The 72,089-nt window shown below is 34.4% G+C and overlaps 2 protein-coding genes across 4 annotated transcripts; both read right to left on the bottom strand.

Annotated features, from left to right (window-relative positions):
• Window positions 1-2,833: 2,833 nt before the first annotated feature.
• On the bottom strand, window positions 2,834-8,096 carry LOC128206405 (multiple epidermal growth factor-like domains protein 10). Of its 2 annotated transcripts, none has more exons than XM_052908815.1 (5): window positions 7,954-8,096; window positions 6,283-7,422; window positions 3,749-3,893; window positions 3,452-3,537; window positions 2,834-3,057 (listed from the first exon to the last, which is right to left on the bottom strand). In XM_052908815.1, the coding sequence occupies exons 1-5, from the start codon at window positions 8,027-8,029 to the stop codon at window positions 2,930-2,932; spliced, it is 1,575 nt and encodes a 524-aa protein (XP_052764775.1). In that variant the 5' UTR covers window positions 8,030-8,096; the 3' UTR covers window positions 2,834-2,929. The 2 variants fall into 2 exon arrangements, with proteins under 2 accessions (XP_052764775.1, XP_052764777.1); XM_052908817.1 differs by having other exon boundaries at window positions 3,810-3,893.
• A 12,807-nt stretch (window positions 8,097-20,903) lies between these two features.
• Window positions 20,904-37,052, bottom strand: LOC128206404 (receptor-type tyrosine-protein phosphatase alpha-like). Of its 2 annotated transcripts, none has more exons than XM_052908814.1 (21): window positions 36,924-37,052; window positions 34,687-35,621; window positions 34,389-34,518; window positions 34,040-34,116; window positions 33,633-33,764; window positions 31,198-31,364; window positions 30,912-30,999; window positions 30,652-30,716; window positions 30,462-30,498; window positions 30,092-30,195; window positions 29,613-29,738; window positions 27,055-27,203; window positions 26,413-26,548; window positions 25,878-26,006; window positions 25,493-25,595; window positions 25,195-25,271; window positions 24,710-24,841; window positions 24,344-24,481; window positions 23,930-24,078; window positions 23,619-23,754; window positions 20,904-23,293 (listed from the first exon to the last, which is right to left on the bottom strand). In XM_052908814.1, exons 2-21 carry the CDS (start codon window positions 35,483-35,485, stop codon window positions 23,225-23,227), a joined length of 2,943 nt encoding a protein of 980 aa, XP_052764774.1. In that variant the 5' UTR covers window positions 35,486-35,621; window positions 36,924-37,052; the 3' UTR covers window positions 20,904-23,224. The 2 variants fall into 2 exon arrangements, with proteins under 2 accessions (XP_052764774.1, XP_052764773.1); XM_052908813.1 differs by having other exon boundaries at window positions 34,687-35,927; window positions 36,924-37,048.
• Between the last annotated feature and the right edge of the window lie 35,037 nt (window positions 37,053-72,089).

Below are 72,089 nucleotides of genomic sequence, written 5' to 3'. Positions count from 1 at the left end.
TTAAACGGCGTTCATCATTTAGGAGCATATTAAACGGCGTACATTATTTAGGAGCATGTCAAACGGCGTACATCATTTAGGAGCATGTCGGTCGGCGTACATTATTTAGGAGCATGTCAAACGGCGTACATGATTTAGGAGCATGTCGGTCGGCGTACATCATTTAGGAGCATGTCAAACGGCGTACATCATTTAGGAGCATGTCAAACGGCGTACATCATTTAGGAGCATATTAAACGGCGTACATCATTTAGGAGCATATTAAACGGCGTTCATCATTTAGGAGCATATTAAACGGCGTACATTATTTAGGAGCATGTCAAACGGCGTACATCATTTAGGAGCATGTCGGTCGGCGTACATTATTTAGGAGCATGTCAAACGGCGTACATGATTTAGGAGCATGTCGGTCGGCGTACATCATTTAGGAGCATGTCAAACGGCGTACATCATTTAGGAGCATGTCAAACGGCGTACATCATTTAGGAGCATATTAAACGGCGTACATTATTTAGGAGCATGTCAAACGGCGTACATCATTTAGGAGCATGTCAAACGGCGTACATCATTTAGGAGCATATTAAACGGCGTACATTATTTAGGAGCATGTCAAACGGCGTACATCATTTAGGAGCATATTAAACGGCGTACATTATTTAGGAGCATGTCAAACGGCGTACATTATTTAGGAGCATGTCAAACGGCGTACATCATTTAGGAGCATATTAAACGGCGTACATTATTTAGGAGCATGTCAAACGGCGTACATCATTTAGGAGCATGTCAAACGGCGTACATCATTTAGGAGCATGTCAAACGGCGTACATCATTTAGGAGCATGTCAAACGGCGTACATCATTTAGGAGCATGTCAAACGGCGTACATCATTTAGGAGCATGTCGGTCGGCGTACATTATTTAGGAGCATGTCAAACGGCGTACATGATTTAGGAGCATGTCGGTCGGCGTACATCATTTAGGAGCATGTCAAACGGCGTACATCATTTAGGAGCATGTCGGTCGGCGTACATTATTTAGGAGCATGTCAAACGGCGTACATGATTTAGGAGCATGTCGGACGGCGTACATACTTTACGAGCATGTCAAACGGCGTACATCATATAGGAGCATGTCAAACGGCGTACATCATTTAGGAGCATGCAAAACGGCATAAATCATTTAAGAACATTTAAGACGGCGTACATCATTTAGGAGCATTTCAAACGGCGTATATCATTTAAGAGCATGTCAAACGGCGTAAATCATTAAGGAGCATGTCAAACGGCGTACATCATTTAGGAGAATGCCAAATGGCTTACATCATTAAGGAGCATGTCAAACGGCGTTCATCATTTAGGAGCTTGTCAAACGGCGTACATCCGTAAGGAGCATGTCAAACGGCGTACATCATTTAGGAGCATATCAAACGGCGTACATCCTTTAGGAGCATATTAAACGGCGTACATTATTTAGGAGCATGTCAAACGGCGTATATCATTTAAGAGCATGTCAAACGGCGTACATCATTAAGGAACATGTCAAACGGCGTACATCATTTAGGAGAATGCCAAATGACGTACATCATTAAGGAGCGTGTCAAACGGCGTTCATCATTTAGGAGCTTGTCAAACGGCGTACATCCGTAAGGAGCATATCAAACGGCGTAGATCATTTAGGAGCATATCAAACGGCGTACATCCTTTAGGAGCATGTCAAATGGCGTACATTATTAAGGAACATATCAAACGGCGTACATCATTTAGGAGCATGTCGGTCGGCGTACATCATTTAGGAGCATGTCAAACGGCGTTCATCATTTAGGAGCTTGTCAAACGGCGTACATCCGTAAGGAGCATATCAAACGGCGTAGATCATTTAGGAGCATATCAAACGGCGTACAACATTTAGGAGCATGTCAAATGGCGAACATTATTAAGGAGCATATCAAACGGCGTACATCATTTAGGAGCATGTCGGCCGGCGTACATTATTTAGGAGCATGTCAAACGGCGTACATGATTTAGGAGCATGTCGGACGGCGTACATCCTTTACGAGCATGTCAAACGGCGTACATCATATAGGAGCATGTCAAACGGCGTACATCATTTAGGAGCATGCAAAACGGCGTAAATCATTTAAGAGCATTTTGGACGGCGTACATCATTTAGGAGCATTTCAAACGGCGTATATCATTTAAGAGCATGTCAAACGGCGTACATCATTTAAGAGCATTTCAAACGGCGTACATCATTTATCCGCACGTCAAACGGCGTACATTATTTATGAGCACGCAAATGGATAACAACGTAAAGGAGCACGCACATGGCATACATCACTAAATCATGTCAATGACCTACCTCATTTAGGATTATCCGAAGGGCCGAATAATCTAGGAGTATGTTAACGGCTTACATCAATAATGAGCATGCAAACGGATTACATAATTTAAAAGCAATTCAACGGCTTACATCACATCATGTAATTGGCTGACAACATTTCTGACCAAGTAAATGGATTACATCATATATGAGCACTCACGAGAGAAACAACGTCATATCACAACAAAGACTGACTTCACGTGCATCATTATATCTGTATCAATACGTGTTTGTATCAAAAAAGCACGATACCTCTATGATGCCTTGCATGTCATCTTTCTACTGATTACAAATATCGAACTGTCGCACTGTCTTTAAGACTAATAGACAATTTTGATAACTGTCCTTTCTTTTATAATTTTAAACAATATAAGGCAAATTTATTGCAAAAACGTGTTCATACTTAATATATGTGTATGTGCATGGATGAATCTTAAACTAACTAACACATATACTGATATACCAATATTTTATTGTGCAAAACTAAACAGCTGTGACAAGTTATAGACCAATAAACAAAACCACTGTATTTTAATTGTTGGTGTAGATACTCATGTCTTCTGAACATTTCCACCAACATTCTTGTAGTAGGCATTTTCATTATTGTAGTATACCCCGGTGTCTTTACTTTCCATGCTCAACCCAGACCGCGATTCGGAGTCGGGTATTTCATACTCGGCTGTAAAATAAATTATAGATAAAACTGTTTTATAAATAAAATTTGGATGCAAATACCAGACAAGTAGGCTTACTATCTTCTTTAAAACGAATTGGTTTCAAAAAGTGCCATTTAAATTTTTGTTTTAGTACGCACGGCATTTTGATTTAAATTGCGTACTTAAGGTACTGACGTTAATGGAAAGATTATTTTGTGGCTTTATCTAGACCAAGTTTTAGACCGTTTCTGTTGAAAGCTTAATATATCTGATGAATCTAAAATGTAATATGCTCATACTCGTCTGAAACCTGTGGCAAACGACTAAAATAGTATGAAATAAGTGTGTTAAATTTGTCATTCAAGCAGAAAATGCATTCGTTTCTGATATCTGAACTAAAAAACAAGAGTTATGTACTCGTTTGTGTGACTTCTAAAGTTGTGTACGGTTCATTTTGGCCTACTTCTGGCAATATGTCTTCATACGTCTTCTTCCTCTCTTTCCTATATAATAGATGATAATAATAATAATAATAATAATAATAATAATAATAATAATAATAATAATAATAATAATAATAATAATAATAATAATAATTTATGTGCATGCTTTACACAGCTCCCGAGTAAGAGTTGTAGTAATACATTCAATGTTTTTTCTTTCTCAATCGCATTTATTGTATATTGGTAAGCGTATATATATATACAAATTTACCTTATAAGCCCTTTCTTTTTAATGACAAGCATTACCACCAGAGCTAAAACAACACACAAACCAAGGGCACCACAGACCGCTCCAACGATGACCGAACCAGAGCTAGTATCCTCTTCCGCTCGAACGGTTTGCTGCTTTTCGGCTTCTGAAACAGCGCCATTAAAGAATCATTGGCGTTTTGATAAATGTTCCGAGGCACACAGTTGTCAATGGCCGCTAAAAGGGAAAGGAGTAACTATATGATCATCAGACTAAAAAATAAAGCCACGAGTTAAACGTTCAACGTTCAAAGTTCACGAGATAAAAATAAAAAAAAATGCACAAATGAAACGGACATTTTGAATTTATATTTTATGCTTTAAACTCTTATAACTGGTGAAATCGGTATTTGATTGGTTAATTTATGCTGTTAGTGGTTAGTTGATTGCTAACAAAGGGAAAATTCCGATCAGCTGTGTACGTTATCAAATCAATCCCTACCAATTTATGGTTCCGATTATATGGTTCCAGACATTTTCTATTTGATCACATGTTGGCCACGTTTCAAATTACGTCAAAGAGTTCTTCAAGGAAAGCATTCTGATGAAGTTTGACCAAATGTAATGCATATTGTTTTTTCAAACGATAATTTTAAGATTTGACCTAGTGACCTAGATTTTGAAACCAAGTGACACACTTTTATAAGCGGTCGAGATTTTATCAATGAGAACATCCCGACCAGGTTTTGACATCAACAGACCTATCCCTAATATGATATGGTTCCCTAGTTTAGGATTGGGGAGGAAGCCAATGGCTTATACGGGGCCTCATTCCGCTTTGCTATTTAGATTTATATGACTAGTTCAATTCCGATTAAAGTAGTATTATACGCACTGTGTTAATGGCGACAAGGGCTGAAAATATGTAAAAACAATTGGATGTTTTCAACGAAAGTTATTATTTAAGAATTCAAGAAGGAAATGTGCAGTAATCTCAAGTTCGACAAAATACAGAATGAATAATTTATAATCAATAATAATGCTATAGAGGATATTTGTTTATTTCAGTGTAAGATCGTATTTTTTTTCACAAGTGTCATAGAAAAACATATTTTTACGAGTGGCGAAGCCACGAGTGAAAATGTAGTTTTTATATGATCACGAGTGAATTAAAATACGATCTTACACTGAAATAAACAAATGTTCTGTTTCTTTTATGCTTATTTTCGGAGTTTTTTTTATTTATTTCTGAATTACCCCCTTTTTTGAAAAGGGTAGGCTTTAGGCCGCTACCCGTGGGGCGCCCCTCATGCATAGTTATAGCTGTCAACTTTTCTACTTTCGGTTTGCTGAGAAATAGTTCTCTGCTATTCATTCTTATAGCTTAATATTCGCTCGTTTTTTATTGCAAAGCTTAATGAACAGTTAACAATGAAGTATTATAAGTGCACATATGTTCCAAAAAATAATGAAAACACTTTTTATTTTAAGATGGGCATGAATACAAAACCAAATTACTACGCCGCTATTTAAAGAATGAAAATTTGGAAGGTCAAATGTGTTAGCAAAACAAATGTGGATACTCATTGGATTTTAACCATTCTTCTTAGTTTAAGACTGCATGTACGCGTGTTTTTATAGTAAGTTTCATTTTTTGACATAATTTACTGAAGTCCAATGTTCTGTTTTGATCAAGGCAAGTACATGTAACAACAAAGGAATTTAAAAGTAGTTCTGAAAGTTGATATTTTCACTCCTTATTTTGCAGTTAAAATATCAAATTGATATTTTCACTGTTGTTATTTCACTGTTAAACCCCATATTTCATCGTAAAGCATGAAGAAAATAGAGAACAGAAGAGAAGCATGAAGTATTCTTCATACATAACATCACATATTTACATTACATTATTCAACATTAGTTTGGCGGTAGAAATTCTTTACAGTAGCATATACAGGAGCGAATATTTAAACATTTTTATTCAAAATCAAAGCACATAAACCATTTTGTAATTATTTAACAATTGGTAAAAATATCTTAAATAAATCATAAAGGCAAAGTAATCAACATACTTCTCTGAGCAAATGCTTCATACAAGAAAATAGAAAGATTTTCTTCAACAACCTTAAATTTTTTCGTGTTTAAGAATTCTATGTAATACATATTTCGATGAGCACGTTAAAAGCATAGCGATATACTTTGATGTAATATGTGTACATAGGCTGCATTTAAACAATAAAGGAAATCAGTCTGAGGTCTTAGACATTACAATGTGGGCAAAGTCTTTGTTTTAAAACTCACAATATTATTACGACATTATATGACATTATAAAAATCAAATTAATAAACAAGACGGAAATACAGTAAGAATGATCAATGCCATATAGTGCATAAATTCATATCAAATTGAGGTTAATGCAACATAATGTCCTGGTTGTATAGCATGTACAATTGGATATACTTTCCGCATAATAACTTAACATAGCATAACATCCTTAAACATTATGAGTAATGTAAACATAAATAAACGTGTAATTAAAATATACAAGTGGTTACCTGAAGTACAGGTATCGCCAATGAAACCATCAATACATCCGCGGCTGCACTTTCCTGTTGAGTCGCATTTTGATTCTGTTAGAGAACCTGCACAGTTCTGAGAGCAGATATTTTCGCAAAAGTCCCCATAATGTGATGTCTCGCAATTCTCACAACGGCCAGATTCTATATCACAGGTTCCACCCTTGCATGTACTGCTGCATTTAAATGTACACATAAATCCGTAATAAGTGTTCTTACATTCAGTGCATGTAACGTTGTCCGTACAACTGACGCACTTCACAGGACACTGAACCGTCAGTTGACACGACCCATCTTTTTGGTTGCAGGTATTGCCAACACAGTCCTCAGAACATTTGTTATTACATAGTGGCCCATAGTTGCCATTATAACACGATGTACACTCCCCGTCTCTATTGCAGTTACCGTTACGACAGTAATTGCATTGAATATCACATTCTGTTCCACCGTAGCCAGTATAGCATGCATTGCAATATCCGGAATATTGCTCACAACCCCCATTACAATTACCAGAACAGGTGTTGTTACATCGTACACCAAACCAACCGAAAGTACACTCGTTGCACTGATCACTTTCTCTACATGATGCACACGTTTTAGGACACGTTACATGTATACACTCACCAGTAAGAAAATCGCATCTTCCATTGCATTCACACGAAACACCACAATTTGTTCCGTATTTTCCAGATGGGCACATAGAGCAAGATGAGCCATTAGAGCATTTCTCACAACCAGAATAACACATTCCATTACACTGATTTCCATAATACCCGTCTTTGCATTCACATTCACCGTTAACCCCACACGTGTTAGTAAGGCAGTTATCCGAGCACATGTATTGGCATGTAGGTCCATAAAAACCTTGTGTACAAGTACATGTTCCATCAAACGAGTTACAGAATTCTGTGTTACAACCTTTAGAACAAAATGTTTGACAAGTGGTGCCCCAGAATCCTGGCCTACATTCGTTACAAAGTGTGTAATTACTGCATGTAACACAATTTGTTCCTACGTACTTGCACGCTGTACATTCATAAGCTGACCATAAGAAGTATCCCGATTCACATGATGTGCACACGGTTGAATTTTCACATAAAGCGCAGTTTGCGAAACAACCTGAACAGAATATGAAAATAAGATATAAAGCAGACTGTTCCCATAGACAGTGTCAGAATCATAATGTTTTTTTAAGATATAAGGCTAATATGTAGGCTTTTTGTTTGTTACATCGTGTACTTATCGTTTAAGGTTAGATAAATTGAAAATAAATGCTTGTTACAGTCAATACAGAATTAAAGTCAAAAGGAAATATGAAATCAGTTTTTTTGTTTTAATTAATTGATTGAAAATATTACACTTTTTTAAACACTGGACCAGATGACATTGATATCTACAAACCAAAAACACATCACAAACATAACACCATGATCATATAAAAGCAACGAATATTAATTGTGTTTGTGTTACTTTAGTACGCTAGTATGCTTAGTAAATAAAGATTATAAAATCTTATATACTATGAATATTAATAGCACTTATATTAAAACATATCACATAAAATTAATGTTTGCTAAAAATATTTAAGTCTATCTTACCAAAATAGTTCGATGTAGAAGGTAATAAGCAAAATATAAAACAAATACTTACTCGGCTGAGAGACGCAGGAATCGGCTTTAATCAAGATAATAAACACAACAATTAATGATTTGTTTAAACTATTCATCTTTATATCCGAATCAGGTGAACAATCTATCTGAATATGTATGATTCAAAAAGAAGTCAAAAATAAAGCTAACTTGTTTATACCCCAATACACACTAGAGTAGACGCGGAAGTTTTAAAGAAGTTGTTTACTTATGATTCTTTGGGTCGTATGAATTGAGTATCCCATTAAAGGGACTTTACGCCAGATTGGCACCAAAACAGTTCTTTTCTATAACGAATCTCAGGACAATTATTCAATAAAATGTTTAACTCTTTGATTTCATGATTGTAAAGAAATACCAAGCTGTAAAAGAAAATTGAGTCGGGGACCGGGTTCGAACCGGTGTCGCCTAAATTGAAGTCCAGTGTAATATCCACTGTGCTACGAAGGCTTACCGTAAACGATTGGAAATTTAAGCTATATACCTATCTTGGTAATATCATGTGATAATATCGACTAGCCAATCATGCATAAGAAATGAATTCTACTAGGTAGACAAACCTAGTAATATATTTCAATAGAAAAATACGAAAAAACTGCGAAAGATAAATAAATTGTAAACTATGTGGTACTAAGTAAGTAAGTTTCAATGCATTGTACACATCGATACCAAGTTTATGTCAGTTTTCAGCAATTTTCTTTTTTCCAGTATTTCATCATACGGAGTACAGCCCCTTTAAACCGATTCAACTCGTTCGCGTGATTTAGAATGTCATGTTTCAAATACAAGTTGATGATCGAAGCAGTTTGCTTAAACTGTTAGATTGGCATGTAATCGATTGTTTGTAATTAGAAATAGGCGTTAACTTCCTTAAATGTAATAAATCAAGCGAGTGTGTTTATACCCCTTACTTGACAATTTTAACCTGTCTTTATATACAAGTATAAACGGGGGCACTACGAAAATATCACACATACAGTTGTATAATTATATGTTTTTGCAACTCCGCGTATAACGCGTAACTAGATTTATCTTGGCTCCTTTCATCATACAATTCGGGGGTGAATGCGAAAAGGTTCTAAGTGACAATAAATAAAGACGAAGATAGAACCTTTACCCTTTCACCCCTCGAAATGGAATTTGAAGACAAAACTTAAATATTTAAGAAAAACATAGATGTCTGGTGATTTTGCGAACGTCTGTTACAAAAATAAGTTCGCGATTGGCTTGAACCTTTTATTTCTCATATATATAAATATATATACCTAAAAAAGAACCTATGCACATTACCGAAATAAAAATACAACAGATTTATTTACAATTGATTTTTTTGTGAAGGAGTTCATTACCCATCGACGTTTAATGATATATGTTTGATATGTTTCCGCCATGTTATTGTGTCGAGATGCTGCCATGTGGCACCATAAAATGCTATAAAGTGGTATTCACCGACATAAATGATATTTTTGCTAATACACTCGCGTGCGTATCATGACTCGACGTCATTCCCGTTGTTTGTTATGATAAGATAAGCGAAATAAAATATAGAAACTGTTAGTGACGTCACTTACAGTGTTGTGTAAAACAAAAATCGTTAGGGTGATAATTACTTAAATCCTATGATAAATGACTTACAGACTGATAATATCGTTGACATGCTGGAACATGGAAAGTGATTTTCACCGAATCAAAGTAGACAGCCACCTCACTATCAATAACCGTGTAACCATCCCTATTTATAACGGTAAAATAAAGCAAAACGTTAACACTTAAACTTATGCAAAGTTTTAAAACGCTGTTATGTATACCAATAACAATAAAAAAGATAGCATAACGACTGCAACCACTCTCATTAACACAAAAATCAATTTCCCGTCGACGACATGTTTACTATTACTAGAACCGTTTCTATTTGCTGTGGTTTATTTATTTAATTTTTGTCGTTTCTTAATATCACCAACATTTTACATTTACATATTTTCAAGAAAATCACTACAGAAAATAATGCACACGTACCAGTTCGGGCCTAATTTTTCAAACATAAGTTAGAGGGCAAGCTACTATTAAATGATTGTCGTGAATCAAGACAAATATATAAGGCACTAGAATACTTCATGGTTATCAAGCATTATATCGTAGCTTAAAAGCATGTTTGCAATACAAAGCAAGTTTTCGTAGACATGCAGTATTTTCCGAATTTAATGATTGAATGAATTTAAACATGCTTGATCTTGCAAAGTTAAAATTAATAATTTATTTTCTCCTAATATCATATATTGCGGACATATCAAAACAAGTGATATTCGTCTTGTGGTGACATATGCATAGTAGATTTTAGTGCTCTGTATATCACTAGTGAATTTAATGAGTCTATATCATTTATCCAATGCCCAATAAATGACATGGGGCAGGAGATGCTGTAGCTTAATCTTTCATTAGTCTGGTTTAATGGCTCAACAATTTCAGATAAATGGATGGAAGCAGAAAGGTTCTAAGTCCTTTTGTTTGGGATGCCACTTAATTATCGCGTTGTCACTTAGGGCTACGATTTAACCATAATACATGAACGAAAAAAAATGCTTTTGTTAGAAGTCCTTTGTGAATTCCAATGAATGGTCGGATTTGATCTGGCTGCCAGTTTTTTACGATGCGTATAAGCACACATATTTCTTGAATACGATGATGACTGTCCTTACTGACATTCGTGGTAATCGAAAACCTATATTAAAGTGTACATTGCGTGCCGCAAATAACCACACTCATAAGAGAAGAAAAATATCTGTTTGGCATAGGATAAGTGCTTGCTAAGTATTGATCGAATGCATTCCGACTAAAAAGTTAGTATTTAAATAGGACAGTATTTAATCTACTTATTGAGCCCTTTACATGTTTTTAAACAATTTCATCAACCACTTATTTGAAAGACATTTGTTCGGTTATTGAATTACCATCCTCATTGTGTACTAGTAGTTTGTTTTCCAGGCGTACATTATTGATACACATTTTTTTCCCTGTGTCAGTAGTTTACTTAATTTCGTTTTCACTTTTTGAGGGGTTTATCTTTTTCAAAAAAACTTTATGTACAAAACAACTAAGTTTAAATAGCGTTTATAACACTGATGGCTATAACCGAATGCATTTGTATTATTGAATTACTATTATCCGTGTCAAACCTGAGGTACTCTTTTATCACTGCACCTTGCCTGTTAACTTATATTTTACCACTGAGCCATGCTAGCTTACTTGGATAGTTACAAATGACCCATGCCTTACTTTTTTATTTATTTTATTTATTTTAACCACTGGGCCGCGTCCGTTTACTTGTATTGTTATCACTGTGCCATGTCCATTTACTTGTATTTTAACCACTAAGCCACGCCCGTTTAGTTGTGTTTTAACCACAGCGCCACGCCCGTTCACTTGTATTGTTATCACTGCGCCATGTCCGTTTACTTGTTTTTTATCCACTAAGTAACACCCGTTTGGATTCACGAGCATTACGTGGTGTTAACCGCATCCACATTTTAGTGCTAAAGCATGTTTTGAATTATAAATATATGATCTTCAATAGAACAGGTTAAGTATGTTTCACATTATAATTAGGGTCCATTTTTATTTAGCCAAAGTTTGTAGTAAATAGCGAAATAGCAAATAACAACACACGTGCAAAACGTATTTAAAAATGCATGTGTTTATTTACATCTCATCCAGACCTATGTTATTCCTAAGTGCCACTCAGAGTAACTATGAATTCAACATAAGTAATATGCACGCCATCTTTTGATCCTGTTTCGCAAATATTTTACACCTTTAATACTAAACTGATTACACTTCAATAAATTATCGAATTAAAATACTATCAATTATCAAAAGGAAAATAAAATACAAAGGCACACAGGTGGCTAAATAATAATAATAATAATAATAATAATAATAATAATAATAATAATAATAATAATAGTTATAATAATAATAATAATAATAATAATAATAATAATAATAATAATAATAATAATAATGATAATGATAATAATAATAATACAGAATAAACAATGTGACTGATGATGACAAAACAGGTAACTGGGTCTTCATATTTCATAATGTTTCTACACATTATGTTTAATTTAACTGCTTGAAACAAAGAGAAATTTGTAGTCTCAACACACCCTTAACAAAACCATAAGCAAACACACACTGCTTATGAGACTCGTTTATTTTGGGCAACAACAGATACATGGGGGTGACAACAAAACAATAGCAAAATCATCAAATCCTTGAAAAAACATACATACACATATCCGAGTGTCAAATATTCCGATCAACAATTATAAATAAAAATCACCCCAAACTGAGCATGTCACGATTTTATCAGAATAAAAAACATGGCGAAACAAACTTACGCCATGCATTGTTTAGTGATAAGATCGAATATTTATCTCTGGGTTACTAGCCGCCCAGGCAAAACCCCGTTTTTGTTTTTTTAAATGGACGAGGAAACCTGTGTTCGTAACAATGCGCGAAACAATTAATGTTTCTTAGACTAACCCTCCAAATATCAGATAACGAACATATCTCAACATGCTCCATTTTACAAATACAAATATGATCTTATCATCTATATAAGTCTCCTTCTCGCCATTATTTTACAATAATATGAATTTGAATGTTTTAAAAACTTGATGTTCCCAAGACGAATGTCTCCGTAGAAATGACACGCAAATACCCTTTCCCGCCTTTCAATTATCACTATCACGTGACAAAAACTGCCCTAACCAGTTTTGAAATGGCCACGTTGAGACAAAGGTTCTCCCCTATACGATGTAAAGTGGAGAACTTTATGTATCAACACACCCTTAACAAAAATATAAGCAAACACACACTGCTTATGAGACTCGTTTATAGAAATAACACAACAAGAAGGAAAATAAAACATTCAAATTCACTTGTCCTGTACATTCTAGTTACCGACAAACTTTTTATAAGACTAAGCTTTTAGTAATCATAAGTTTCTTTTCCAAAGAATCACATATCTATCCATCTTTTGCTTGATCAGTCTTCCAACGACCATGCCTTTTAATACACCTATCTGAAAGCCCTGCAACGTTTGCTGCCGACGTTTCTCCACTTGCGCGCAAAGTATGCGTCCCTAATGTTAAACCTGGAGCAACTAAGGATAATTTGTTAAGATAACATTACATACTCTAGCCCTAGTATAGCTTATCTTTTTGTTTTTATGAATCAATGAATGAACCCGTTTTGATTGAAACATAGGCCTTAATAAAAAATCATCTGAAGTATTTGACAAACCAGCCATTTCCATATAACGATTCAACATAGTGTAAGGACATGCGATTGTACTGCCCTTCGCTATTAATACTTCTCGACCCTTTCTGTAAACATCAGTGTTACTTGATCTTATTTTAACAATAATATAATCGTTTTCAAATGTAATATCTGAACAATGTAAATTACTCATGTCATTAAATCGCAAAAATCCAGCATAGCATAACAGAATCATAGTTAAATCTCTAACGTTAGTAGCACGCATATCTTTTGAAAACATTTCATATAAAGCTATAAGAATATGAGCGTCAATAACGTCCATTCTTTTCTTGGGCTTAGATGTAAGCCTTTTCGCAGCATCAGACAAATGCTTCACAACTGAATCGTTTGTTGGATCCTCTAAACCGTGTGATATGTGTGATATATAAAGATACTACGATCGAATTTGCCGGTTTAGCACTTAACTATTTTAAAACACAAAAAGAAGAAAACTTTTCAAAACACCCTGTGTACTTTTCTGTCGTAGAATCCGCACGTGATTGCAATACATATGCCGCAATGTTATTTGCTTCACACTGTGTCTCTGATGGTGAACCCCTGCTCCAATCAAACGACCTTGAAGTGTCGATCTTAGGTCAGGACCTGTTGGCAACGAATAATTAGATATTTAGTCAAAATGTACATTTTAGTGCTATTATATTGAATGGCAAAGGATCTTTGGCAAAAAACCCATTGCTGCCATGTCCGCAACATACAACGCCATTTTTCGGCAATATCCTGAAATCAGTAATATATAACCTAAATGAACTGTTTCTAACAAAACATGACCAAAATGGTGCCGATGTCCAATACGGTACAACCAATGTGCAATTAGCCGTTTTGTAGCTCAATTTTGTCTATGCACTCTGTGATCAACCTCGGTGGAGGAACTAACCAGTTATTGTCATATTTCCAAATCATTGTAAAAGCATCAATCCCTTCAGTGCCGGAATACCACCACTTCGAGTTAAAACGCTTACATCTATTATTATTTGATGAAGCAAAACGATCTACCGTATGTGGACCCCATATGCTGTCTATATAACCAAACCAACTAACTGAAATAAACCAGTCATCACTATCGCCGCATCTACTCATCATATCGGCATGCTCATTTTTCCGTACGTGGAATCAATTCTGGAACTAAAGCTATTTAGTTTTTCTCACAGAAATCATGTAAATCTGAAGCTATAGACTGAATATCACACTTTTTACTTCCGTTTAACAAATTTGATTTTACATTTTTATTGTCAGAATACACTTTAATTGTATGATTTTGTAATATATGAGCACTGCTTTGAACAACCCTTCTTACCGCTTCTGTTTCCCTCCAAGTTGAACTATTAGTTCCTTCATTTACAGACCATGAACCAACTACTTGTTCTTCTGATCTTACCACAAAACCATTGTTAGAAATTGCGTTCTTTCCGCTTATTGTTTTCGTTAGGTTTTCACTTCCACTTAAACTCGCTTCCGATAAACTACTCCTGCTAACATTTGAAAACACACTAATGCTTACTTCTTGAAGCGTACAAGAACTCAATTCAGAGAGCTTACCTTTGCTTAATTTTGTTAACCTACTACTGCTCACGTCAGGGAGCCTATTATCGCTCACTTCCGGGAGCCTACTACAGCTCACTTCCGGGAGCTTACTACAGCTCCCTTTCGGGAGCTTACAACCGCTCACTTCCGGGAGCCTTTTATCGCTCACTTCCAGGAGCCTCCTACCTCTCACTTCCGAGGGTATACCACCGTTCGCTTCTAAGAACCTACTACTAATTACTTCCGGGAAGCTCTTACACTTCAATATCGAGAGTCTACTACTGCTCACGTCCGGGAGCCTACTACCGCTCACTTCCGGTAGCTTAATATCACTTACTTCCGGGAGCCGACAGCCGCTCACATCCGGAAGCCTACTACTGATCGCATCAAGCAGCCTACTATAGCTCACTTTCGGGAGCCTACTATCTCTCACTTTTGGGAGCCTACTGCTTATTTTTATATCTTTCAACTCGGATTAATATGTTCCATGTAACCACCATAACCTACTGCACTAGCATCACAGAACATTTGAAAATCACAGATTTTCAAAGTCGACATACTCTTACCAGCATTGTTTAACTTCCGAACATTTTTCTGCCAAATTTTCATTTCTCTTACAGCCTTATCCGATACCATGACTGAAGAATTGCAACTAGCTCGAGTTAGTTTACAATTGTACATACACCTGGTTTGCATACGGACTGTGTTGCCAATCACAAACTGTAGCGATAATATTTGTCCTACTATTGACGCCAAATATCTAACTGGAAGTAGATGGAATTTATCTAAACTTACCTGGCTCAAAGCCTCTTTAAGAACCATCTCAAGTCTGCAAATCCTGTCTTCCTTTATGTAAAAACAGTTTCTATCAAAATCTAACACGTACCCTAGCCATTCGGTTACGTTGTTAGGTACCCACTTGCATTTCTCAGACGCCAAGAGAAATAAAAAAACTTATCAATGTATGTTTTACCTCTTGACTTGATTTTAGAGCGTCAGTATAATTAATACTACCTCCAATACCGTCATCTAGAAACATCACAATATTATGACCCTTTGAACGGAGATATTTAACTACAACACGAAGTGTCTTAGTAAATTTATGCCCTGCCGTTTTGAATCCGAATGGAAGGGAAGCATATACAAAGTACTTTTTCTGCCCTTCGACTTCCCATGAAAATCCCAGAAAAGATCTACGGGGTTAAAAATATCGATATGATGATATGCACTTTTAAAATCGTAGGTAAATACATATGAACCTGGCTCAAACAAATATTCTGTAACCTTTATATCTTCAAAATTTACATTGAAAAGATGGAAATGTTGATTAATATGTCTACAATCCAAAACCAGTCTGGGCTTGTTTCCCATTTCAAACGCCACTGTGAGTGGATTAACAACACTAGGTACGTTATTTACTTGCTTAATCACTCCTTTTGACAACAAACGATCAATTTCATCTGATACGAAATCAGGATTTTCCCTTGCGGATTTGTTGTTTTTCATACAATTTGCTTCCGGAAATGATTTAAAAGGCAATTTATAACCATTTTCAACTATACTAACTATGTATGGGTCCGCGGATGCCGACCGCCACATTGATATGTGCTCCTTAAGTCTACCAACTGGAGAAATAACAGACGGTGCTTCCATCTTTACAGAAGTAGCATTATTTTCCAAACTTACCTGATTATCTGCAGTTTGATCCTCATTCTGATCCAAACATAAAACTTCACTTATCTTATTATTTCCACTGGTTGTGCCCCCAGGGCACTCCAACCTCCAATGCCCGGCCTTGCCGCACAAGAAACACAACCCCGGCTTTGTTGCTTCTGCGATGGATGACGGCGTTGCACGTGGCGTCTGGCGTGCCGGTCCCCTCAGATAGGGGGAAAAGCGGGTACGGGTCTGCTTGACTCGCTCGGCCTTCAGCTTCCTGGCTGCTCGAAATTCTGCCTTATACATCTTCTTCTCATCATCCGAGTCATCGGCCAATGGGTTGCTCTCATACTCAGATACCACCCTCCATCCAAGTTCACTGGTGTCAGCAAGACAAACCAGTTTTTGCATGTGTTCTAGTGTTTCGACAGCGGAAAAAAAACAACCAAGTTTAGCATTTTCTATTATCATTTGTTGGTTTTCATTTTTTCTATTAGAATATGTCAAATTTCTCATGTGTTATTTACGTTTATATTATTAAACTATACACTTACAGAAAACTTTGCATTCTACACTATTAATCCGTGTACACTATACACATTAATCGTTCAATGGTCAATACTCTCGCAACTCGCCCGTGCGGAACATAAACTTGATATAAAATAAACAGGACGGCTTTTTCAATGTGAACAATAATTTACCTTGTTTTATCATTGCTTTAGACTCATGCAGACTCTCAACCCTGTTTGCTTCTTCTAATTTCAACATAACCTTTTTGTTAACTTTATATTGCTCCTTATTAGATTTTCTCTTAAAATTTGAAGTGTCCGACACAATCAAATTAGAAATTTTTGATAATTCTTCTGTATTGCTTTTTGTACTTAGCTTTATCAAATTTCCTATGACTGACAAAAGTTCCTCCTTGTGAGCTTGCAGTTTCTGCTCTATCAAAAGATCCACGTTTGGTTGAAGCAACATGACCAAAAAATAGGCTGAAGAAAACAAATCTGTTCCCAAGACGAATGTCTCCGTAGAAATGACACGCACACACCCTTTCCCGCCTTTCAATTATCACTATCACGTGACTACAAACTGCCCAAACAAGTTTTGAATTGGCCACGTTGAGACAAAGGTTCTCCCCTATACGATGAAACGTGGAGAACTTTATTTCATTACGAGTGTTTGAATAAGGAATAAACAAAAATCTTGTTACTCCTTATTCCACTTTTTCCTTTTCATATTCACTTTCAATTCTATATTTTTAGTACATGTTCAGTAATAAGTTCTTTGGCATTTGACTCTGCTTATAAGAAATTCAAACAGCTGTGATAAATTCGTATAATAATATTTCAATCAGGCAGACAGCAAAGAAACATTAGTCAATACACAAATGCAAATAAGTGGCGTTAGTGGTCTTGCTAAAATCTTGTATCTACATGATTTATATTGTTAAGCTCGTCTAAACCTGAATTGTGTGCTTCTTGATATTTCCACTGTTAGTAGTGACATAATTATGATTCAGAATTTGATTTGTAAGCATCTGATAGAATTCCAACATACGCGACTATATACGGTACATACCCATTGTACAAGTATCGCCAATGAACCCATCATAACATCCATTACTACACTTTCCTTTTGAGTCGCATTTTAATTCCGTTGTGGAATCAGCACATTTCTCAGAGCAGACGTTGTCACACGTTGTTCCATAATAAGTAGGTATACATCCATTTGTGCAGTGACTGTTTTCATGAGAATACAGTTGATTTCTGCAATTCGTAGTGCATGTGATACTCTAAAATGTTCCGTAAACCGTCTCATCCATGCACCCAGTACAGCTACCAGTTTGTCTTTCGCATCCATTTGTTGAACATTCGGAGCTACAGGTAGTGTTGCAAAAATCCACATAATTACATTCCACACAATAACCTGACTTTATTTCACAGAGTCCCTGTTTACACATGATGAACCACATAAACTTCCGTAGTAAAATAGTTTGCATTCCGTGCATGAAAACCGGTCCAAACAGCTTAAGCAGTCGGAAGGACAATTAAATGTACAGGACCCATCTGTTTGGTTGCTGAATATTTAGAAGGACAAGCATAGAAACCTGGGTAGCACTTATAACATTCTCCAGTTTGTGTAAAGTCATAGTCACTACAGTAACTACATACATAGTCACAGTTTAAACCGTAATATCCCTGTAAACATGTATCACAAACACCAGACGACTGCATGCACCCTTCGTTACAGTTATCTGGACACGCTAGGTTACAAACGTACCAACAGCGCTCTCATTGCAGTGATCACTGCTAGCACATGATGTACATGCATGTTGACACGTTCTATTTATACATGCACGTGTTATAATGTCACAGCCAGTCTCCTCACTGCATTGACATTCAAATTGACATTTATCTCCAAATCTTCCAGTCCGGCATACAATACAAGAGCAAGCGTTAGAACATTCTTCACATGCCAAGTAACATTTTGCGATACACGTTCATTAATAATATCCCGTTGTACAATTGCAGTGACCATTGTCCAAGCAAGTGTTGCCCAAGCAGTTCGGTGAACATTGCCTTTTGCAGTCAGATTCGTAAAATCCTTGAATGCATGTACACGACCCGTCCTCATGATTACATTTACAATCTTTACAACCCGTTCCACATTTATTAAAACACTGTCATCCCCATTTTCCATGGATGCCTTCTTCACATTGAGACGCATTGCTACATCGTAAACAGTCAAGCCCAACGGCGGTACATGGAACACAGCCTCCGTTAAAGAAATACTCTGGTGAGTTGAAGTGGCACACGATATCATTTCCTATCAAAGTACACTCCTGTCAGGACAGTGGTTACCTTCGTGTGAAAAAACGAAGGTGTCAGTATTATCATACAGATAATGTTTCAAAAATGTAAATATATGCAACATTCCTAATGGGCAGTCTTGATGAATACCAGTATTATTTATTTTAAAGTCATAATAACATAAACAAATGTGAGTATGCAAGGTTGTGTACGCGTTTCAAAGACATTTCAAACATACATTGAAAGAAAAACTATTGTATTTGTCAAGAGTATTTTTTATCCCATCAATTTCATGGTAATTATGACATTTTGACAAAAATGTATCTTTTCGCTTGAACTCTTTTGTATGTAGTGAAAATATTGTGCGTATAGATATGTGATAATTCGCGGCTGTCATGGATATGTGCGCAGTGATTCAGATTATGTAAATAGTCAAATCGTTCTTTAAATAGTTCTGAGGAGAGAGCAGCATTATTTCTTGAATGGAGCGTGAACACTCTTTTACGGTGCCATTTGAAGCTAGAAGTTATTAATTAGGAGTTTAAATATTGACACAAAACAAGGTTTCCATGATGATACAGACGACGGTCTTCAACAAGGGGGGTAATTATGTGATGACAATCAAAAAAGGAGTTCCATACGGGTACTTGTTTTATCTTTGCCCGTGGGCAAGATAAGAATTTCCAGCATGGCCAACTTTATGGATCTACTTATCTGAGGTGGGAGAAACATTATTATCGTGTGAGAATTGTCTCTGAACTTGAAATGTTAGAACAAATGGTCCGGGGAATATCTATAATTATCGTTAGCAGGTATTCAATTAAAGGTTTTTTGAAGTTGACAATAAGACCACGAATTTTAGGGGTTATATACAAAACATACAATACTCCGGTGACAACATCGATTAATTGATATGGCCGGGGAAAAAAGCAAGCACAACCATTTCCAAAAGATCATTGTCTTATCATAGAGTGTGGAATATGGAATTTCTTATTGGTAATAAATGAATTGACACACAATGTCTTGGTGGCTGGTCGTCATGATGTTTTTGAGAAGTCTGAATTATGAGGTAGTATATGAATCAATAACAATATTGTAATATTAATGTTAGAATGGTGTTTGTCGAACAATTAATATTAAATACCAGGAAAACATCGTTATTGTCCCATTAGAGATAACACATTAATACCGAATTTTGCAATGTCAGTTACTATGACATACGTTATTTAGCTTGAGTGTAAATAATCAATTCTGGTTAATATGAAACAGTACTCAAATACCTATTTACATTTTTGAAACATTATCTGTAGACAGTATTATGCTTGTGTGTATTTACCTCAATAAATTTGTGTTGTCCTTTTGCATTTCGTGTTCACTGTTTGATAAATATCAGATACTGGGGAAAAAGACATTTTTTTTAATTGAATTGAACAAAAGTCAGCTGATCAAATAGTTGTGACCTATCTGGAGTTTGGGCCCCTTAGGTGTTAACTTCTACAATAGGTTTTGGCTTATAAGTGCCTTTGGTCACTGAGTACATTCATACTTTATGAATAATAGACAAATGATATAAATATCCAGACCGAATAGCAATAAGTAATGTAATTATTACATGTAAGACGTTTATTTTTATTGATCCATAAAGATAAAACCAGCGTCCATATTTTCTCACAAATACCATTAGTCAATGAATAACTTTACTTCTTAGTTAATCACAATTGAAAGATATAGAGGTTTGAATATAATTGTATTAACTCGGTCAATGGTTACTCTCTCATAAAGTAGCATTAGTGTTAACAGTTTTACGGCAAGGTTAAAACGTTTACATACATTTAAAAATGATTTATTAATTCAACGATTCATATTTAACCAATTGTCCGCAAAGCCATATCATATACTACTATTAATTGTAAAAATGCAACAGTCAAGCAGTGAATGGAAGAATGTAAATGTTTTTTGACCTTTACCTTATTGGTAGCTCATTTTTCAAAAAATACGGCATTTTTAAAATTTCTTAAAAACAGACGTTTTTTCATCATTTTTTTAACGTGAAATATTGTGCTTAAAACATTGTTTAAGCTCTGATATTTAGGAATGTGTATTAAATTTATAGAAAATAAACAAAATGTGTTGTTTTACATTATTTATTTCATTTAAATTCCGAAGTTTTGAATTTGACCTATTTTGGCAGAAAAAATGAACAAAAATGTAAAATTAAAAGGGCCATAATTCTGTCAAAACGTGATGGATTTTTAAAATATGTGCATATTTGAGTTTGTAATGACATAACCTTTAAAATGTTATATCTCTTAACTATACCGCATGAAATAAAAAAATTACGTTGTTATTGCTACCATATGTTTTGTTCTCGTACATGAATACATATATATTGCTAATATTGACCACTATATCAAAGACATGCACACTAAAAATACTGTGGTGCTTTTATTATTTATTGCTACTGGTGTATGGCGATAATCACTGGAGACATTAATTGTTATCATTGCATTAGCCATGGTTACTTAAACTATAACGTTAATGTATGATTTTTGGTAATCATATGTCAATGTAAACAAAACTGTATATATACATGCAATTTACATAAAAACAATGTCAATAACATGTTCTTGGGTTGTTTGAATATCTTGTGAATATTTATAAGGTATAATCATACTTTTTATAGGTGTTACCGATATACTACGTTATTGAAATAGTTTTTAAACAAGAAAAGCAAGTGGCGCACTAATACGATAGAAATGTCATTCATTTAACATTACAAAGGGTGTTACTTAGCATTCCTTACCGTAAAAAAACTGTTTAAACAAGCAATAAAATGTATTTGTTATAAATCATAGTTGATTTTAACATTTTATTATTTCTGATGAAAGTGTTGGAATTGTTACCTTTGGAGCCGAGTTACAACCTATCCATTTCGTCTGTTGGTTACTTACAATATACAGGAATTATTTATGTTGGTCGGTTGAACTAACTTATTGTATAACTTCTTTAAGATTTCATACAATCCATATCACAAGAGTCCGCATGTTAATATATTAAAAATATAAAAACAGATATTCAGCTTTTTTTTTAGTACAATACTCATTCAAAGCATTTTTACCACAAAGCCATATGTCATTTATAGAAAAAGTCGAAACAAAGCAGCAGTTTGTAGACATTCAGATTTAACATTACGTATTATTATTCCCATGTGCGGAAAGTGTGCACGTCCTGGGTAGTTGTGAACGACGATAGAAAAGTATCACAAATCTTCAATATATACACAGTTTATCATATTCTAATTTACGAATAAACCCATCAACATGTTGCAGAAGTTCTTAGACATTGTATTAAGTAACACATTAAGACTACACGATTAGTTTTATAGAATTAGCATAAGGCTGATGCATGCAGGAGCGTGTTTATGAATATAACTCATTTGTGAACGAAGTAACAGATAAAGCTGTACTGGTAGAAGCATAACTACAGCTAAACAAAATTCAAATACGAAACGTTCATATGTTATACAAACGAAGCAATTTGTTTGATTTTACATAAGTTCAACATAGTAGAAGCTTATATACGTGTATATATAATTAGATATGCAGAAGGCATGTTCACAGAAGTATTGTTTGAGTATAAACCATTTCAGCTGTCCCCATTTGTCCAGGGTTAATAAAAATCATTTAAGTTCAGGTGTAAGTGGGGGCCGAACTTAATGTTGGAATTGTAAATTCTAAGTAAAGCCATAACGTTATTGTGTTGGCTGTATGAACTTGGTTTAAATTGTTATCGTGGAAACTGCTAAACTTGAACGTTCCCGTACTTTACATAATGGTATGCAATTTATATCAAACAAAAATAAGCATCAAAGTGATGACAGAATAAGCAGTCAAGATAGTTAAGTATTGTTTTCAAAGGCACATTTTACAGCTCCGCCTAATTGGAGTATGTTTTAAACAAACGGACGAACTCCAGAAGACCATCATGGCAGAAGTCGAACTGTGCCTACAAATAAAAAACATCAAAACACTTATGTTACACGCGATACACTGTTACGAGTCACCGTTCTCTGCATTTTATCTAATAAATATTAGGTTGAATATGTTATGTCGTACATGACTTGAAGGTATGAGGTTATCATCGTTACTCTCTGTAAGAGTAAACACTATTTTATCCTGTTTAACACATACAAATTTTGCGTGTATGCCAAAGAAATGTACATATACTGGATTTATTTATTTGGAATACTGGTATAATGTGCAATTGTATTAAGCACATATACATGTATATGCGATTTTAAAATATAATCCTATTAAAATGCCAAGCGAACCTGAGTGGGTACGGCGTTAGGTCTCCTGGCCTTGACCTTCCTTACGGCGTTAACCACATTGACCTCGTGCTCTACTTCCATCTTCTCAAAGAGGAATGCCATTACACAGAACAGCCCGCTCCTACTACCCCCATCCCTGAAAAATATAGCATATTAGATTGATTAAAGTGAATATAAGTTCCAATGAAACCATATGTTGTCCCAATGAAACCATATTTGGTCCAAAGACCCGCAATCGAGATATGTAAAAATAAGCTTGGGAATAAATTCCAACGACAATGCATGGGTTACAAAGCTTGAATTTGTACTACCTGCAGTGGACAAGCACAGGCCCATTGGACGATGCCATTTTGACATCTCTCAGAAATGCAACATAGTAAGCAGGGCTGCGTGGAACATTTCCAGTCTGGTTCCAGTCTGTAAACTCAAAGTGTCGCAATGTGCTTTTGCCACCTTTACTCTGTAACAAAATTTTAAGCTACACTCATATAAAAGTATATTTCCATTAATGTCATAGAAATCCCCTGGTTTAAAACTTAAACGAAATCAATAAAAGAAATTATACTGTTCAATGAAAGCAATGCAAGTTTCAAAATTAAGCTTTGTTCTTGATGTCATCCCTATACATTTTTACGTCGAATATACCTTCTTGTTTTAAAAAAAAAATCATCTTCTTTCAAATGATGTAAATTCAGTTACATGTATAAGATTGATATTAAACTAACCTGTGTGCTTCCCTTGAACTCAATAGTTAGCCATTTCTGGATACTGTACTCGTTTTTGACTTTATCCCTCCCACATGAAATAGACAGTTGACCTTTCTTGAGTTCTTGATTGTCCGCTGGATAATATTCACCTATATCCTGGTGGAAATAATGTTAAGTTCGTTTTTAATAAAATTCCATTAATATGGATTTGATTAAGACTTATATATCTTCTACAATAGGAGATAACTGAAATTTATCATGTTTTTCCGTCTTGGAATAAAAGAGCAGTAAAAGAAAACTGTGCATATCATGTTATTTCGTCGTGTCGACTCATTACAGACTTTTGACAAAATGACACGAATTTATTGATCATCTTAATCGTACTTTTTTTCCGTCGCTTTGCTCAAAGCTGACAATGCAGGAGCAATGTTCTTGGTATGCCAAGGTCAGGAAGTCCTGTACAGTATTTGACATCGGAGACTGGGCGATGATGTATTTCCGTTTCGCCTGAAACGCCTGCAAAACAAATTAAATGTACGACGATGGACGAACACGATATACAAACATATTACTGCAGTTAAAGGTAACGGTATGAATGTACGACGAGGGCGAACACGATATACGAACATATTACTGCAATTTAAGGTAACGGTATGAATGCACTGATCTAAGCAATCAGAATAGGATTTTCAATCGAAAGTTCTCATAACGTAAATATTTAGCAGATTAAACTGGCAGTATATGTTGAGATATATATATGAGATATATGAGAAACTACCGTTAAGAGAGAAAATGTTAAATAAAAGCCTTTTTAAACTTGACTAAGTTCTTTGAAAATGTTACATAGTAATTTCACAGTATACCCTTACATGAACAAAGACAGCGTTGACATAGTCTGAATCTCCATGTCTTATTCCCAGATAAAGTCGAGGGCGGTATTCATCGCCTGAAGGTAATAACCATTTTATTATATACCTTTTTGGTTACCATAATTTTACATTTTGATAGCGCAGTATTTCATTACCGAATGTCATTTCAACATCGCGCAGTTATACTGGTCATGATATATGGTCAGCAGAGCTGAAGCGTTACGTATGGCTTGTTGATATATGTTGGGTGTTTCGTAAATTGGGAAATGGGTACGCGATATTCTTTACAAACTTGTACCTGGAATATCTGCTCCACTCCTATTCTTTCCTTTCTCAGACTTGTTTCGTTCTATAGCAAGGATTTCGTCGTCAGTGTGAACATGGGGAGAGTCTGTAATTTTCTACAAAGGAGAAATACTTTACATTGCCTTTTCGTTTGCGTTCTGAGCATATATGCATTTACATATGTTTCAAAGAAACATATTACTAATACATTTTGAAAATAATTATTAATTTGAGCCTAATCGGTTGGAAAATTACTTTCTTTTGACTGTTTTTATCTGGATAAAACACTTTATATACCAAGTAAACATCGCTGTGTAATTTTCGGTATAACACTACTTATTGAGAGAACTGAAGATTGATAAGCATACACACTTTGAGCAAAAATAACATTGCGTTACCTTAAACTGCCTGATAAGATCGCCATTGCTTGTCTCGATCATGTAGTCCTGAAACTGTTTTCCTGGTATCTGCTCACAGTTAAATGTCAGGGTGTGAACCAGGGCAAGGTGTAGAAACTCGTACTGTTCCTGAAATAAGGAAATAAACACTGATAAACTCATGATTCATTTCCTTGTTTATTGGGTCTATGGAATGGCCTATCATAAATCAAGCATAAACAGTGCATAGTTCAAATATAACATGCAAACGTAGACAAACAAACTTGCAAGAGAAATTATAAAACTGATAAGCAATTGAGGCTGCAAAGGGAGACAGTATATTTTTATCTGAGACAGTATATGTCCAGCTATTGTATAAGAAGCATATCTTAAAGACGTGCATAACTGAGTAACAAAAAAAAGAACACACTTTCTAAGGCAAGATATAAAGTAAAACAAAATACAGTTTAATCGATATTGCCTGTACTGTACTTCTCTATTACTTCGTCACTCACGGTACGTTATTTGTGGTTCAAGGATTTAAATATCAACCTACCGCTGTCTGGACCATGTTTGGTCTGTTCTGTCTCATATTGATGATGCATCCTGGAATCTCAACGGCCTTGTTCGAATTTCCTTCCTTTGTTAGAATATCTAACGCAATATAGGACCCTGTTCGACCGATTCCCGCACTAAAAGTAACACCCATATATGACATATATCGATCGCAACAAATGGTTTAAGGCTTTGCGCTATTAATTAATTTATAGAAATGTATTATCAACTCCATTATACTATATTATATAAAGCCTTACCAGGGTTGTAAAACATTTCTTGAAGGACATATTAATTAAAATAATGGTCTTATTTGCTTATATGCAGCGTTCGGACATAAACAAGTACAGGGGCAATCAGTAATGAGAACCATCTTTCTAAACTTAATCAGCACCGTGACACTCTGATCTTTGACGTTCATAACATGGCAAGGGCTCTTAAATATGCAATAAAAACATCTCGCACTTGCAATACCATTCGAACCCCGTTAGTTCAAACAAGCTTGGCTCGAATTCCTCGTTGGCACGAACTGGTACAAAATAAGAACAATTCTATGTTCAATTGTTTGGAATTCTCTATATTGCTCTCAAATATTACTTTTATAACAGGTGCAAACGTTCAAAAAATGACGATAAATTCATACCTGCAATGAACCAGCGTTGGACCGTCGAGATGAGCAGTAGAATTGAGCACTCTATGTCGGAACTCAATCAGCGCTGTGACGTCCTCTGGGATTCCCCTATCAGGCCAGGCCGTGAAGTGGAGGTGGTGCAGCTGCCTCTCAGATTCGCCCTGAAATAGTTATTGTTATGTATTCCAGCTGATGGTATTTGTCCCTAATATTAATTAAACATACTAGCGTGTTGTACGTTGAATCAGGTCATATATTCCTGTTTGTGAAATAACCTGCTTTTTATGGACTCCATAATATAATATAATATTTTACGGACACCTGTCCCTCTCCTCCCTTGCGCCCTCTCTCCCTTGCGCTTAATCTCTGTCTGTCTGTCTCTGTCTGTCTCTGTCTGTCTCTCTCTCTCTCTCTCTCTCTCTCTCTCTCTCTCTATATATATATATATATATATATATATATATATATATATATATATATATATATATATATATATATTTTCCTCTCATATATATATTGCCTATATTTTTGAAATGGCTCAAAGGCGGTGTCATTAAAATTTAAAGTAGTTTAATTGTTGCTTGCGTCTGAAACAATCAAATGTTTTCCGGTTAATAATCTCGTCGCGTTCGCTTTACGCTGAGATCCATTGCATTACGTTGTGAAACTATAGCGTAACACCATGAATCTGTTTTAAATGAGATTGTCAAGATTGGTGCATATTGTAATTTGTATATACCTCAAACAATGCATCATTGTTAATGTTGTTCTTTTGTTGATGCCATACAGCCATGATGTTGTAATCAAGGGGATGGCATATTGCTACCAAGTTTCAATTGATACAGTTCTTTACAATCTTAAACATCACATACACTCTGATCCTGACACCAAATTACCTGACTCTTTTTTCATAAGAACTCCATTACGTAAGTGGATTTTAACAATCTTTACATTTAAGTGTACTCCAGGTAGAAACATATACTTCAACTCCGTTCTTAAGAGCATTGATCCTTCTACATCGTAAGCGTTTATGTCGGATAGTGTTTTGTAATGTATTATTTATTTAATACTTTGACTAGTTCACTTTTTTCTACCTTTCAACATCATTATTATTATTGAATAAGTTTGTATTATTTGTGTAATATTTTAAACAGCAACTCATAAGGAAGCATATAACGAGTAAAAGCTGGTTATCTTTCTTTGCAATGTTTATATTGATATTGATATCAATAAGCAGAATAATTGGATACATCGCTTTAAAAATGTAATATAATACGTAAATAGAAAGTAAATACACATTTTATCGCTTCACTCTCAGCTGAACGCAGGAGGTTAAAAGCTTCAATACAGTGTCTATCGCTCCGTACATATTTTGTGCTTATTCCGGTAGCGTGAAGTCGAAATAATCATTAGCATTTACGGGTGCTTTAAGTTTAGGTTTGCTTACTATTTAAACTTCCGTGTATTTTGCCTATATTTTCTTTAAGCTTTGTCAAACTAAATAATGAATGGTTGAGACGTTCAAGGGTTTAAACTAGTAGACATATCCGAATCATTGATTGATTTGATGACTACGATTATAAATGTTAAGATTTAAATTGCTCGTCTAAGCACACTGATTAATATAGATAATACATAAGGTACACAATGGCTGAAATATTTCATGCGCTAAAGAAAGTGTGTGGCCACAGCCCGAAAGTACCTTTTTTATTGGTCAACAAATAATTGCTTACACTAAATTAATATTACAATTCGAGTACTGCATTTTGATTCAGTCGCGTCAACGGAACTTTTAAGTCATAATTCCTCGCTCTGACAGGTGCCCTTGACCGCGCTGTAGCTGACTGTAATGTTTCAATTATTGTTAAGGTGTGTTTTGTTTCATTAATTACCGATGTATTTAAGAAACTTTCATAAGATACTGAAGTCATTGCTTTTAAACATTGTCCTTTAAGAGATGGGCGGTACTGAAGTGTGGTTTTATAGACAGGCACTAACATTTAGGGTTGTTGGCGAAAAAATACCACTCTCTAATAAGATCGAGTACATATGTCAGTTTCCACTATATGTTATTATTTGGTCAACTACCAAACTAAAGAGAAAGCTTGATACAAATTAAAGTTTGTTACCTTCGCTTGCAATGTGTATATTGAAAACGGTATAAAGAGTTTCATGTAATTGAGCAAAGGACTTTAAACGAACACATTTAAAGCTATAGTAAAGCTTCCACAGAGAAGGTATTGAATATTCTTCCATACAATGGCAATATTTTTGTCTTCTTTTCTACTTATGCACGAAGCGTGCAGTGAGAATAATCATCAGCATTTACGGACGCTTTACATTTAGTTTAGAGTACAATTTAATCTTCCGGGTATTTTGCCTAATTTTCACAAATTATTGTGAATGCTTGTAACTTGTTTGAATTGGAAAGTACATACACCCAACTAACTGATTTATGTTAATGCATATGCTGTTAAAATTCAAGTTCGTTAATAAGGATTAATATTTTATTTAGAAGATTGTGTATGTCATAGTTCTGTTATGTTACAATAGCATAGAAATACGCTTACATCATTTAGGAGCAGCAACCTTCTCGTAAACTCTGCATACTCATCCTCGCTCTGACAGGTCACCTTCACCCGGCTGTAGGTCAAAGTGGTCCCGACATTGGGCCAGTACTGCTCGCATTTTTCCTTCTGAATAGTACATAAAGGGATTTAGATATCAATGATAAAATCCCATTTAAATTTTGTTGTTTTGCCGTTTGCAATTGTTTGATAATTTCAAAATACAAACGCCTGAGCGATTGCACTAATTGAACTCATACTTGTACGTCGATTTCTGGTAATTTCAACGGTAATATTTCAACTATATCATACATTAAAATGGCATTAAAGAAATCGAATAAACATCAGTAAATGAAACCTTTTTTAATTCTTTCAAACTTTTCACGTTATTGGTGTATTTGAATGTTTTAATGAAGGTTTTCCGATTTTTATACGTGTTCATATATCCGCGGGGTTATTTTTGACAATCATTGTTATTATACCCCTTCCTCCATCAGGTTGGTAACCATGACAATCTTTTCCACTTTTTGTTGCCAAATCATGTTCCAAAACATGCCAAAGTCTCCCATCTGTTTCGACATTGGACCTGGGAATATAAAATCACCATAGAAACCGTACGACTTGTGTTCAGTATGTTGTATCTTGAATTCATGCATGTATATAATTGGTGTATTTCGTATTTTTATCTTTTTAAAGAAAAGTGCAATAAAGTAGTCATTCTTAGAAATAGTACAAAAGTTACTGATTGGCAATGATTAAGTAAATTTAATTACTGGACGATCAAAGCTAAAAAATGAAGGTTTCATTGACATGAAAATATATAAACCGTATAAATGCAATGTTTGTTCTTACCAAGCGAAGCAATGTACGCATTTCTCTCATTGAAACCCTGCAAATAGATTATCACAGTAAATGTCAAAAAAGGTAATAACTGTATTTAATATGTTTGTGATTTATTTAAATTTAAGCTCACCACTGCTTCAAAATACAAATGTTATAGTAAACAAGCATTTGATCTTTATTCATATTATAGAGTACATACATCGATGTAGTTAGCATTGATGTAATCAGTATCAAAACCAGTCACTTTCACCCTTGTAGCATCATCTAAAAACACAATTTGCATCCTATTAATATATACAGACAAACCTCAAATAGCAACTATTTTGATATTAACTAAAAAATAACTTCAAAATGCATGCTTAAATGAACAAATATATAATTAATGTTTATTAGTGATTACTGCCCATTGATCGGTGTACTTCTATACTTTAACTTAATTGACTTCAATGGAATTGTTACATGCATATAATCCCTTGTATCTGTTCTTCGCCCTGTTATGAGGTAATTTGGCAGCGTCACAGCTCCTTGTGAGGCCGTCAGAGAATTTCTTCAGGAGATAAAGGGCAAATATAACCTAACGAAATTCGTATCATAGTGAAAATGATTTAAATTGATTTTACAACATTTGTAGTCATTTAATTTGTTTCACTTACGTTACTAAAACGAGGTAATAAACAAACAAAAATAAAATACACTTTTATTGTTTTATAATAAGTTATATAAGATGTAATATACTGATAAGTACATCAAATTCCTCCTCATAGTAATCCAGAGTCTTTCCAGCCACAAAAGCCGCCAATTCCTCCACTTTCACTTTCCGCTTCTCTATGTCCTGTATACCGATGTAGTAAACGTTCTCCTCAACCTCCTTGACCAGTTTCCTTTTCTGGGACCTTATCTCTTCGTCAAAATCTGATATGCATAGATATGGGATCATATTACAATGCGGTATTATCCGGTTCATTTAAACTGTCAACGGTGAAAGCAAAAATTGGCAATTAATATGTCCTAGGTGCATAACTTATCGGACATTAAAACTGTCACATGTGCATAGCTGCACGGGCAAATGAACTGTCACATGTGCATAAATACACGGGTAATGAGACAGTCACATGTGTATAATTACACAGGCAATGGGACTGTCACATATGAATAATTACACGGGCAATACAACTGTCACATGTAAATAATTACACGGGCAATAAAACTGTCACAGGTACATAATTACACGGTCAATAACACTGTAACATGAAAATAATTATACGGGCAATGAAACTGTCACATGTGAATAATCACACGGGCAATCAAATGTATCATATGCATTATTACACGGGCAATAAAACTGTCACATGTGCATAATTATACGGGCAATAAAACTGTCATATGTGAATAATTACACGGGCAATGAAACTGTCACAGGTGCATAATTACACGGGCAAAGGGACTGTCACATGTGCATAATTACACGGGCAATGGGACTGTTACATGTGCATAATTACACGGGCAATGGGACTGTCAAATGTGAATAATTACACGGGCAATGGGACTGTTACATGTGCATAATTACACGGGCAATGGGACTGTCACATGTGAATAATTACACGGGCTATGAAACTGTCACATGTGAATAATTACACGGGTAATGAAACTGTCACAGGTGCAAAAACTTTCATTGCCCTTGTAGTTTTTGCACCTGTGACAGTTTCATTACCCGTGTAATTATTCACATGTGACAGTTTCATAGCCCGTGTAATAATGCACCTGTGACATTTTTATTGCCCGTGTAAATATGCACCTATGACAGTGCCATTGCCCGTGTAATTATTCACATGTGACAGTCCCATTGCCCGTGTAATTATGCACATGTAACAGTCCCATTGCCCGTGTAATTATTCACATTTGACAGTCCCATTGCCCGTGATTTAGATATCAATGATAAAATCCCATTTAAATTTTGTTGTTTTGCCGTTTGCAATTGTTTGATAATTTCAAAATACAAACGCCTGAGCGATTGCACTAATTGAACTCATACTTGTACGTCGATTTCTGGTAATTTCAACGGTAATATTTCAACTATATCATACATTAAAATGGCATTAAAGAAATCGAATAAACATCAGTAAATGAAACCTTTTTTAATTCTTTCAAACTTTTCACGTTATTGGTGTATTTGAATGTTTTAATGAAGGTTTTCCGATTTTTATACGTGTTCATATATCCGCGGGGTTATTTTTGACAATTATTGTTATTATACCCCTTCCTCCATCAGGTTGGTAACCATGACAATCTTTTCCACTTTTTGAAGGTAATGAAACTGTCACAGGTGCAAAAACTACAAGGGCAATGAAACTGTCAAAGGTACATAACTTATCTGGTTAGGCATTAGCAATATTTATCGTCGATTCATCCACGATACCTCTCGTATGTTTACCGAATATTTTTAAAGAACATCGATTCGAAAACCAAATATTGCAATACGAACATTCTTCGATTGTTCAGTGGTTAAATCAGTGAGCTTACTGTTTGGAACCTCAAAATATGGTTTGTTATTTGTATAAATTGTTCCTATACTCGAATTTTTCTTCGCGCATCATGTCAATGTTTTATTAAATTAAAATTACGTTAAACGGCTGAAAGAGATACTTAAAATCCTTCGCTCAGAAATTGAGTTGTTGCGCCTGTTTGAAGTTTCAACTATCAATCAAAACTAGTAATGGGGATAATAAGCAATTTGATGGAAAGCGTTTGAAATAAAAAAAATAAATAAGAAAAGGTAAAACGCATGATTCGAACTTGAATCTTTTAAGTTAGTAATTATATCACGGAATAATACGAAAGTGTTAGACAATTATTGTAGTTGTATATTGTATATAAACATCCATTACTCCATCAACTCAAAATGGAAAGGCATCGATAGTTACCCGAATATAAATATAACTAGTACATTGACCGTGTTAATATACACCATCGGACAGGTCTTCGTATTTTAGGTAGTTTACATTAAACTGAACTGAACTGAAATGACGACATCGCTTAATCCAATGACATAGAAACTGTGGAAGGCGTCGATCATATTAAAATTGGAAAACTGTGTTTACATTTTATTATTAAGAATTATCAGCCTTATACATACATGTCTATTATAACGCTTATTATCATTATTATATGTTTAAAACTTACCAATTTCAAGATCATCATCGTCCGCTGCTGTTTCTAAGCCACCGAGCATTAGTGTGTCCGCAACATGGTTGTAACTAGGGTTTATTGTTGCTAACGAGCGTGCGGATGTTGCTTTCATAGAAACTTGCTTCACTATAAAATCGGTATCACAAAACATACAAATAGGGTCATATGAAATACTTGTATGTTTTACAATTCATATTATGTTTTCCTATTAGTAATTGAGGCATCCGATGTACACAATATTGTGTCAGTTTGTCGAGACATTGGTAAAAATGTTCAATTGTGTTGAATGGTTAGCCGCAATATTTTGGTATCATTAAAATGTTTGTTTGCTTGTTACTTTTATGCAAATTAAATACGCTATTGACAATACGACTTATATTGGTAAAGAAAATATGTTTTACCTCCATGCAATGGATTTATTGTGTGATACTCATGATCAGTTCCGTCAATTCGATCTTCATACGGCTTAGTGTTTCTTCTAAAAACAAATGTAGTTCAACTGGTTAACGCACAGTCAATACAAATACGATATAATCTAAACTATTTGGATGAAGGAAAGCAGCAACTTGTTTCTGGTTTATAATCAAATTGAAATTATCTTATCAGTCTGCTATCCTTCAATTACTTCATAAAACAATTGTGATCAGTTCGAAAAGTAGTATTACAAAAGTAAAATATGCATTATATTTCCATAAACAAAAAAATAACTTGTTTTAAAACATTAACATGACATTTCGCTTAATAAAGTACCTTCTTTTCAGGAAGACAACAATCAGAACGATGATCACAACAAAAACCAACACACCGGCAACTGCTCCTCCAATAGCAGCTGCCGACACCTTTGAAACGCTTTTCCCGTTCTCGGCAGTTGTCCCTTTCACTGAAATATATTCAACTTAACTCTCATTGCGCATCTCGATTAGATTAATTGTAAATGGTACAAAATAGTGTGTGATGTTTCCGAAGTCTATGAAAAGATCCTAAAGGATACATATTTTTGTTATTTCATTATTATTTCCTGATATTTAAAATGGAGTATGCAACGTACCTTTCGTACAAATATCGCTTATGTAACCGTCAAGACATCCACTGATACACTTTCCAGAAGAGTCGCAGTTTGATCCTGTTGTCGTATTTACACAGTTCTCGGAGCAGATGCTGTCACACATTGAACCATAATGATTAGGGATACAACCATGTGAACAATAACCCTCTTCTTGTGAACATTGCAGATCTGTACAGTTATTACTGCAAGTTAAATTACAAAACGGGCCATAAACTGATAGTTCTTTACACCCAAAACAAGCACCAGTTTGCCTTTCACAACCAGCAGAGGCACACGTAAGGCTACACACAAATGCACACAGGTCACCATAATGATTCACATCACATTCAGTGCAAGTATATTTGTTCGTACAACTGACACAATTCGCGGGGCAGTGAACCGGCAGTTGACATGCCCCATCTACCTGGTCGCAAATATTGCCAACACAGTCCTCAGAACACTTCTTATTACACAGTGGCCCATAGTTGCCATTATAACACGAAGTACACTCCCCCTCTTGATTGCAGTTACCGTTACGACAGTAATTGCATTGAATTCCACATTCTGTTCCAAAGTAGCCATTAAAGCATGCATTGCAATGTCCGGAATATTGCTCACAACCTCCGTTACAGTCATATGAACAGGTGTTGTTACATCGTGCACCATACCAACCGACAGAGCACTCGTTACAGTGACCACTTCCTCCGCATGATACACACGTGTCGGGGCACGTAACATGTATACATTCACCAGTAAGAATGTCGCATATACCGTTGCAATCACACGGAAATGCACAAAGCATTCCGTACTTTCCAATGGGGCACACAGTACAAGATGTGCCATTAGAGCATTTCTTACAATCAGAAAACAGTTTCCAGTACACGGAGTTCCATAATACCCGTCTTTGCACTCACATTCACCATTAGTCCCACATGTGTCTGTAACGCAATTTTCTGAACACGTATATTGACAGCTAGAGCCATAAAAACCTTGTTTACAAGTACATGTTCCATCTAACGAGCTACACGTGTCTGTGATACAACCATCAGAACAAAAAGATCTACAAGTAGTGCCCCAGAATCTTGGCCTACATTCGTTACAATGCGTGTCATTAGTGCATGTTACACAGTTCGTTCCTACGTACGTGCACGCTTTACATTCAGCTGCTGACCGTAAGAAGTATCCCGAGTCACATGATGTGCACATGTTTTAATTTTGACAAGAGGTACAGTTTACCATACAGCCTGGACAAAATATTAAAATAGGTCATAAATCAGTCACCTTCACAATAGGGTGTCATTATAATAATGTTTCTTTTCATTATGCGACATTTTTGAAAATATGTAGGCGTGTTTTTATAGTTTTCCCTGATCCTACACGGTTAGGTAATAATCATATAACAATATGTTATACACTAAATACCAAATTGGAGGAAACGTTCAAGCTTCATTGAAATACAAAACATGTTTGGTGTTTAATACTATTGATTGGTATCATTCAATACTTAGGTGAAAAACTACAGAAACAAGCTCAGTAGCCAAAAGTTTAAACATAAACCCCGTTTAATGGCGCAGGGTAAACGCCAAAGACATAGAACACAAAAACTCACAAACAAGAAACACTAATCTTACAGGAACATTTCATTGAACAAAGGAGGTCGATATTTACAATCGGATACACTAATCGTACAGGAACTTTTCATTGAACAAAAGGAGGTCGATATTTACTATCAAATACATTAATTTCACAGGAACATTTCATTGAACAAAGGAAGTCTATATGTACAAACGAATACACTTATTTTACAAAAACATTTCATTGAACAAAGAAGTGTGAGGGTAATGGTGTGAGTGGTCTAGTGGTATAGGTGTCCGCCTCCTACCGAAGAGTTTGTGGGTTCGATTCCCACCAGGGTCACACATTTCTGGTTTCAGCCCAGGAAACGGACTTGTGAGTGATCATATAAGGTTTTGTAACAATTGAGCTAAAATAAACGAGTATTAACCATAAACATTAAACAAAGGAGTAATACTTTAACACGTTTAATGAATATATTATAGGAAACAGCATTATGATTTTAATATATGTAGCGACTAAATTACAATATGCAGAACACAAAACATATCTTCTAAACTAAACTATATACACTATACAATATTTAATCCAAAATCTAAAATTTAAAGAAACTATTAAAATGTTTAAAATAAAAAGTAAGAAGAAAACTATAACAATTTACTCACTCGGCGCAGAGACGCAGGAACCGGCATTTATCAAGATTATAAATATCACTGTAAGCGATTTGTTTGATCTATTCATCTTTATATCCAAATGAACAAACGATCTAACTGAATATATATCATTCAAGAAATAAGTCGTAGTCTAAGCCAAGGAGTTAATACCTCAATATAACCGACAGAGACGCGGAAGTTTAAAAGCGGCACTTTACTTCTGAAACTTGGGGCGTTTAAATTGAATGTCACATTAGAACCTATTAACCTCGTTTGGGTCATATAAAATATCATGTTTCGAATATACGTTTATGATATAGAATGTACAAGTGTGAGATTTGCATGTATTCGAGTGTGTGTTTTACCTTTGTTAAATTAATTAAATCATGCGTGTTTGTGATTGTGTATAAAAATACTTCGAATAGGTATTTCTATTGTTTTACAGTTCATTGAAAACGTGATCCATTGAAAATGATCCGATAATTACAGTTAGAAAGTCATGTAAAACGATGAGCAGATTTTAATTAGAAGTAAGACAATGTCCTTGCTTGGCTTTGCTAGATGCTCTATCACGCAAAACACATTCACCGTCAGCTTTAAATCATAAACAATAACGACTTCATCATTTACCTGCACGTTTAATGCATTTCAGTTGCGGATATAAAATGAGAACTCAAAATTCACGATGGAAATATTCATCGTTTTGTTAATAGGAACATCAACATATTGCTTTCAGTTTCAATTGCGAAATAATAATAAGGTGGTAAAGATAACGAAACTATAAACCTATCCATACATCATCATTATTATGAGATATATTAAGAGTTGTGAAGATACAGATGAAATGGTTAACATGATAGACGTCGTTAACCGAGTGCCCAATTTTCACTGTGTATTTCGCCCCTTATTCCGGTACACCCTTTACATCGCGGGGAAGGTAGTGGTAATCAGTCACTATCTCGTCCATGTTGGCTTCACTGCGTTGTAGCCAGAGCCAACCGGACGCTCTCTCTCTGCAGTTGTACCAAGAGCGTGGACAGCGTCCTTTCGGACTCGTCCTTGAATACTTAAGTAATTTCATTTACCCATAACACAAACCTCTCATTGCGGTCTGCTACCCATAATGGTTTAAGTTCCCTTTGCTTCAATAATAACTATGGTAAGAAGTCATTTACTCATTGTGCTAAATATGTATGGAATTCTATACCGCTTGTTATTTGAGAATCATCATCTTCCATTGCATTCAAATCAAAATTCAAAAAAAAACATTTTTATGGCAAAACAATGACTGAATGATTGTCTATTTAGATTGTTTGTTTAAGGCGATTTATTTTTGTCTTTTTTTAACATTGTAAATGTTGTGTTTGAATGTCGTCTTGTTTGTCATTGTTTGAATTAGAAATGTATACTTATATGTTTGAAGAATCCAATTAAGTCTTTAAATACAAGGATCTTATGTATTTTAATGTGTTATTTTAAAGAAATACAATAATTAATATTATTTCTAAAATTACAAATATTGTTATTATTATTATTATTATTATTATTATTATTATTATTATTATTATTATTATATAATACTATTATTATTATTATTATTATTATTATTATTATTATTATTATTATTATTATTATTATTATTATTATACCTACGGTTCGCAGTATTTTCCACACTGACTTTGATGCTGTGTTGGAAAGCTTCTTCACGTCTTCCGACCCCTCTCTTACCAAGTTTTGCTATTACCCCTTTTTGAGCTCGTATGCATCCTCACTTCATTTACTTGACATCCTTTTCCTTGTGAACAATGTTTGACAAGCTAATCGTATTTTAAGTGTATTTAATAACGTTTTTTTAAATATTAAAAAAACTTGTGCATTTCTTCTCAAACAAGATCAGAACTGAACCGCACCATAAGCACCACCCCGACTACCATCACCACAGCCAGTGCGTCATTTAAAGATGGCAGATGTTGCTGATCCGTCCGCTCCTTCCGGTTATGTCGGCTGCTTATAAGAACGGGTGTTATTGACAAGTTTAGCACCGATCTATCACACGTGATGCATTTTATGTTTGCATCGCCCTCATCTTGTCAGAGAACACTTTATTATCTTCCTCAACTATGCCTAGACTGGTTGACGGTACATTTCCGAATATGGCTCGGATCCCGAGCACCTGTTAAAACACAAATTTGTTTACTGTCATCGAATATTCGATGATCTAGATCAATACAGAGGCTTCCTTTGGTCACACTTGCGAAGTGTCATCTTGTTTTGTTGAGTTCTCTTCTTAAAATGCCATTCAAAGTTCTTATACGCTTAAAGTTCAAATTGAAGCAAACGGTGAATGACGTCAGAGGGTGCATGCGCAGTTACGTTGACCTACATTTAAGATAATTATATATAGAAATCACGCTTTACATTTAAATCGCATGTTTGATAAACAGCGGAAAAAATAAATAACATTGCAGCTAAGTGTATATATAATAAGTTCAATATAGCATACTTATTAATCATAATTAAATGACCATTAATTTTCGCTTTTAAAGTGTTCAGTATTTGTGCTCTCAAAAGCATTAATTGAAGGATGATTTACTGTCCTAAAAATGAACGATTTTTGACATAAAATTGATCGTGAATCTGTGCTTTGATAAAAGTGTTCTGCTTTGTGACCTTAGCCAGTATCATGCTATTCATTTAAAATAGTGTAGAGTGAGCTTCAAATAACGTGCTTATGTAAGAGCACGTCTTTCCTACTTCCTACTACTAGTTCCCTTGCTGTTTACTTTTATTTCTAGGTCTCCTAATTTTGCACTTATAAGGTGTTACGCTTGGTCTATCATGTGTTTGCTTGGTAATACTGAGTTCGGCTGTTTAATGTCTTCTGCGATGAACAGAACTTCGAGGGAACTGCGATGCCCGTGGATGGGGATGTGCCAGCTGGCGGCGGAAAAGTGTTCTTTGGTGTATTTTGCATCTGCATCTGATACAAATCCTATTGTCAATAATTGTCTTTTTCATGTTCTCTATGCACTCATTTTATTAAGCTTTATTTTTCTTATCCCACTCAAATTATCGTTTTTCTAGGCTCATATTTAAATGGGGAAATTGATATATCTTATTTTCCCTTTACTATTTATTTGACTTTCGGTGGCATATATTTCCAACATCATTATTCAAATTTCACATTAAATTACTTTTATATTTACTAGTTTAATCTAAAAAAGCCAAAAATGACGAACGAAAATTTCGCATCCTTTGCTTAAGGGAAGGAAGTACAGGCGGAAACACATTTTGTGAGTATGCTAGAGACGTTTCAATTTTATATCATACTTACGTTAGTTTTTAAGCATATGGCCCTTTCTCATTCATGGATATTTGTTTTATCTTGAACTTTGCTGTTTTGGCATGCGTAAAAGATAGTGACAATGCACAGAGTTATAAATAAAGCCACTTGCACTTTACACTTTTAGGAAACATATACTTTCGTATTTATTTTGGTAATCGATTAAGTTTGCTTTTTAATTTTAATCAATAGTGGGTATCTTTGCTAAAAGTTCAAAGTTCTAATGTCGATGCTTCTCGCTTAATTGTATAACTTGACGTTACGGATAATATATGCTGTTCTTATTATATTCACGAACAAAAAACTATGGTTGATTTACTGAATTATTATAATAATAAACCTAAAAGAAATACTTGAAATTGTCTCATATGCAATTCAAAAAGTGATGTTAATGTTTATTTATATCAAATTTGTTATGTCTTGCACTAGACGAGGATAAAGAAGTAAGGGCAGTATTCTGTGACATCTCAAAGGCCTTTGATCGCGTATGGCATGAAGGTCTACTTTTCAAGCTTCGTGAAAGTGTTATTTCTGGTTCCCCATTATTATGGCTTACTGATTATCTCAGTGAAAGAAAACAGAGGTTTGTCTTGTCTGGTACTTTGGTTAGAAAATTGGCTTGTATCATTTAACCCTCGCGAAAACCGAATCATTTTTAATATCTCGAAAAACAAACAGACAAGCACATCCAACTATTTTTATGGATAATGTTCAAATAGCGAAAGTTACTACTCATAAACATTTTGGCGTCACACTCGCCAATAACTGCTCATGACATGAGCATATTAACTCTGTCATATTCAAGGCATGCGACGTATTTACCTTATGCGATCATTTAAATACGTCCTTGATCGCAAATCGCAAGAAGTCTTTATAAAACATTTATTCGGCCACTATTGGAATACGCAGATGTAGTTTGGGACAATCTAATACAAGCTGACGAAGAAGACCCAGAGACGGTTCAGCATGAGGCAGCGCGAATAACTTCCGGAGCAACGCGACTTGTCTCAATTTCAAATCTTCATATAGATACAGGACTTGAATCTCTGATGGGGAGAAGGCGGAAACATAAACTCACTCTTTTTACAAAATGCTTCATTCTCTTACTCCAGCCTATCTCACTACAATTATTCCATCCTGAGTTGGTGATAAAAGCTCTTACAATGTTCGGAATTCGGTCAACCTTCGTAATATTCCTTGTAAAACTGAGCTGTTATTTAATTCACTTCTTCTAACCACAATATCCTTATGGAATGCACTTCCGGAAACTGTTCGTTTTTCGACATCCCTGCCCTCCTTTAAATACAATCTTAACAAGAAAACAAATCAGTTCCAAACCTTTACTATGAGGGCGATTGCAAATAGAGCGTCATACATGCAAGGCTGCGGATGCATTGTAGTAATCTTAATGAACACTTGTTCTCTAAAAACACTATCAATATTCCAAATTGTCAATGTGGTGAAATCGAGGACACTTACCATTTCTTTTTCACCTGTCCCTTTTATCGTGCACAAAGGCATCATCTACTCGACCAACTGTCTACTGTTATGCCTATGTCACTTCAAGTTCTTCTGTTTGGTTCTAAAAATGACACGGACTTGACCAACTCAACGATATTCAATCACTTTCAACAGTACATTCGCCAAACTAAACGCTATTGATATTCTTTAAATGATAAGAACAAACCAGATTCTACAACTGATCCGACCTGTACATGCCCTGGCCAGTCTTCCCGCTTCTTGAAGTTTCTCTCTCTTTTGCATCTATCCTACTTCCAACGCATTTGCTAATTCCTTCATTTGTCATTCACCTTTAAACAAATTATAACGGTACCGAAAATATAAACATTATAACAACATTTACACCATAACAAGCAGCATGAAAGTGTGACAGAAGCGAGGCACAGTATAAGCTTATAAGCTTCCTTCCCAATTCTGTCGTGATTATTTTGTTATGTGCATACATCACTTGCTTACTTTGCCTGTATTTCTATGTTATACAACCTTTTATTATTGATTATGCTATGAACTTGACATTATTCCTTAGAATGTATCTGATGAAAAAAAAATATTGTTTAAATCAAATTTATTATGAAGCAATTTACAATGCATTTATTTCTACTGCCAGAAAAGGTATGAATTCGTTGTTTTTGTGGATTTGATTGAATAAAAATTAAATAAATATGTTCAATGAGCTTGGGACATTTTTTATATCTATGGACCTACTGCTCGCGCTTGTCAGAGCAATCTCCACAAAGCAGTAACTTCACTTCGGTTGGAGGCTCCCCTCAGGTTCATTCCCCAAACAATCCAAATTATAATTAATAACTAACACCACTCGGGACAGCTGTTGAATGGGTTTGAACAGGATAACCTTAAGTGAATGAAGCGCCGAATATGCTTTCGAGGTGCATGGAAAATGGCAAAAGCCTTCTTAAAAAGGGGGAGGGGCGAGATCCCTCTTTTTATTTTTTCTAAAGCCGTAAAAACAGACTTTTACCAATTTTTTTACACGTCTGACATCTGATATTTAAAGTACATGTAGTATATTTCCAAACCATAATCAATTCAAAGTATGTATGTTATTGCTAGTGCATTAGTTTGACAGAACTCAAAACACATTCATATCAAAGCACTGAGAGTGTTGAATGTTGCAATGCCCTGATCATACTGGCGGCAGATGGTTTGTTAATAAAAGGAAAAAAATACACACAACAACAAAGTGGTTTTGAAACTAAACTCCTTTTGAAAGGTTGAACTTGACAATGAAGTTTCTAAACTAAGTCACTGGTTGCTATAGAAGAAGAGTGTTTGTTAGGTCGTTGTTGCTAGGAAGTCCTCGGTTGCTTATGAACAAAAGGGGTGCTTCGAAAGCGATTAGATGGTATGAATGAATGTAGTCACTAAGGTTGTTATTTTAACTAAGAAAGTCATTCATTCAGGTTTGTACAAAAAGCCATGGTTGCTCATTTTGTATCGCTTGCTATAGATTAAAGTTGCTGCTAAAAAAGCAAGTGGTAATTACTAAGAAAGTTATTGGTTTCTAAGGAATGTATTGGTTGCTAAAATGTATGTGGTCCGTAAGTTAGTCGTGGCAAGCATGGAGGTCCTTGGGTGCTATGAAGTAAGTCATTGATTGCTATGAATATAAGTAGTATTATTAAATAAAATATAGAAAACATGACGCCCGTGGGGCAGGTCCACATTTGACCACAGGCCATACAATATTGGACAATGACCGCGAATGTGTGTCGGAACTTAACATTGGGCAGCTACTTGACACATAACACAGGTCTATTTAAAAGAGTTCCTCAACAGTAACTCCTTGTATCTTACTATAACAGTGTTTTAATACTACTGAAATTTAGATGTGACTGGAATTGTGGCAATTTTGAACTCAAGTATTCATGGCATCTCAGTTTATAACTAAAGATCACTATGTAAATGTTGAAAAGAAATTATAAAATGTATATTGATTATGACTATAATAATTATTAGCCAACCTACATATTGCTTGATAGAACAGTTGAGCAATTCATTTGGATATATCTATTCATGCTCTATTGGACGTACTGCACACAAGTAGCACAACGGCTACCGTAAAATTGTAGCCAGCATTTTCAATTACACAGCATACAGAGTTAAACAAGTCCCTGGCGATTAACAACGAGATGAACACTTTGTTATTGCAGCGATAGTCGAAGAGAATACAAGTAAATACTGCATAAAAATCGAAAAACACTTCACCTCTCGTTCAATTTCACTCAGTTCAGAGTCGGAATGTTCGTCATATCTCAACGATGTCTTTATATATTGGTTTTATATTTTCCAGTGTGCAGATAGATCCAACACGCATCGAATCACATTCATCGTTTTCCAAAGAAATGCTTGAAACTAACAATCAGATAAAGCTAATCACCTACATGTCCTGTTCTTAATATTAAATTATTTGTCTGAGGTTAGCTGTATTGGCCTGAGCCCAAGTCAATTCGGCTGACTTCTAATCTGATTCTGTGAAATATAATTATTGAGTATTTTATTAATTAGTTATTACTTACAAAAAAATGCTACGGCATTTTGGTTTAAAACATTATATAACCTTGCTTTATTTTTGAGGCTTATTTTCTTTTTTCATGGATTCTGCTTTTCTGGACTGGACTTTGCTGATTTTGGCATAAATCCTATATTTAAAAGTGATATTGCACGGACTTATGAATACAGTCGATTGCACTGTTCAGTATAACAGGGAAGCATATCTTTCTGGGATTATTTCGTAAATCGTTCCCGTTCGTCGTCAATTTTGTTGGTTTCCATAAAAAAAATTATCACTTAATCCACCAACAGGTTAAATACAACTTTTATATCAAAGCGTTCAAATTGGTTGAAGTATTTAATTGACTAGTTATTTCTAATACGTTGAAAACAAGGCACATACAACAGAGGGTCGAACGGAAAACAAAATGGCTGCCTTTTAAAGTAATTTACATAATTCTCATATAATGGCGAGTTTTGACTGCCAATGCAAATTGTCCATTCCTTTTATTTCGTATTTAGCGAGTTAAGTAGCCAATCAAAACGGAAGAAACTCGTATTGGCCGACTTTGGTCGGTATGGGGGGGGGGGCGACTTTTGGCATATATTCTCGTCAATTGTAAGGTATAAGTACTACCAATATTCCTGTATCGCCGGCGCGAAATTGGCCCAAAAATCGAGCATTTTGGTACGTTCTAAAGAGCCCTTAAGCCGACTAAACCATTGGAGTGTGGATGAGTCACGATTAAATCACCATTTTAAACCGACCGCGCCGTACGCCAAACTGGCAAAATGCATAATTTTGGCACGCACTTAAGGGCCCTTCAAACCATCCTAACCAGTACAAACCGGTTTGAATGGTCATAAACTTCCAGTGGACCACACACATGTCCTAGGACGGTCGCATAACCATACCCGAGCCATCACCAGAACGGAAGCGGGACCGGTCAGGTGTCTCAAAAATTCGCAGATCCTGAGAAATATGCGACGTTAAGTCCAGAAAAAGGCCACACAACTACACTTTTGGTACGCATTTTAGAAGTATATAAAATGTATATTATACAGAATGAGCAGTTTTTTCATGTATTGTACGACTAACTGATATAGATAAAGGTATATACACCGGTTAACTTATTGACAATAGTAGTGTCCTGTAACCTAGTGTTTAATAAAAAATGGACCTTAAAGGGTACATTTTGGTATTCGCTTGACATAGCATTTGTTCTGATTGGCATTTGTTGTTTTGTTTTATTACTGATTACATATTATCAGGCTTGTGGTATAAAATAGTAATTGATGGATTTGGCATGCGGTTATCATTTATTTCATATTATGGAATTAATTTGATATTTTTTTATAATTTCCATTATAATTTTCATCAGTAAATTTAATTTGTAAAAATGTTGTTGTGCATTAAACAATTCACTTAGTTCAAGTTTGATTGTGTCAAATTAAATTTCAAATTTTGTATGAATTTGCATGATTGCTCATTTTATACAATATCTTGTCACTATTAAGTCAAGTTTCCATAATTTGTGTGTATTTTGCTTTATACTTGTATTAGTGTTTCCGTTTTTAGTTATGTGTAATTTACTTTAGTATGATTGAATTTTAATTACCAATTATCCTGTTATGACAGTAAACACCTTTTTACTCTAATAAAAAGTTGCATTCACGGTCATTGCACAATGCATTGAATCTTTGTTTCCTTTCCTTTTTTCTTAACTGTTGACTTGCTTATAGATAGGGACATTTTCATTTACATCAATGTTTTACTCGATGAAAAAGTATAATTAGAAATTTTGACAACCTAGAAATATTTTTTATTTTTTCAATTGTCTTGGGTCTAATTTGTATGTCGTTTGTTATTGTGTGTTTAGGTACTTGTGTATTTTGTATTTGTACATTTTTGTCGTAATAATGTTCTTTAAATACCATTTGTTTGTTTTAGGTTTTCCTATACTAACATTTATATCGAACCCGAAACGGCTTATATAGATAAATCCCCTCAAGGTTACAATGTTCTGTGCAAAAAATCCGCTGTTTGGAGCTAAATAATGTGAGTATTAAAGAAAACATTAACAGGTATGATTAAGACGCAGTCACGACTAGACTTGTTTTAAATCAATCGTCAGGTATTTGAATGTTAAACAAACAAACAAACCTTTATATATTAATAGAATATGACACTTTTCAAATTGTAGCAACATTGACTTTTAATAAGCTTTTTTTAATCTTTACAACGTGTACTTTACAATTTGAGCTTTAAGCAAACTAATATTTCATTAATATCGCTCAAACAGAATTAAATTGCGTTTTATTGCAATTTGAATTCATGGTAGTCGTCCAAGCAATACTTTCTGGTAGGTGCATATCAATTCAATATTTAATATACGTTAAAGTTATAGACTTACACCTAAGATAAAACTTTTAAAACTAATTGGTAGTATGAACGCACTATAAAGCACTTAAAATTAACTTTATATCATATTACCTGTAAGCATTCATTTATAAGAGCTTGAGAATGAGGTAAACGGAGCATATCGATTTCAAAATGAATGAAATGAAGTTTTGGTTTTCCTCTCACCCGTATTGAACGCAATAGTCGCAGTGCAATGCCTGTTTACTACATTATGCTGAGCTCTGAAGAACATTCGTTTAACTACGTTTAGCACGAACTGCGAAACAGCTTGATATTAATGTATAATAATGTACATATTTCTACACTTTAAGTATTGTTAATACATTTAGACATTCGACCCATACTGTAAGACATATTATTAATACTCTGATATGGCTCTGTTAAAATGTATAAGGTATGAAAAAATGAATTTAGACCTTCACGCTTATTGGCATCTGTAATATGACTATAAAACCAATGCTCGTTTGCAGAAAGGTTTATGTCCGGCATCTTGGGAACGGTTTATATTTGATAATAAATATTGCATCTGTATGTCTAGATGAATTGACATTGGGAAATGTAACACACAGGAACAATTTTGTTCGTGTAACATTATCGAAGGAAAATGTTTATTCTCATTAATAACATTAACATCGAAATTCATATAAACACATTTATTTTAACGAAACTTTCTAACACCACTCCCCCGACCCCGATCCACAAAGCATACCAACTCGTTGCATTCTTACTGTTGACGCTTTATCCTTTTGTTTTCGATGAAGGTTTACGATTAACAGCGCTGACATACGCATTTCTCGGCAACTGGTTAACAAACGTATTTGCAGACTGATTTGGTTCAGAACTAGTATTTCTATCAAACAAACTATTCTTTACAAATTGTAAATTACAAGCAAGAGTACGCACTGATTGCATATTGCCATAAAATCTACATGATATCCTTTAATATAAGAAGTTGATAGAAGTAGACTTATATTCTCTGAACGGGCTAGTCTAGGGGGTTCGGTATAGCTATACAACTTTTGCATGATCGTCTGTGTTTGCTAAAATCCCAACACTTTCAAAACTGGAAAACGGTTCTTTTGTTGACACTCAAATCTATTTTCTTCTTTGAAGGGACTAACGAAGGAAAAACGATACATGCATTAGGAAAAGTTTTCTGACACCGGTTTAAAATTTGATGTCGATACATATGTTCTGTTATAGCCATTAACACCAGTCAGATTGACTGTTCAAGGGCGATACCGAAACATTTATCAAGATACTGCTAATTTCTTGAATATGTATGTTCTGTTACATTCATTTCCTCGTTTGTGGCTGTTTACTGACACTGTTAATATTTATTTTTTACTATTTAGACAAGTGTAAGGTTATAGCTTACATAAGACGTATACTATATGTAAACCGTTATATAAACTAGTTTAAGCCCCCGGTAGGCTCGTGTTCTAGTGACTCATGTCTCACTGAACCATCCAAGGTGGTAATCCTATCATATATCTGTTAAGATATTTCAATGCGTTTGCGGTATGTTTGTGGTCTGAGGAGGTAATCTGTAATTGGCCTTAGTCCTTTGCCACCCCAAGTTTATTAACAATGTATGTGTTAATCTTTTTTCATTTTGTCACTTACAAAGAAGACTATCCCTGTAATTAATTGAATAATTTCTTGTCAGTAGGGTAAAAAGAGGATTTTCGCGGACATAAAGTTTTGGTTGGCCGATGGTTTCTGATGGTTCGAGGGGGTTCGCGGCCATGTTGTTACACCATCTCTGGTGGGTCGATATTGACCTAGCATTCATCTTGATTTTGATGATTTAGTCCTCCACCTTGACTACCATGTTGTTGCGTCATATCTATTAGGTTGAGGGGTTGCAGCCATTTTGCTGGCCATTTTGTTGGTCGGTGGGTCGATTCAAAGAATGCAGCTTTTAGATTGACCGTAGCAACCATCCTGATTTCGATGACTTAGTCCGTCATCTTGACTACCGTGTTCTTGCGCAATATTTTAAAGCAGTGGGTCAGTTCCTCTTTTTTATTTCAACCCTTTGTTCAAGAATGTTAACTAAGAGTATGAAAATATGACCATACCGTTCTATTATTAACCGGGTAAAAGAAGGTACCAATCGAAAGAGACTTTAAAATTATGCCTTTTACGAATTCACACAAGAGATGTCAAAACTAATATTGTTCTGTTGTGATTTTGTGTCTGTAGTTTTCTATCAAAGCATATATACAATATACGTAATTTATTATACCAAAGAGATTTGTAGATAAAAGTAAAAAGTAAAGTAAAAGTGAATAACAAGTATGAACCCTGGGACTATTATCGTTAAATTTGGAGTTTCTGTCTACCATGTGGACACAAACCAGTGATGTATACGTTTGTCATCTGTCTTATGAATTTCCTAAATGTATTATAACAGTGAAATCAAATCAAAGTTAATGAACGGAGATATTATGTTTTCAACAGTGCGAAAGCAGACACACATTGCTACCATTTTGAGCGCTCTAAAATCGAACGATCTTGCTATGAAAGGATCTCGGGTTATACAGCCAACCGATGATAGGCGCTGGAACAATGCCTAAGATCAGGGGCCGCGCGACAATCGTTATTCACGCCGTGACAATTATTACATGGGAGATCACAGGGGAGTATCACGTGATCACTATAGTACATTGGCCGTACAAGATGGCGAATAATTCGACCGCATCAACACATAAACTTGGCGTTTACGGATGTTAAATATTAAGGTAAGATCTTTAGAATAGGCGCAGAGTACCCGCATTGTAACACAGTTTACTCGCGTGTGTTTTGTTTTTCGAAGGTTTGCCTAGTTTAAGCCTGAAACTCGATACATATTTTATTTATGCGAGTACATTGTCCGTATCAGTCTGATTTCCGTGTGTTTAAGCGCAAAAAGAAGGAATATAAAACAAAAGTCTACAAAACATTGATTAAATTTGCAAATGTTTACTTCGTTGTAAGTTTCAAGTGATAGTTCCGTGTTAAACAAAAGTTCTAGACAATTTTCAAAGCGAGTACATTGTCCGTACAAAATATTTATGAGTACATTGTCCGGACGATTTTTTAATTAACCTATAAGTGACATTTACATTACTTTTTCTTTATTATGAAATACTTATGAGTGCATTGTGCATGACACACGGGGTCAGTGGAACACTGTCAGCGGTCGAGGGGGTTCTTGTGGTAGCTTTAGCGGCCACAACCATGGTCGTAGATAGATAAGCGCCGGGTTTTGGAATGTGCGAGGCTGGAGAACAGACGCTAATTCTGACAACCATATACTACGATCTTCCTATCTTCTAACTTTGAACTAAGATATAATAGGTATTGCCGAGAGCCATTTACTTGGTAATGAAGAGATCTATCTTGATGGCTATTCATGGTATGGCCATAATAGGACACATATTCACAGGAACGCAAAGACTGGTTCCAGAGGTGTCGGATTCTTTATTAGAAACTCCTTACTTAGTGAATTTAATGTATCAGTGGTTGACAATTTTATTGAAGGTATTCTATTACTAAAAGTAGCTCATAAGCATAGTGATATGGTTATTTTGCCTTGTGTCTGTTATTTACCGCCCGAAAATTATTCCAGAATGTTTGATGTAAACCATTTTTATGATTCATTAGTCTCTTTGATATATCAATATAGAGATGTTGGAACAATGTATATATGTGTAGATTTTAATAGTAGATGTGGAGAAAATGATGACTTTATCCGTGGTATTGATGATGTTATTGACCGGGAAGTTATTGATTTTACTATGAACAAGTATGGTGAACTGCTTTTAGACTTTTTAACTAATGCAACATGTGTATGTTAAATGGCCGAAATAACGCATGTAATAACTTTACTTTTGTATCGACTAAAGGAAAGTCTGTAGTTGATTATTGTTTTGTGAGCCACGAAAAGCTATCAGGTTTTGTTCAGTTTAATGTAATTCAGATCACATAAACAGATCGGGTATATTTGCAAATGTCGCATTAAGTGCACTACCTGACCACTATTTATTGGTGTGGGATATTTTACTAGAATGTTATGTTTATAACAGTTCTGTAAATTACTCTTACGTATCTAGTTATACAAAATTTGATGTTAAAAATGTACCAGGTGATCTTATGATTGATGTCAAAACATTATACCATTTCCAAACTCAAGACCGGTTTTCAGACACAATCGGATATACATGGGGTGTACAATGATTGGTGTAATATTATTAGCCATAATATGAAAAGTTAATTGCCAAGTAAAGTTATAAAATTTGGTTCTAATAACAAGAAACGACGTCCCGGGAAACCTTGCTGGTCTGATACTTTAACTGAGGTTTGGAATAACGTATGTATTGCAGAGAAGGCATGGCTATCTTGCGCTGATATTGGTATTATGAAAACTCTTAAAACTGTTAAGATAAACGTAAACTATTTGATCGTCAAGTACAACGTGCTAAATGGTTATACTGGTTTACATTACAAACGCAATTGCTTGATGAATGTAATGTTGACTCTTCGAAGTTTTGGAAGTCAGTTGGTAAAATAGGTGTCAACGTCACAACCAGCAATGTTATCCCCATGGATGTTGTTATGCCAGATGGTTCTATTTCCAATGATGTAAATACTGTCCTTAACAAATGGAAACATGAATTTAGCTCACTGTTTAATACTTCAAATTATTTATCTGTTGGCAATCAAAGTAGTGTTAATGATCGAAATAGTTATGTTACTAATGATGGAAATATGGATCCTTGTTTCTTTAATGGTATATTAGTCCTGGAAGTCAGAAAAGCATTAATGTCTGTAAATAAAGGCAAAGCATGTGGAGTAGTCAATATTCCTGTAGAGGTATTGAATAATCATTATTTTCTTCACATACTGTTTAGCATTTGTTTTGACAAGGGTATTGTACCGTCACTGTGGAGTATGTGCATCATTAAGCCTATACCTAAATCGTCCACGGCGGATAAAAGAGATCCCTTATCGTATAGGGACATTTCCCTGGCGTCATCAATGTACAAGTGGTATTGGCATGTGTTAAACAGCAGGCTAAGCCAATGGTCTGAAGAAAATAATATAGTTTCTGACGAGCAGAATGGCTTCAGGAAACGTAGAAGCACGACAGATCACATCATGTCTTTATATAATATTCTTGATACAAGGAAGAAGTCTCGTAAATCTACTTTTTGTGCCTTTATTGATTTAAGAAAAGCATATGATACTATTGATGGAAATATTATATGGAATAGGTTATCCGATCTAGGTATTGGTGGTAAAATGTTTACAGCTTTAAAGTCCATTTATAATACGGTTTCCTCTTGTGTCAGGGTTAATTCCCTTAAAACTGAATGGTTTGATGTAGATTGTGGCCTAAGACAGGGTTGTATTATATCGCCTCTATTGTTTAATTTATTCATTAATGATTTGTCAATTTATCTCAAATCGTTTGGTGTTGGTGTGCCTGTTAATGACGACAGAGTCTGTATTATTATGAATGCTGATGACATTGTACTGTTAGCCGAGTCCGCAGACGAAATGCAGTTACTTTTGTCTGCCTTGGGTGACTGGTGTTCTATATGCATGTTAATTCTACTAAGAGGAACATAGTCCATTTTAGTCCCAATTCTGTATCATGTACAACTTATAATTTTGTTTCTGGTTCTAGTCAGTTAACAACGGTAGATTGATATACTTACCTTGGTGTGGTTTTTCACGAACACTTAGATCTAAATGTTACTGTCAAATCTGTTGCTCAAAGTGCAAGTCGAGCCCTAGGTGTATTGATTGCTAAATGTAAGATTGTTGGAGGACTCCCATACGATGTATTTACAAAACTGTATGACGCAGTTGTTTGGCCTGTTGTTGGTTATATTGCTCCTCTTCGGGGATACCGGTCATACGCTTGTATTGAAGCTGTACACAACAGGGCTCAGAGATTTTTCCTTGGTGTTGGTAAATATACGCCTAACGATGGGTTGGCTGGTTAAATTGGTTGGTTTAAATAGTTTGTTTTTTTCAATCAGGTAATTAACAATAACTTTGTCTCACTAGTTTTTTTCTATTTTTAGTAGAAGATTAATCGACGTATTTATCGGGCATTGGAAAAATGATATAGACTCACTACAGAGAACTAAAATGTACTATTCATCTGTCATCGTATATAGATATATTTTATAGCTATAGACTTAGGACTATAGGAATATTATTGGTAATGATTGGCCTCTCATATTTTAAATGTTGAAAGGGGCAGATATGTTAAGATTGAAAGAAATCAACATAAATGTGTTTTATGTGTTCATAATGATATTGAAGACGAATATCACTTTTGTTTATTTGTCCGCAATATAATGATATAAGGAAAAAATGCATTAATAAATTTTACTATGCAAGATCAAGCATGTTTAAATTTATTCAATTATTAAACTCGGTAAATACTGCATGTCTACGAAAACTAGTTTTGTATTGCAAACATGCTTTTAAGCTATGATATTATGCTTTGAATAATAATGCTTAACTTTATTGCTTCTAACATGTTAAAATCATTGATAATTTATATATGCATATATGTATATGCACTCTCGCATTTATCAATTATTGCCATGCCACGTGTAATGTTATTGTAATAACGATAAACTGTATATGTTCAAGTTAACAATAAATGTTCTGTTCTGATCTGTTTTATGATAAAATGACAGTGGGTTTTCCTTTTAATCATTGTATGTTATTCATAAGTCTCAAAGAATCACGTTTCATACAATAATGTTTTGGAAGAAAGTTTAAGACAAATATTTCTCATGTTCCGCAGTATCACCAATATATATGATATCTTTGTCCAAGAAAAAAAATATGTCCTCCATTTTTACAAAGGAAAAAAACATAACTGGCGGGTACCGCAAACGGCCATCTTTGACGGCTCCGCGGAATGTTGACCGGTTCATTGTTTGATTGAGAGTATTCATTTTAACAGGGTTTATAATACGCATCGAACAATAGCATTGTCATTCTCATAAAATCAGTGAATTGTAATTGACAACGCCCCCAAGCTTCGAACAGAGAATTATCGATCAGTTTATTTAATAGTATTGCATTTAATTGATTACCCATTATCAGACGATGGACCAATTGTAACCTCCTGTATTTTAATGAGTGATCCAACTTTTGATTCTCTCCTGTGTAAAATCACACGCCACTGACGTGTGATACATTAAAAGTGAAAAGTCTATTAAATAATGGGTCGAAAATCCAAAAAAAACGATATTGAAATTATTATCGTAATCATACAATTAGGTTATCATCCAGGCTAACTAAAGTTCGTTTATTGTTTTGTTACTATCACAAAAGGTCACTAAGTAAACCCTTGTGAAATACCAACCCTCGGGTCATTAGGTGTTATCCGTTTCATTCCTTTGGTCACATTCGTTCAGCATTATTTTCGAGTCATTGTTTTTAAACACTTTCTAATCATGTAATCATCACCATAACGTTATTAATATCTTCAAATACACAGTTGTTAAGTTTATAAGACAAATATAAAATATTTTTTGAGCTTCACTATTTTGATACGTGTAAGGTGATGATGTTTGTTTACATTGCATTGTTGCTCTGTTGTCGCTTAAAGGGACTGTACACCAGATAAGCACCCAAAAAAGTTTTTTTCTGTAACGAATCTCAGGACAATTATTTAAGAAAATGTTTTACTCTTTGATATCATAATTGTAAAGAAAATACCAAAATATTAAAAAAATCGAGTTGGAGATCGGGTTCGAACCGGTGTCGCCAAAATTGCAGTCCAGTGTTGTATCCACTATGCTACGAAGGCTTACCCTAAATGGTTGAAATATTTAAGCTATATACCTAACTTGGTAATATCACGTGATAACATCGACTAGCCAATCACGCATAAGGAATGAATTCTACTAGATAGACATACCTAGACATCTTTTTTAATGGTAAAATACGAAAAAACTGCGAAAAATAAATTAATTGTAAACTATGTGATACTTCAGTTAGTAAGTTTCAATGCATTGTACACATCGATACCAAGTTTATGTCAGTTTTCGAAAATGTTCTCTTTTTTTCGCTATTTCATCATACGGAGTTCAGCCCCTTTCAAAAGAACCAACATAAATACCAAGACGTGTTTGTTCTTATTGTTATGAAAACGACAATGTTATTTTATTATTTCTTTTTGAAGAATCAACAAATTAATCGCACTAAACAACGGATTAGGCATAATATACCCGATGTATCAAATGTAAAAACTTATAAAATATTTTTTTTTATCTAAAGACAAATTAGCAATCTATATGATTGAAAAAAATAAAACTTAAAAAACAAAACAACATTAGTTATTGTAACCAAGGCTATCACAATATGTTATATGTTCTTACACGATAATTACATAGTATATATATTTAAAATAAAAAAATACACGAAACCATTTCTTTGGTAGTTTACATTGTCAATAGGCGTAACTGGTGATACCATCACTCTGTAAATTTTATTTATCATCGAAACTTGATAAACCAACTTTACTGATTTATTTTATGCATATCAGTAAAACAATGAATTGGTGAATAGTAACGTGATCATTTCACTATGGCTTGAGTGAAATGATAACATTTGATCATTTCACTCTGTGGACAACTCGGGTCTACTTTTTCCATCTTTTATAAGATTTGCTTCCTTTGACTGGAAAAGTACATGTATGTAACAAGTAAACATGTTTGTTGTCGTCTGTGGTGCAGTAATACTTTATATACATTGGCCAAATCGTATTGAATTGTCAATATCAAATTATGCAATATATTTAATGAAACTATCATTTTTGTGATTGATTATAACTATAAAAAACTTACTATTTCATATAACATACTGTTACATTGAACCCGCTTGCTAGGTATCGGTTGAATATTTACTTGGCCGTATGTGCTTGTAATAGAGTTGAAGATCATTTCTACCTTCAAACTCTAACAGCGTACATGTATGCACAAGCATTTTGAATTTAACTAATTTCCTTAAACTGTTTACATTCATCAGTTCATCAATTCTGTTTTGTTTTTTTAAATAATGCTCAGAAAAGGCTTATCCAAACAAAAGCTGAACGATAAACAACGATAAAGGAGTCCCGCCTTATTATAAAGGTAAGATCATCAGCCATAAACACCTGAACAATTATAGCAGATTGTAAAACGCAGCAGTCCTAGCTACAACAATGAGCGATCAGTGGTACTTTTTCTTATTTTCACATTTCTCATGTTTCCCTGTAACTCGAGTCTGCCATAGTTAAAAAATCGTGAAAAGACTCGTTGACGGCCATGTAGGTGGACCAGGTCATGGTGATTTCCGACATATTGTCGATAAAACTTTCGAAGCCTACGCTCCATCCTTCTCAAAAGAATCTTCGAGCACATCCTCGACATTTCCTCTTGGGTTTACGTAAACCCAATATTAAGCGGAAACGTGACATTCAACTTGAATTGATATGAAACTTATTCGCTATCTCAAGAACAAAACACCCTTTGGCTGCACAACATGAATTCTCCACGAACAAAACCGTACTATCCAGAGTCTGAGAGCGACAGTGAAAATACATACACTACGAAAAACACTGAACACAGATTGTACGCATACACACCATTAGAAGTCCATATTTGTTAATTTAAATTCGTTGAAATTGTTCTTGAATGTACAAAAAATGCCATATGCTCCAGTTTCATTCAATTGTATTTCTACGCAATTTCATTTTTATTATTTCCGAAATGCTTTTTATAAAATACTTGTTTTGTGCCTCAATACATGTATAAAATCATAGGTTTCATTGATGTTAGTAGAGTTTTATCTAAAAACAATTTCAATTGCAACAACCATTTCCATGAAGTGTGGAACTTTTTTAGTGGACGCACTGATTGCGCAAAAAGGAGTAACCTTGGCACAGCGGTTGTGTCTACAATATCAATATGTATATGAAAAATTACAGAAATAAATTCAGTAGCCAAAGGTTTAAACATAAGCTCCTTGTAATGGCACAGGGTATACGCAAAAGACACAAAATCAAAGAATAACAAACAAGAATCATGGAACAACAGCACAAAACTCCTCAAACAACACAGTGCATATATAGCGAACCAAATTGCGTGTCTGTTTAGCATTGATGCTTTACCTACAATGTCGAATTTAATTGTATGTCTGTTAAGTCTTGGTGTTTTTGCCTACAATATCGAAGTGTGTGTTTGCTTAGCCTTGATGTTTGTGCCTACGAAGTCAAATCTTTGTATGTGTACGCTTAGCATTGATTGTGTGACTACAATATTAATGTTACACCTACGTCTTTGTATGTTTAGCGTTGAGTTTGTGCCTTAGATGTGATGAAGACGAATTGTTGTGATCAGTGAATGACAAATCCACAATTTCAACATTTTTCATACGTCCACCATGTTGGCCCCAGTTTCTCAAAACTTGTTTTGGCCCTTATAACGATATTAAGCTAATCTCACTATTTTGCTTTGTAATATTAACTTCATTAAGAGTTATTAGACATCAATTACTTCCATGATTATCACAATTGATGATTTCCTTTTACGTGGTTTTAAAGAACGTATCTTCTTTGCAATTCATGCCAACAATTATTGCGTGTTAGAAGTGTACAGTGTGAGAGAAAGGGTCTGTTCAGATGAGTTTTGTTCTTGTACACCTTCTAACAAACATTCTCACTGGAATCTATTCTTTCATTTTCCTTGTTTTTTGCAGTATACTTTGTTTTAAAGAATTGATTTCTACTGAATTCATAATTCAACGAAACTCATTACTTCAATGGACATTTATCCTTAACCGATCGAATTCTATGCCCTCCATGATGAGCAATTTCTTTCAAACTGAGAGTGACACTGTATGAAATCAATTAAAATAGCGGAAACAATCCGCTGAAATCTATTTGGAGGGGAAAATGCGCTAAATGTTTGGAGGGAAAAATAATTTGAAGGAAAAATACTTTACACAGTGTTGGATAGCCATTTTATATTTTTGTCAATGAATTTCTTTTCTGTTAGCATCTTTAGCATAAGGCATTGTCTTTTTTTACTTCTAGATTTTTTTTATTTACATTTTTCAATTTAAGCATTATCGCTTCATTTAACAAACAAATTTCGTTTCACTTTATTTAATGTTGTTTGTCGGGCAGTTTGTTGTGAATCCATATTTTTGCCCTGAACATTTAATTGTTGTTTGTTTAGAACAGTAACACTGCTTTTTAAAAAAATAAATGTTCATGTTAAGATTTAGGAATAAACACTTTTTACAGAGCAACAATTCACAGGGTTTCATTAATAATAAATAATATTAATAATAATATTATTCTTGATAATCCGTTGGAGACCAATTTACGAATATCTTGTCTAAACCGCATTAAAACCTTTTATCTCTGTCCGATATTTAATATTTCTTATGATTTTTTCAATTGTAAATTATTTCCATTAAAACATCCAATTAACATTTTGTTACGTTTTCATTATCATTTGTTGTTGTTGTTCACTGGTACTTAAAAGGAATTGATTGATATATCTGTATCTCCCATAATTCTCTTTTTCAGGACGGAACACATTGAAAGTTTGATGAGGAAATATATCTGTGCGAAGTTTATATAACTTCTTTGAATATGGACCAGTAAGTCACTGCAATTCGTTTGTTTAGCCTTCCAATAGGCATCCACAATGTATTTTGTTCCGCCTCCAAACATTTGTTTTGCTTATGTTTGAATCTGAAATCGATCTCTTTGATTGTTAAACAGCATAACTAGTGACTGTTTAAACTGATAGTGCGAAAATGGTTCCCTCCTGTAAATAGTTTCTGAACCACACAAAATACGGAAAGATTTCTATTATGACTGTTAACTGAAAAAAGTTAACTATATCAACACTTTATGAAGCCTTTTGTGCAAAATCATTAATAAATAAAATATTGAAATCCGACTCCATTTTCATGTCCTCCTTGCTGGGACAACCCTTAAAAAAATATTCCCCTATAATCATCAAATAGGGATTGATAGGTTGATAGCAATATTTTATTTTCTATGGAACCTTGTTAAACATTTTTTAATAATGTTTTCTTTATCTATTCCCAGTTTAAGTACAATGATGCTTTTTATTATGAAACTCTAACAATAATTCATTTTTCAGTTTTTATTTGAAAAAGGTAGTAGATCAGAAGTATGCGTTTAAAGTCCTGAGCAAGCTGAATATATTCAGTTAAAATAGTTCGTAGATAAACATTGTACGTTCTATGCACAACAGAGTGGTTTCCGTGGTTACGACTCTTCTGACTCCTGCCTAATACACCGTACAGATCGCAGAAGTAAACAGTCGTCTAAAGGCCTATTTACTGGCATGATAATTTAAGATCGGCAAAAGACACTCGACACTGTAGAACACGATAACGTTATGCTAAAACTGCAGGCCTTGGATGTTGAGTCTGTTTGATAGTTTTGCTTAGACCTAGCTGACAAAAACAGTTTGATCAGGTAAATAATACCTCATATGATTTCAGTCAAGTTGAGTAAGGCCTACTTCAATAACGTACTTTAGGTTGGATGCTGTGTTTATGCTATATTAATGCATGAATGAAAGCATCAGTTTTTAATTTGAATGCAAATTGATACTTATTACTTAATTGATAAATGCGTATGACAGCGCACTATTTTTTTCTCAGATAGACTTTTATATCAGTAGACAAGATATTGGTAAAGTTAGTTTTTTTAGCATTCAATATAATGACTATGAACTAATGTCACAAGAATCAGTCAAATACTATGGCTCACTTTGAGATTTTTTATTATATACAAACCTCTTCGTAAAACTGTTTGTAACCCATTAGTACAATATAGCATGGATATATCGATTATGCTTTTTTGCCTTGGTACTGTGGTCTCACACCGAAACTAATAGATAATATTAACAATATTCATTGTTGAACCTCGCTCTCGGTGGCAGGTTTTGCAGATGCTTTTTTTAAATATCAAACAGGGATGTAGACAGCTTAGGTTTAATCAAGTTCTACGGCAACTGTCCAATATTTATATGAAAACAACATAACAAGTCCAGAAGTCGAAAGTTAAAACATTAACCCCGTTTAATGGCACAGTGTTAAAGCAAGCAATAACACAAACAACAACTAATCAAAATCAGAAACATGGAACAACAATACCTAACTCCACACACAACACACTACATAAATGCTCTACATAACTAGGGGTGTTTCTCAAGGAGTGTAAGGAACTGCCTTGGAAAGGTCAGTAAAATGTTAATTTACTGGCAGTCTTAACTAGTTTAAGGATTTATTTGATGTTTAAAAAAACATACGCATATCATGTGATTTGTTGTCAAAATTGAGTTTATATCATTATCAAAAACCTTTTTTATAGTCAAATTAGAGCAAATGTTCTGCCCTCTTCCCCAGTTTTAAAAGAACAATATATGATGTACTAGACATTGAAGATGAGGAATAACTAAAAAAGAGATGAACTATTTTGATGAATCACCGACCAAATCATTCCCACAAAACAGCTTTAGCCCGGTTCATTAACCTCACTTTTCGGCTGTCCATTATATAAACTGGGAGAACAATCGTATCGTGTTATTTTTATCATATAACGTTTGGTATAATAGTTGTACTTGATATCCATCTTTTACAAGGGATTCATCCTTGTTTACATAAAGTATTAATAAAGGCATTCTTGATCGGACATCACAATTGAGAGGCTTTGATAACAACCATCGTTCTGTACAATTCCGCAAGTTTTAAATAGGTTTTCACTAGTTATGATAACTTCTCTCCTTTTAATCATTGTATATGATTTATAAGTCTCAAAGAATCACGTTTCATATAATAATAGTTTGGAAGAATGTTTAAGACAAATATTTTTCAAATATTCATTTTTGCTGTCCTTGTTCGTCAAGAAAAAATGTTCTTCATTACCACAAAATATTATGATATCTTTGTCCAGTAAGAAATAATATGTCCACCTATTTTACAAAGGAAAAAAAGCGTAACTGACGGGTACCGCCAACGGCCATCTTTGACGGGTTTATGGCGATTTCCGCGGAATGTTGACCGGTTCATTGTTTGATTGAGAGTATTCCTTTTTACCGGGGTATATGATACGCTTCGAACAATAGCATTGTCATTCTTATAAAATCAGTGTATTGTACTTTAAATGACAACGCCCCAAAGGTTCGAACAGAGAATTATCCTTATAATAAATAATAGTATTGTATTTAATTGATTTTCCATTATCAGACGATGGACCAATTTTAACCCCTTCTATTTTAAAGAGTGATCAAACTTTTGATTCTGCTCTGTGTAAAATCACACGTAACTGACGCATTGTGATAAGATTGAAAAGTCGGTTAAATAATGGGTTTAAAGTCCATAAGACGAGATTGAAATTATTATCGTAATGATACAGTTTGGTTATCATCCAGACTAACTAAGGTCTGTTTATTGTTATTAGCTATCACAATAGGTCACTATGTAAGCCGTTGTGAAATACCGACGCCAGGGTCATTAGGTTTTATAAGTTTCATTCCTTTAGTCACATACGTTAAGCATTATTTTCGATTCATTGTTTTAAAACACTTTCTTATCATGTATTCATCACCTTAACATAAGTAATATCTTCAAATACTCAGTTGTTAAGTTTAGAAGACCAACTTGCAATATTTGTTTGAGTTTCACTATTTTGATACCTGTAAGGTGATGAAGTTCGTTTACATTTCATTTTAGCTCTGTTTTCCCTTAAAAAAACCCCACAAAAATACCAATATATAAAAAAAGCTACAGAAACATGCTCAGTAGCAAAAGGTTTAAACATAAACCCGGTTTAGTGGCAATGGGCAACGCCAAAGACATAGAACACAAATTTACAAACAAGAAACATAGAACAGCACACAACTCTACAAACAAACGTCTCCATGACGTGTTTGATCTTATTGTAATGAAAAGGACATGGTTATTTTATTATATCTTTTTGAAGAATTAACAAATGAATCGCATTAAAGAACGCATTGGGCATACCCGATGTATAAAATGTAAAGAACATATCAAATATGTTTGAATCCAAAGACAAATTAGCAATCTATCTGATTACAAATATAACTTAAAAAACAGCACCGCATTAGTTATTGTAACCAAGGCAATACTGTATTGTTTTATTGGTCAAGATAATGACATAATATATAGAGTAAATAAAACAAAACAAGAAACCATTTCTCAATTGAACATAACTTTTGATCTTTTCACTCTGTGGACAACTCGGGACTAATTTTTCCATCTTTTATAAGATTTGCTTCCTTTGACTTGGAAAAGTACATGTTTGTAACAAGTATATATGTTTTGTTGTCGTCTGTAGTGCAGTAATAGATACATTTCTCATGTATCCCTGTAACTCGAGTCAGCCGTAGTAAAAAATCGTGAAAAGACTCGTTGACGGCCATTTAGGTGATACAGGTCATGGTGATTTCCGACATCTTGTCGATTAAACTTCCAAAGTCTGCGCTCCATCCTTCTCAAAAGCATCTTCGGTCACATCCTCGACAATTCCTCTTGGGTTTTCGTAAACCCAAATTTCAGCGGAAACGTGACATTCAACTTTAATTGATATGAGACTAATTCGCTATCTCAACAACAAAACATCTTTTTGCTGCACAGCATGAATTCTTTACGACAAAATACGGTAATATCCAGAGTTTGAGAGCGACAGTGAAAATATATAGACTAAGAAAAACACTGAACACAGACGTCCGCTGATTTTACGCATACACACTATTATAAGTTCACATTTGTTAATTTAAATATGTTGAAATTGTTCTTGAATATATATAAAATGCCACATGCTCCAGTTTCATTCAAATATATTTCTACGCGATATACTTTTTTATTATTTCCGAAATGCTTTTGATAAAATACTTGTTTTGGCCTCAATGAATGTTAATACTCATAGGTTTCGTTGATGTTAGTATGGTTTTATCTAAAATAATTTCAATTGCAACAACCGTTTCCATAAGTGTGGAACTCTTTTTAATGGACGTACTGCTCGCGCGAATATGAGAAACCTTGACACAGCGGTTGTGTCTACTGTATTAAGTTGTATGTGAAAAAATACAGAAACAAGCTCAGTAGCCAAAGGTTTAAATATAAGCCCCTTTTTAATTGCACAGGGTATACGCCAAAGACATAGAACACAAAACAAAGAATCACAAACAAGATTATAAATTGTGTCTGTTTAGACTCGGTGTTTGTGCCTACAATGTTGAAGTGTGTGTTTGCTTAGCCTTGATGTTTGTGCCTATCAAGTCAAAGCTCTGTATGTGACTGTTTAGGATTGATTGTGTGACTACAATGAAACACCTACTTCTGTGTATGTTTAGAGTTGAGTGTATGCCTTAGATGTGATGAAGGTGAATTGTTGTGATCAGTGAATCCACAATTTTAACATTTTTCATACGTCCACCATGTTAGCCCCAGATTCTCAAAACTTCTTAAGCCCCTTATAACGATACTTCGCTAATATCACTATTTTGCTTTCTAATATTAACTTCATTACTTCATTAAGAGTTATTAAACATCAATTACGTTATCACAATTGATGATTTCCTTTTACATGTTTTTTAAAGAACGTCTCTTCTTTGCAATTCATGCCAACAATAATAGCATGGAAGAGGTGTACTACAGAGGTATGTTCAGATGAGTTTTGTTTTTGTTCACATTCTCACAAATATAACATTGGAAACTTATTTTTCCATTTATTTGTTGTTGTTGTTTTTGCATTATATAACTATTTGGAAAAGAGTTGATTTGTTCTGAATTCAGAATTCTACGAAACTCATTACTTCAATGGATTTTTTAACTCATAGAAAGCTATGAACTCTATGATGAGCTTTTTCTTTCAAACTGAGAGTGGCACCGTATGAAAGCAATTAAAATAGCGGAAACAATCCGCAGAAATATATTTGGAGGGAAAAATGCGCTAAATGTTCTGAGTTAAAAATTTAAATTTGGAGGAAAAATATGTTACACAGTTTTCGATGGCCATTTGATCTTTTTTACTTGACCATCTTTTCTGTTTGTTTTGTAACATTATGCATTGTCTTTTTTTTACTTCTAGAGGTTTTTATTTATATTTTTCAAAAGCATTATTGCTTTATTTAACAAATAATTTTCTTTTCACTTTATTTAATGTTGTTTGTACGGCAACTTGTTGTATATCCATATATTTTGCCCTGGACAGATAATTCTTGTTGATTTGAAAATTTTATTACGTTTATAAAATATATGTGTATATTAAGAATTTACACTTATCCTAGAGAAATAATTCACAGCGTTTTATTAATTATAAATAATGTTAATAATAATCCGTTGGAGACCAATTTAAGAATAACTTGTCCAAATCGCATCAAAACCTTTTATCTATGTCCGATATTGTGATATCTCCAATGATTGCATTGTCAATTATTTCTTTTATATCTTCAAATTGACATTTTGTTTTTCATGAACATTTGTTGTTGTTGTTCACTGGTATTTAAAATAAATTTATTTTTCTATCTGCATCTCCTATAATTCTCCTTTTCAGGACGGAACACATTTAAAGTTTAATAAGGAAATATTTCTGTGCGAAGTTTATATAACTGGTTTGAATGTTGACTTGTAATTAACTGCATTACATTTGTGTAGCCTTCCAGTAGGCATCTAAAAAGTATTTTGTTTCGCCTGGAAACATTTGCTTTGCTTATGTTTGAATCCGTAAGTTTAACAATACACAATGGTGACTGTATAAACTGATGGTGCGAAAATGGTTCCCTCATGTAAATAGTTTCTGAACCACAAAAATACAGAACGAGTTCGGTGACTGTTAACTGTGAATAAGTTAACTATAATATCGACATTTTTTTAAGCGTTATGTGCTAATCATTAATAACTTAAATATTGAAATCCGACTCCATTGACTACATTTTCAAGTCTCTTTATTTTTTATTATGTCTCACTTGCTTTTTGTTATCATCAAATAGGGGTAGATAGGTGAAATAGCAATATTTGATTTTCTACAGAACTTGTTACACATGTAGATAAACATAATTACCAATTTAAAAAAAAGGATAATCATCTGTTGCACATATTTAGAATGTGTGTTATCTTAATGCATTTTGGGCAATTAAACATTGATAGTTTATATTCTTCACAAATAAATTGTAAAGCTGATCTTACCTGACGAATTTTCACAACTTCCACAATAGGAGTGGCATTCCTTTTCATATGTCCTTCAATTATGCATGGGGTACGCCCCGATGGTTTGAGTATGTCGAAACATGTTTAATTACACACTCCCACAATATGGTTTATAAAATAGTTAATAAAAGTATGGTGGAACAGACCAAGTGCTAAAAGCTATTGCGATCCGTTTTTTTTGTCTGGGAATATAGTCTTCAATGTCTTTCATTTGAGAAAATGTTGTTATAAGCGATATGAATTTACACTGGTCTTGCCATTTTCCACGACTATTGAACTCATCAAATATGGGTTGAAAATCGGTCTTTCTTAATAAATCATTTGCTGATGGCTATCTCGCACCCAACTGTATATACAATCAGTAGTCCAAGAAATGTTTCCTATTACTCATAGAGTCACGGTTTATGGGTTTTATCGCTATCTGATTTAAACAAAATGGCTGCCAAACCCCTCGACCCACCAGAAATGATGCAAACAAATGGTAGTCAAGATGGCGGACTAAGTCATCAAAATCAAGCTGGTTGCTAGGGTGATTCTGTAAGCCGCATTTGGTAGGTCGACGCACCGACCCACCCAAACAAAATGGCAAATTAATGGCTGTCAATCCCCTCGACCCACTAGAGATGATGCAGTAACATAGTCGCGAAACCTCTCGACGCGAAAATCCTATTTGAACCCTTCTGTTGATTACAGTCCTATAAAAAGATTTTGTACTTTGATTCACAATATAATCAACAGTGGTGTACATTTCATATTAATCTTTCAACAAATTTATCGGAAGTTTGAATATATAGATTACGGGTAGGTTTAAAACTATAACACTGTTGACTTCGCTGGGTGAATCCGGCAAAGGTTGTATCTCCTTCTTTAGTTGATGTCACTTAGCTTAGCTAACGTTTCAACATGGATATTATCGCATATTGTTATATCAGCTAACGATATCAATTACATCTGAATAAAATATAGCTATTATTTGATATAACTTGGGAAATGTTTGGGCTGGGGGTGTAACAAATTTACCAAAGATTTTAAAAGACGGCTGTTTAATAAACGAAATCTGCCAAGGTTTTAATGATCAGATGTGTGTTAGTCTTGTGAGTTAAATGTATTCGAGGGAATGACTGGAATTATATTTTATAATTTTTGATAAGTATGTTTGATTTAGTGAAACTATGGAGAATGGTTCTATGGTTATTAAATGAATCAACTATCTATTGAAAGTAATTTTGGACTTAGAAGGTAAGTTCTATCATTTTCGTTTAGAATTTGAGATGTATTATGTATATATTTATTAATTATATAAGTACAAAAGATGATAGTATGTATTATTATTACAGGATCTTTCAGATGTATACTGGGCATAATTCTTCATTTACCTTAAAACTGTTTCTCTTAATGCAGTAGTAGTTCTGTTTAAATACTATATCATTAATTTCAAGATCTTTAAATGTTTATTGTTACCATTTGCTAACTTATTTTATCAGTACCCTACATAAACATTTAAACCATAGAAATCAAATAGAGTATAGTGTAAATGGAATTACCAGGACAGAATAAATGACATGTGATAATATTTCATGTATAAACTGCTTTTCTTCTGTCATTGCCATTGTGATTACAAAGGAAACATATACCAACAGCATTGCTCATAGTATGATTTATAAAGTGTCCTTTACAAATCTATAAGGTCCAGGGCAAAATGTGATAGATAAAACAACTACAAAACGAAATCGGGGTTGTTTAGTTATCTGTTAATAATGGACTATTTAAAGATATTATGCGTATCAGCTAATGATGAGCTCGGCGATATACATTTAATTCGAAATTAGTACATGATTGTATCAGATTCGCACATTAAAGGGCCAAACAGGGATTAATAGAATAAAGCAATCATTGAAGTAAATACGAGCACGTACAGCAGAATATTAACAATGATCATATTATTGTCAATGTCTATCTTTTTCTTGTAGCAACTTATTATGGAAACCGTAAAGCAGTTCAATTTGCCACCGGAGGCGTATCCAAGATACCGGTTTACGTGTCAGCATGTTCAGCGACTAAATAGAAAAAGCAACAAACTCATAACAAAATGTGGCATTTCAAACGATTCACCGCCAAAATTCGGAAATGTGATTGTCAACGTTTTTTGTCGAAATGACGAAAACCTTCTTGATTTACATCACATTCCATTCAAAGAATTAGGTGAAGACAAAGTTATTGAAAAGAATATGTCGATAGAAAAGTTTAATAGAAGAGATTTTACGAATATGAAAGAAGGAGTCAAAAACCCCATCATATTTGTTGCGTCATCACACGCATACAGCAAAACGAGAGAAATACTGGAATTCTTTGGACGTTGGGTAATATTAATCAATGATGATCCGACGAGCCAAAAAGATTACTCTAAGGCCGGTGACGCAAATATCTGGGTTTCATCGAAGGAATCATTTGCAGAAAGTGCTAGTAACATGCTCGAAATGTATGTATTTAGTCATATCAAGGAAAGAACTGAAATACTTTATGTGATGTCTAACGCATGTGATAACATAGATTATTTTCAAAGACTTAACAAGTTCAACTTGTCTGGGGCAAATACACCAGTCACTCCAATTAAAATGACAAAGACATTTTGCGGAGTAGATGCAGCTATTTCGAGCAGCTCTGACGAACAGGGTATTTATATATATATAATACCTTAATAACAGAAAATTAATGCAATAAAATATGCATTTAACTGCATCCGAAATCGCTGTGTAATGTGTCTTTGATGGTCATGCTTACCAATAATACTTTACTACACATCCCTGTATACGCACGATAATGCCTGACTACCGATTTTACTCTTTGTTATGCAGACATACGTGTGTCCATTCTATTAAAAAGATGTGTGTTCTTTTTCAGAAAGCACGAGGGATCTTGATTTTTTGACAGTGACCACAGACAAACATTTACAACTTGTCGGTGTTCTGCGACAGTCAATACTAGACCTACATGGAGAAATTTTGTGTATGTACGCACGCAGCAACGTGCATATCAGTGAAAGACCAACATCAAGGAATATTGGAACAAAAATTGACCATTGCGTATGTAATATAATTTATTCGTTTCGCCTTTCTTTTATTTAAATGAAAAGCATTTTAAGCGTCCACATAATGTTGTTGCTGAAATCGTTATATGTGATCGTGTATTTGAGAAGCAGTGATATTTAATTCGTGCCCTTTGTGACAAAAAGTTTAGACACGTGACTTAATAATTGCAAATGGTAATCATTTTCTGTTATAAAAGATGCAGAATTCGAACTATTCCAAATTCTCGTTTCAGATTGCTGATGCAATATTTAATGATGTTAAAGAAATCAAAACGATGGGAAACAGGTTTGGAACATTTGTATTTTTTGCAGAAAAGGATGCAGGGTTCGACGAAGAACAAAAACAACAAATAATACATCGACTAAATGAGTGTCTTGAAAAAAGGACAATTCACTTAGGCAATTATCTTGTTAGATTTGGCACAAAAGAAATTAGGCTATGCGACAACATTTGTAGAGTAGGAAGTAAGGTTGTAACCGCAGGGTCCTGTTTTGGAACATTGGGTGGCTTTGCAGAACAGACCGAAGGCGAAGTTACGAGCACATGCGCCATTACTGCGAGACATGTTGTAGAAAACAACAACCAGAATGTTTTGGAAATAGAGCGTGCGAATAGAAGGGATATTATCGTAGCCAATATTCTGAGGCCAAGGGAAGACCTTGATCAGCTCTATCCTGTTGACATTTGCGCAGCACGAATAATGGAGGAAGATATGACAGTATGCAGAAAGAAGCAAAGGAATGCTGATTTTGAAGAAAGCGAAAGCAATGTGATAACATTTGAAGGACATGACAGAAGTGATCTTCAAGGTTTGCCTGTACATATATGGGGAGCGTCCTCGAATCCCGGACACGGAAAAATAACTTTTGCAGACTTGTACGAAAGACATCAAAAGTATATGGTCGGAATAGAAGATTTAGAAACGTCCAGTGATTCAGATGAAGAAGGTGCATCAGCGGGAGCTACATATACCACTGGTAAACAGGTTTTCGCGAAAAAGGGAGATAGCGGTGCAATAGTTTGTGCCGAACGGTTTACCAGAGGCAAGACTGCTGTTGATGCGATTTCAATTTTATCTGGTGAAAAAACGCACAACGACGAACGAAGAGTAAGTGAGAGGAGCAACAGTGCTACGCAGGACGAACAAAACTACACAGTGACTCCGAATAAACCAACAACAAAGGCTAAGCAGATGTACGTATCCTTTCAGCTTGAGGAAGGATTACGACAACTGCGTCAGATGCACAACTGTGATTTTGAGTTCTGTTGAATCTGACAGCATATGAACATTTTATATATAGAATATAAAATGTTTGTGTTTAACGTTAGTGACTGTTGAATTAAAAATGTTAGTGATATTTACTTCTTAACTAAGATTGTTATTTTTTTATTTTATTTAACGTGTGTTGTACATATTCATACAAGCTCAAGTATATGTTCCTTTCAGTAAGGCTTATTTTGAACATAATAATGTCGGTATAATGCAGTTTTCAATTATACAAATGCATTCAAACTAACACTAATAATTTGGAATTTTGTTTGTTACCGAAATATGTTGTTACTTTGTCATTTTGCTTTTTATTACAATATATTTGTTTTTAAAAATGTTTGTTCATGGGAGCGGATGCACACTGATATGTTCTCCATTTAAATCTTTAATAATGACATTGAAAATATTTAAATATGTATTCAATGATTATCGCAAGGTAAAGGCAGTATAATGTTTGCATAAAAGAGAGTATTGATTTTGATTTATTGCTTTTGATATATATGAAAAATAAATAAAGATATAACAGAACATTTAAAAAAATAACTGTTTTTTCAAGGGTGTTATTTTTCAATATTTACACCTCAGTTTCAATTCCTTTAATGAACTGCCATCGGCAATTGCGAATTTTTTTTCGATGAATTGTTTATATCATTATTTTTTTTTTATTTTGTCAACAGGCCTCGATAAAACTGAAATCAACATGTTATAAAGAGTTAATGAAATATATGTCAATGTACAGTTGGCAATTTTAAATTTACGTTTAAAAGTGATTTAAATAAATGATTTGTTTTCCGCGTTCTTGTGGCGTAATTTGATAAACTGCTTGCGGTTTTGGTCCTGGGTTAATTGACAAATCTGAGCAACTAAATAAGATCATAGTAACATATTTTGGTTATTATTATAGTTCTTTTAGGTGATTTAGTTTTAATGGTATCTTTGTAGATTGATGTGCTCTCAAACACTCAATGACAAGATAAAGTATACTTAACTAATGTTCTTATTGGTCGCTTTCAAATTAAGAAACAAACATTATACAACTTATCGAATGATATAACGAATCTTAATTCTTTCTAAAGGAATATGTTGTTCCTGCATTTGTTTCGTTCTTGGATGTCTTTCTTTAAAGTCCCCTTTTCAATAACCACTCAAGACCCACTTTTTTACTTAGATCTTATCTGGCCCATCCTGTTGCTTCAATCATTTCCGGAACCTTTGTGCGTTTATTGACTTGAGGAATAACGTTGAAGCATTCGAACGATCATTGGAACAAAATGAGCTTCTTTTTACGAATTTAATTGTTATTGTTAAAAAGCATAAACCTTAACCTTTATGTGTTTGTGACATTCTTTGACATGAATTACATCGCAAGTAAATTGGTTTTAGACTCTTAAGGGAAATATTAGTTGACCTGCAATAGACCATCGTTGGACATTCAGTGTTCAGAGGAACTCATCACTATGCACTCGATAATCGCCTTAGCGTCGGTTCGTTATATGTTCGTAAATAGCGTAATATGGGGCTAAATAAAAAAATATATATATTCGGTCCAGCATGAACCAGTATTGGTCATAAAAGGTAAACACATGCATTAAGCACTATGTGTCTGTACTTGATAAGCGCAAAATGATTTTTGACCTTCGGTTTTTATAGATGATTTGTTAGTATCTTAATGAAATACAATTGCGCCTGCAGTGGACCAGGGTTTGACCTTCGAAATAAGTCGGAGCTAGGAACACTATGTCCGAATTCAATTAACGCCTAGATTTCCTTCAAAATTAGCCAAGTAGTGGGACGTTAATTTTGTAGCCGCCTCACAGATTCGTACTTAAAATGTTTTATAATATTAGGAGTACTAAGCGATACATGCATATAACCTTTTTTGCATTGATCTTTATGGTACTGGTTACGCTCGGCATAGATAAAAGAGATCTATGTCAGATATATGTAATGCCATCGTTGTTATTTAATTATATCAAGAATTTCAAGATAGGATTGAAAAAATACCTTATAGTCAATTTCGCACTGTATAAGGAAGATAATAAAGTGATAACACATTCTTTCCAGTTGAATCTAGTTATCGTTCCTGATCCTGTTTATATACGCAGTTTAAGAATGATTATTTTACTTTATTAGGGTAGGTAGTTACGCTCCACTGTATACAATTCCGTTTGGTAATGTGTGTCCTAGGTAGCGTGAATCATTGGCTTGTATACCGCCTACAATCAATATGTATCACCTCGAATTTAAACTTCCTAATAAAACATGAGCGAGACCTGTTAAAGCTGCACTCTCACAGATTTACCGTTTTGACAACTTTTTTTTTATTCTTGGTCTTGGAAAGAGCCATTTTTTGCGTACGTATCTGCTAATCAGTTCTAAAAGATTGATGCCAAAGATCAGATCGCAGAATTTGATATTTCCGTCCATAAATTAATGTTTTATGGCTAAAAGCGTTTCTAACGGTTTAAGAAAAAGTTCATAAAACATCATTTTTTGAACTTAAATATAAAAATCTGCGATCTTTGTTCTGTCAGCAGTCGTTTATGACTGGTGTCCATGCATGTTTGCATAAATTGGCTCGTTCCAAGACAACAAATAAAGCAGTTGTCAAAACGTTCAATCTGTGAGAGTGCAGCTATAACAGGACTAGCTCACGTTTTATGGACCATTGCTTACGGTAATGCGTCCGAAAACACTATTATTATTATCATTTTACTCTTTGATACCGAAATTGCAG

Source organism: Mya arenaria, chromosome 10 (assembly GCF_026914265.1).
Source record: "Mya arenaria isolate MELC-2E11 chromosome 10, ASM2691426v1".
Lineage (NCBI taxonomy): Eukaryota > Metazoa > Mollusca > Bivalvia > Myida > Myidae > Mya > Mya arenaria.
This window is presented reverse-complemented; position numbering and strand designations above follow the sequence as displayed.

Coding starts and splice junctions, on each gene's coding strand:
- LOC128206404 (XM_052908814.1), bottom strand. CDS start 35,485: ATGCTTTGTGCATTTCCGTGTGATTGCAACGGTATATGCGACATTCTT. Junction 30,717..30,911: donor ATACAAGGGATTATATGCAT/GTAACAATTCCA, acceptor TTGTGTTTTTAG/ATGATGCTACAAGGGTGAAA. Junction 23,755..23,929: donor CCTGTGCTTGTCCACTGCAG/GTAGTACAAATT, acceptor TATATTTTTCAG/GGATGGGGGTAGTAGGAGCG.
- LOC128206405 (XM_052908815.1), bottom strand. CDS start 8,029: ATGAATAGTTTAAACAAATCATTAATTGTTGTGTTTATTATCTTGATT. Junction 7,423..7,953: donor TTCCTGCGTCTCTCAGCCGA/GTAAGTATTTGT, acceptor TATTCTGTTCAG/GTTGTTTCGCAAACTGCGCT. Junction 3,538..3,748: donor AAAAAGAAAGGGCTTATAAG/GTAAATTTGTAT, acceptor TCTATTATATAG/GAAAGAGAGGAAGAAGACGT.